This window comes from Phyllobates terribilis, unplaced genomic scaffold, assembly GCF_046119375.1.
Source record: "Phyllobates terribilis strain yellow unplaced genomic scaffold, ASM4611937v1 Scaffold_223__1_contigs__length_3252167, whole genome shotgun sequence".
In the NCBI taxonomy this organism is placed as follows: Eukaryota; Metazoa; Chordata; class Amphibia; order Anura; family Dendrobatidae; genus Phyllobates; species Phyllobates terribilis.
The window spans coordinates 1337037-1409125 of NW_027362983.1; the positions used below are offsets into that span (position 1 = coordinate 1337037).

General features: G+C 46.4%; 1 protein-coding gene across 1 annotated transcript; it reads left to right on the top strand.

Annotated features, from left to right (window-relative positions):
- Positions 1–21002: 21002 nt before the first annotated feature.
- LOC141214465 (SH3 domain-containing kinase-binding protein 1-like) lies at positions 21003–43655 on the top strand. The gene is made up of 6 exons (XM_073665444.1): positions 21003–21036; positions 21110–21222; positions 30445–30570; positions 32243–32496; positions 43263–43326; positions 43533–43655. Exons 1-6 carry the CDS (start codon positions 21003–21005, stop codon positions 43653–43655), a joined length of 714 nt encoding a protein of 237 aa, XP_073521545.1.
- The last annotated feature ends 28434 nt before the right edge of the window (positions 43656–72089 follow it).

A 72089-nucleotide genomic window follows, 5' to 3' on the forward strand; every position in this document is an offset into this window, starting at 1 on the left:
TGCGGGGATTATCGCGGTGGCTGGCCCAGGGCGGTCAGTGCCAAAAGGAATTATTTGTAGGGAATTTGTCGTGACGCCACCTGTGGTGTCTGGTGATGATCACCAGCGCTGCAACAGTCCTCTGAGGCAGATGTCCCGACAGCTTGAGATGGAACTGCTCCCCACAGGTGGAGCAGGCCTCAGGGCAGTATAAATGATGCAGGTTGCGCTGAGGGTTGTGGTGCAGGGAAAGCGATGGCACAGCAGGAGTAACGGACAGAGACAGGGGATTTGCTTCATTACCTTTACTGGTACAGCTGTTAGGTACGGTCCAGGGTACTCCAGATGAAGGGCGCACTTTTGGACTTCTCCCCAGGGAGCGGTTATAGGGCCTCCTGATCTGTGTCTGTCCCTATGTATGCTCCTGGCCAGCCTGCAACTGGGCCTAGCTTATGTGTCCTGCTTTTACTTCACCTGATGCTCAGAAATAGGACCTCTGGTTGGTAACCACTTTCCCTGGATGTCGGGGCCTTCGTGGTTCCTGATCCTGTGTGTGTCTAGCCTTCAGGTTTGCCAGGGACTTGTAGTCCTCCTGGGATTCCGGTTATCCCCACTGGGTGTAAAGGGTCCCTGCAGGCGCGGACCCGGTGTCCGGTAGATATAAAGGGGTGAGCTTACTGTGCTCCTCTGCCCCCTTGGTTTCACTCCCCTTTTTCTCCTTGCCGTCGGCCACACTCGGGGCCCTCACTACTAGGCAGCTGACGTGCTGCGTCTTCACCGCTATCTGAGCGTCGGCACGCTCTCAGGCTCTCTCTCAGCCTGCCTGCTCTGCTCTGACTCTGAGCACTCACTAATCAACTGAGCTGCCTGGCTCCACCTTCCCTATATATATCCCTATCCGGGCTCCCTCTGCTGGTATGAGGTGGAAGGTAGAGATGTTTGTATGTAGTGAGGGCCTCTTGTGGAGAAATCCATCCATGCACCCTTCTGAGTTCTGTGGCACCAATGCACAGCAGGGCGCCACATTTGGATCACCTGTACTGAGAAGCCTCTGGCTTTTCAGAGGGCAGTCTCAGAAGCCAAGCTGCTAGAGCCAAATTCTGAGGGGCCGGATGGAAAATCTGGCCCTAATGCAGCAGATCGTGGATTCGAGGAAGCATCAATGGATCCTCCATTCTTAGACTGCTCAATGTTCCAAACCATGCTCTTTTTGGCCACATTGGAGCTATTAGGATAGTCTTGACCCCTTCCGACCTGAATTTTTGTAAAGTCCTTGGTATTAACAGAATCAGGGGAAAAGCATTAGCGAGCCCAACTTTCCAAGGGTGAGCGAATGCATCTATCCCTGTTGCTGAATCCTCGGGGTTCAAAGAGAAAAAGGCTCTTACTTTTGCGTTTTCCTGGTTCGCAAACAGGTCCACATCTGGGTATTCCCTCTTTTGAACAATCATCTGAAATATCTTCGAGTTCATGCTCGTCTCCCCTGGATGAATGTCTTTTCTGCTCAGAAGATCTGCATGATAGTTGTCGGAGCCTCTCAGATGCAGAGCCGATAAGGATAGTAGATGATGCTTCGCCCAGTGGAAGATCCTTTCGGAGATCATCTGTAACCTCCTGCTTCTTGTACTTCCCTGATGTCTCAAGTGGGCTACAGTTGTCATATTGTCCGAGTAGACTCTGACATGCGACCCCTGAAGCACAGTATTGGCTGCCCATAGGGTTTCTTCCACCACTTTCATTTCTCTTAAGTTTGAGTACTGCTCTGCTATTTCTTGCGACCAGACCCCGTGGAAGGCCACGTGGGAGACTACTGCTCCCCATCCCCTTTTGCTTGCGTCTGTTTTGACGGATAACAAGGGAAGTTTAATCCATGCTGAACTTTTCTCCAGATTTCCTGGACAGAGCCACCAATTTAAAGATGCTTTCACCTTCTCTGGCAGATGAATTCTGTTGGAGAGGGAACTTGGAGATCTGTCCCAACAGGAAAGGATGTAGTTTTGAAGGACCCTTGAATGCGCTTGAGCCCAAGGTACCGCCTGAATAGATGAGGTCATGGACCCGAGGACGGACATGGCGAATCTTAATGACACTCCGCTCTGGTTCTTTAGTGCATAAACTTTCGACCTCAACTGAATCTGCTTCTCTTTTGGCAGAAAAGAGGCTTGTTGCTGAGAATCCAGGAGAATTCCCAAGAAGGTCTTCCTGGTGGAGGGAATCAGATCTGACTTTTGGTAGTTTATCAACCATCCCAAGGATTCCAGGATCTGGAGGGTCATCTGGAGGTCTCTTTCCAAACTTGAAACCGAGGGAACCATCACCAAAAAATTGTCTAAATATGGCACGATGCAGATATTCAGTTTCCTTAGATAAACCTACTACCTCTGCCATGATCTTTGTAAACAGGCGGGTTGCTGACGAAATGCCGAAGGGGAGTACATTGAATTGAAAATGAAGTACCTCTCGGTTCTGAGTTACAGCAAATCTGAGAAATTTTCTGTAATCCGGATGAATTGGCACGTGGTAGTAAGCCTCTGGCTGGTCTACTGTTGCCACGACAAATCCTTTTCCAATCAACGGAATCGTGGACTTTATCGACTCCATCTTGAACCTTCTGTATTTCACATATTGGTTGAGATGTTTCAGATTAAGGATTATCCTGTAAGAACCTGAGACCTTCCTTAGCAGAAACACCCGAGAATAGTGTCCTTCTCTTTGTTCCATGGATGCACTGGTGAAATGACTCCCGAGTGTTGAAGCTTCTGAAGACCTAACTAGAGATGAGCGTTGTTCGACTCGAACTGTTCGCCAATCTCAAATTCGAGCTGTTTTGGGCGGTGTTCGAGCCGTTCGGCGAACACGAACGATTTGAAAAAAATTCGGCTGTTCGAGGTTATGTTCGATAACTGTTCGTGCACCAAAATCATAACTGGATTTTTTCTCAGTCATGCTGAAAATTAATGTTAATACGCAGTTTGAGTGTACAGCGGGGCGGGGGGAGGGGCAGGGGATGGATCTCTGCAGGAATAATGAAGATCTCCATTTTTCTTTCTCTTTCCCGCATTTACAGTGGGGAGGTGCAGTCTGTCAGCCTATCAGCAGCGCACACACGGAGCGAAGTGCTTTTTTTCACACAAGCAAGGGCATGTGTCATTGGCAGTGTATGTCACATGTCCTTGCCCTATAAGACCCAGCCATTTTCCCCGTCGCCACCATTTTCTCACTGTTGCAGCTGCGTGTTAGACGGCACCGCTGTAGCTGTGTGCGCTATACCTTGTTAATTTAAAGCCAATTTTAGCACAAATCTACAGATAGCTTGGGAGTAGGGAAGAGTTGTGATTGCAGTCCTTTTAAGGACTAGGTTACAGCATTTCCTACGACTTTTATCAGGCAGGTCTGTGCTCTTAAATAGATAGGTTGGGAGTAAAGACTAATTGTAATTGCAGTCCTTTTCAGGACTAAGTTAGATCAGTTCCTATCAGTTTTTGCCAGGCAGGTCTGTGCCAGTGCTCTGCAAGTTTTTTTCACAGCATTTGGCTAAATCTAGCAAAGCTAATCCTTTTTGGCCTATTGCAGAGTGTGTTAGTCAGTGGAGTAGCCTATCTTTGTTGCAAGCTACACCACCTGTGTATAGAATACCATTTTTTTTACTGCACCTAGTGAAGTAAAACCTTTTGGGCATAGCATCATTCTATTAGTCCATCTATACTAACCTCCATCAGGTTGCAAACTGAATATAATTTTTTTCTGCATCTAGCTCTGAAAAAATATTTGGGCTTCTAGCAGTGTGTGGGACTTGTTCTATTAGTCCATCTATACTGACCTCCATCAGGTTGCAAATTGAATATAATTTTTTTCTGCATCTAGCTCTGAAAAAATATTTGGGCTTCTAGCAGTGTGTGGAACTTGTTCTATTAGTCCATCTATACTGACCTCCATCAGGTTGCAAATTCAATATCATTTTTATCTGCATCTAACCCAGCCAATAGTTTTGGCCTAATACCACAGTTTGGCCACTCAGCTCTGCTCGGTTCCCATCCATTGTTTTTTTGTGCAAACAACTCCAGAGTTGTGAATTAGTTAACCACCAAAATGAGTGGAAAAAGGCCTGCTGCTGGTGGAAAGGGGAATAGGCGTGTTGGGAAGGGGAAAAAAGGTTGTGTCTGTGGGGTAGGTGTTAAAGCAACAGTAACATCTGCAGAAGAAAGACCATCTTCCAGCCAAACTAAAATGTCTACTTCTTTTAGCGGACAATGCGATAAGATCCCTTTCTTACGGCCACGCCAATCGCTACAAATTCCAGATGAGGCACAAAAACAGCAGGTGCTTCAATGGATATCAAGTGCTCCTTTAAGTGGGCTCTCCTTCACCTCAACTTCAACATCACAAATACTCCAGTCCTCAGAGGTGTCACCCCAATCGCACTTGCTTCCTCACAGCTCCCAAATCTCCAGCTGCCCGTCTGAGTATGAGGTAGAACAGATGGTTGAGTCTGCAGAGCTGTTTACTCATACTATAGCCTGGGAATCAGAGGTCGTCTCCAGCGCTTCTGTGAATCCAGACGAGGAAATGATCTGCACTGATGCCCAGAATCTTTATGAGTCGGATCCAGGACCAGACGCAGAAGGTTCTGACCATAATGTAGACCCTCATTCCCAAACTGTAACTCCTGTTGGTGGAGACAATGAGGAAGACGATGATGAGACTCAAATACCTGATTGGAGCGACAACTTTAGTTTTTTGTCAGGGCAGGAACAGGTTGGCTCTGAGGACGACGGGTGTGATAACGCACAGGGTGATGATGATGAGGTTGGAGATCCCACTTACTGTCAACCCACAGTCAGCCAGTCGATGAGGTCAGCAGAGGAGGTGGAGGAGGATGCTAGTGACGACGAGGTCAGGTTGCGCCTTCCTGGACAGAGACGTAGTACTGGAAGCACGTCAACAACTGCATCCTCAAACACAACTCTGCCTCTCACCACAAGTCGTGGTGGCTCTTCAGGTCGCATGGGTGCTAAGCCTTGCATAGCCTGGGCATTTTTTCAGATCGATAAAGATGACCCAACTCGTGTTATCTGTAACATTTGTCAGCAAAAGCTAAGTAGAGGCCAAAATATACATAGTTTGAGTACTTCATGCATGAACCGGCACATGGACATGAAGCATAAGTTGCAGTGGGAAGCTCACTGTGCTACAATGCGGCCTAGCCGGCCGGGCCAACCACCGTCTGCCATATCTTGTGCATCCGCGGCCTCTGTGACTGGGGGGACAGCAGTCACACCTGTTTTGGGGCGAAGACCTGCCACCTCTTTACCCGCAACAGCCAGCGTGATTGGCAGGTCATCATTTTCTTTGGAGGTGGTAACACCAGCTGGTGTTGAGCGCTGTCCGACATCGATAGCACCACCTTTGGATCAAGGCAACCTAACATGTCCGCCTGCATCTTCCTCACAGACCGGCAGTTTGCCGGGGACACCCTTATCAACCCCGTCTAAGCACAATAGCCAGCCCTCGGTCCCTCAGATGTGGACAAGTAAAAGACCATTTCCTCCTAGCCATGAGAAAGCTAAGAGGTTGAATTTCACCATCTGCAAGCTCTTGGCTACAGAAATGCTGCCTTTCCGCCTGGTGGACACAGAGGATTTTCGAGACCTTATGTCCGTCGCAGTGTCCCAGTACCAGATGCCCAGTCGGCACTACTTCTCAAAGAAAGGTGTGCCTGCGCTCCACCAGCATGTCGCACACAACATCACCGCTTCTTTGAGAAACTCTGTGTGTGACAGGGTGCATTTCACCACAGACACTTGGACGAGTAGGCATGGACAGGGGCGTTACATGTCGCTGACTGGGCACTGGGTAACTATGGTGACAGCAGGACAAGGGGCTGCTGTCCAAGTCTTGCCGTCCCCACGAGTTGTGCGTCAATCCTCTTTATCTCAAAGTTCCTCCACTGCTTCTGCCTCCTCAACCTCCTCTCGGTCCTCCACCTGCACCCAAAGCCTGTCTGGTCATGCCACAAGCTTTCTAACTGTGCAGAAGGGATCCTGCACGCCTCCTTACTATGCTGGCAGAAGGGCTCAACGTCATCAGGCGGTTTTTACTTTGAAATGTCTGGGAAATGTGAGTCACACAGCTGAGGAGTTGTGGTCAGCTCTGGAGAACCAATTTCATGAATGGTTGTCTCCACTGGACCTGAAACCAGGGAAGGCTGTGTGCGACAATGCTGCAAACCTGGGTGCGGCCCTTCGCCGGTCAATGTCACACACGTGCCTTGTATGGCTCACGTGTTGAACCTGGTTGTCCAGCAATTTTTAGCCCACTATCCCGGACTAGATGGCCTTCTGCAGAGGGCACGGTCGCTGTGTGCTCACTTCCGCCGTTCGCATCCCGCAGCTCAGCGACTTACATCTCTACAGAAGTCGTTGGGCCTGCCACTTCACCGGCTAAAATGCGATGTGCCTACCCGGTGGAATTCAACTCTGCACATGTTGCAGCGACTGTGGCAGCACCGACAAGCCCTGGTGCAATACGTTCTGACGTATAGCCTGGGCCAACGAGATCCAGAGGTGGGGCAAATCACGCTGGAGGAGTGGTCTCAGATCAGGGACCTATGCACCCTTCTGCACAGTTTTGAAATGGCGACAAAGATGTTTAGTGCTGACGATGCCATTATCAGCATGAGTATTCCGGTGATTTACATGCTGGAGCACATGTTAAACAGAATTCGGAGTCAGGTGGTGGCACAAGAGGAGGTGGAGGAAGTAGAGGAGGAGGAGTTGTATGCGGAAGGGCTAACATCTGCAAGGTCCAGACGGTCGGCAGCACCAAGGCAGCAGGCATGTGAGGGTGGGGGAGATGGTTTTACCAGGGCGCATGGTAGCAGCCAAACTAGTGAGGAAGGTGCAGGAGCCCAGGAAGAAGTGGAGGACGAACTGATGGAAGACTCATCAGATGAGGGAGACCTTGATCACATTTCTGTTGTGCGAGGTTGGGGGGAGAGGACAGAAGAAGGAAGCATGATTGTTACCTTGCCACCAACACAACAGGGACTTGGTGCTCCTGGATGCGCAACACACATGAGTGCCTTCTTGCTGCGCTACCTGCAACATGAACCTCGAATTGTGAGAATTAGAAATAATCCTGACTACTGGGTTGCCACACTGTTAGATCCCCGGTACAAAAGTAAATTTGCAGAAATTATTCCTGCCATAGAAAGGGATGCACGCATGCAGGAGTATCAGCAGAGACTGTTGCAGAATCTTACATGTGCTTTTCCACAAAACACCAGTGGTGCACGTAGTGAATCTCACAGTTCCAACTTGCCAACCGTGGGACCGTCGAGTGTTCAGCACTCAAACCGTAACAGAACCACAGTATCTGCTGGTAACATCAATTTTGCGGAATAATTTCACCACTTTTTTAGCCCATCCTTTGCAAGGCCACAGGAGACAAGAAGTCTGACACATAGTCAACGCCTAGAGAAGATGGTACAGGAGTATCTCCAAGTAAACATTGAAGCCATGACTGTGTCACTGGACCCTTGCTCTTTTTGGGCTTCCAATCTGGATAAATGGCCGGAGCTAGCCACTTACGCCTTGGAGATCTTGTCATGCCCCGCAGCCAGCGTTCTGTCTGAACGTGTGTTCAGCGCTGCTGGTGGTGTGCTGACAGATAAGCGCACGCGGTTCTCCACTGATAATGTAGACAGACTCACGTTCATAAAGATGAACAAATCATGGATCCGAAACGACTTTTCTACCCCTGTGTCATCCTGGGGAGAGTAAAAGCTTGATGATTGGTTAAAATCACCTCACCAACCGTTTTAAGCTTTCAAATTACTAATCATGTTTATCTGTATCTTGGCTGGAAAATAATTTGGGCTTTGTAGCAGTGTGCAGCACTGATCCTATTAGGCCATCTATACTAAGCTCCACCAGATTTAAAATTAATAATAATTTTTAGCTGCATCTAGCCCGGAAAATAATTTTGGGGCTCCGAGATGCGCAAGACACATAAGTGCCTTCTTGCTGCACTACCTGCAACATGACCCTCATATTGTCAGAATTCGAAGTAATCCTGACTACTGGGTTGCCACACTCTTAGATCCCCCAAACTTTTCGATCAACCTTTTCATTTTAATAAAGACCAAAAAAATGGTCATTTTTGAAATTATAAGCATTAGCAGGTTATTAGAAACTGAAATCAAACAGTTTTCAACTCAAAACTTTATTCTAGGTGATGTTACATTTGCACATAGGACCCCTTGTTCGAAAGGAGCTTCTGAACTCTCTCGTCCATTGAATTTGTCAGGTTTTGGATGGTTTCTGCTTCAATTGTTTTGCATTGGGACAGAATACCCTCCCAGAGCTGTTGCTTAGATGTGAACTGCCTCCCGCCATCATAGACACTCCTTTTGATGATGCTCCAGAGGTTCTGAATGGGGTAGAGGTCAGGGGAGCATGGGGGTCACACCATAAGTTTGTCCCCTTTTATGCCCATATCAGCCAGAGATGCAGATGTTTTATGTGCAGCATGAGATGGTGCATTATCATGCATAAAAATGATCTTGCTGTGGAATACACGGTTCTTCTTCTTGAACCATGGCAGGAAGTGCTGTTTGAGAAACTCCACATACATTATGGAGTTCATCTTTACCCCTTCAGGGATCCTAAAGGGGCCGACAATCTCTCTCCCCATGATTCCAGCCCAAAACATTACTCCACCTCCTCCTTGTTGGCGCTGTAGCCGTGTTTGCGGGGGGGTGTCCATCAACCAGCCATCCTCCACTCCATCCATCTGGACCATCGAGCGTTGCACGGCACTCATCCGTGAACAAAACAGTTTTGAAATCAGTCTTCATGTAATGTTTGGCCCACTGGAGCCGTTTCTGCTTGTGTGAAGTGGATAGAGGAGGTCGACAGGATGGCGTATGCACAGCTGCAAACCTCTGAAGGACCCTGCATCTTGTTGTTCGGGGGATGTTGGAGGCACCAGCAGCTTCAAAAACTTGTCTGCTACTATGACAAGGCTTTTTTGCCGCTGCTCTTTTAACCTGACGTAATTGCCTGTAGGAAAGAGTCCTTAATTTGTCCTTATCAGCACGCACACGTTGGTACTGTGAATCAGCTACATACTACTTGATTGCCAAGACACTTCATCCTGATCATCGCACAATGTTGATTGTAGTCATGCCTTGACCTAAACACTCCACAATTTCTTGCTTCTCAGCAGCCGACACATCCTTTTTCTTTCCCATTTTGGCAGAAAATGTAGGCTGCTTAATAATGTGGGACAGCCTTCTTAAGTAGTCTTGCCTTTCATTGGACACACCTGCCAAACTAATTAGCACAGGTGTCTGCAATTGCTTACAGTGATATAAAGAGCCCTGACACACATCACCATCAATGAGTTTAACTGACAAACAAGCAAATTCTTCCCTTATCACTCCTAAACACTTTTTGCATAATAATTTGGAACACAGTGTACATGTGCTTTTCCACAAAACACCAGTGGTTCACGTAGTGAATCTTACAGTTCTAACTTGCCAACCGTGGTCTGTATGGAGTTGTTCAATAAAGGGCCCAAAATTAAGATAACATAGATGGGAGAGGTCTCTATGAATAGGAATTCCTAAGTATTTGATACCCTGTGAGGGCCAGGCAAAGGGAAAGTTGGACTGGATGGAATCCTGTATGGATTTGGGGAGGGAGACATCGAGGGCCTCAGACTTCGCTGCATTGATTTTAAAATTTGACCATGTAACAAAGTGATCTATTTCAGCCATAACAGCATGGATGGATATATGTGATTGAGTGATATATACTAGGACATCATCAGCAAATAGAGAGCACTTGTACTCAGTGCCTCCCACCTCAATCCACCTTATATTGGGGTTATGGCGAATTGCTGAGAGCAGGTGCTCCGTCACTAGGATGTATAAGAGAGGGGACAGAGGACATCCCTGCCTTGTCCTATTGGTGATTGTGAAAGGTGATGAAAATGTTCTGATGCACCCCCTGGGACTTGGGACACCCGGAGCCGGACCCTTTTTGGTGGATGCTGGTGGTTGTAGTCTCCGTGGCGGCGACCCGGTTCCGTGGCTCAGGGCGGTCAAACCAGTGGCGGAACTATTTATGTGGTTTTGATGTTTAAATGTCCGACTACGCCACCCGTGGATTGCGGTCAGAGTGAACGGCCGCTGCAGGGCAGACCGCTGAGGCTGGTGTTGTGGGTGCAGCAGAGCGCAGTATAACTCCCCACGGGAGGAGTATAGCCTCAGGGCAGTGTATGCGGAGGATAGGGGTGATGGTGCAGGGCAGGAGCAGTAACGACACGGAGTCAGTGATGCAGTCCAGGGCCTTTACTCACAGTTCTTATTATCCAGACCACGTCTGCAGGTAACGGCTGCCCACGTCATACTGTGCTCACCAGGTGAGGGACTCAGACAACTCCCAGATAACTTTGGAGCGCTTCACAGGACCCCCTTTGTGTGTCCTTTGTCTGGCCTTTCTTACCAACCCTTCTGTCCGGCTGCCTCGGGCCTCCTCTTGGTAAACTTGGCGCCAGTTTCCCTGACCCTATGTGGTGCCTTGCTAGCGGATGTAGTGAGGGGCTGCGCCACATAAAATGTCACAGCCTCCGGTTTCTAGCTGAGGGTCGTTTCCTGCCTCCACTAGTTTCGGGGACCGGTCTCCCCCTTTGGCCTGACCCCTCCACGCAGGTGGATTTGGGCGTGCGGTGGCGACTCGCCCGTCCGCACCCCTGGGATCCCTTCGTTCCTCGTTCCTGGAGCCTTCTCCGCTCCTCTTCCTTCCTTCTCCCTCTTCCAGGCCTGGGCCTCTGTTACTAGGCCCGCCTCCGGAGCAGAGCTCATGCAGAGCCCCTGCTCCCTGTCACTTCTGCTCAGACTTCTCTGCACTGAACTAAGATGGTGCCCACCTTTTATACTCCCTTCTCAATGCACCCAGGAACTGCTTCCTCCCTGCTCCTGCACTACAGGGTTCCCCTTCCTCAGTGTTCCCTCCCCCCACTCCAGCCTGGGACAGGGACTGTCGTGCCCATCTCAGGGGCATATTGGTCGCCCTGCCCCACGGCAATGTGGTGTAATGCATGCAGGTGTAGGGTCCTGATCCACACTCCATCCTTACCTGAGAGTGAGATATCACACCTCTGGGTGAGGTGGAATACCTCTGTAGCAACCGAGCCCTCAGGGTGCTACAGTTCCATTTATCTTCAGCCTAGGTGATGTATTGCGATACAGGGCCGTGATTTTGGCTATAAAAGGGTCCCCTAGACCCCTACCCCAAGCTTTTTAAGAGAATCATATATGACGTGCCAGGAGACTCTATGGAATGCTTTCTCAGCATCCAACGAGAGTATCTAATTACAAATTTTTAACTGCATCTAGCCCAGGAAATACTTTGTGCCTAGTAGCAGTGTCTGCTAGTCAGCGGATTATCCCGGCTGTTAAGCAAGCTACACCACCTGTAGTTTGGACACTTAATTTTTTCAAAGGAAATGCTTCGGGACCACGGGATACTCAGTGAAGAGCATCAGGAGGCACCCCAAGGCATAGGGGCTGGGACTGGCGGTAGGATGCCTTGCGGTGGACAGCCGAGCTCGATCCTTATAAAAGCTTTTTAATTGCAGCAGCTTTAGTGGACGATACTGGAGCTGGAATTACGCGGCTGCTGGCATGAGACTTGCCCTCCAATAGATCCTTGTAAATGGATTTAAAGTGTATTCATTCAAATTAGAGAGACAATTTAAATGAAAAAGCTTAGAGCTGCCTCCACCACAGGGGGGGCTCGCTCGACCCACCAGCGGACAGGCACCAATATTGGGAGAGGGGGGCTGGCCGTCAGGGTTCACCGCGGCTCTGGCACAAACCCGGCGACACGGAGATGGCACGGGCAGGAGCGGACTGGCCGTGTCGGCTTCTCACTTTTTGGATTTTAGAAGGGCATGACATGCCTATATCTGTGTCTCCCCCTCCTTTTACTCCTCCACCTCTTTTCTTTTCGCATGACTATATGTACTTGTCACTTTTCCATGTGTTAGTTGTGTCTTCTGAGCAGTTTGTCAGCTTTTGGACACCTTTGAAGGTGTTTTCTATGTGTTTCTATGTGTTTTTGTTTGCCTGCCATTGGTTTTAACGGTGTTCGAAGGTGTTCGACGAACAGTTCGGCGAACACACGGGTGTTCGACGAACCGAACCGAACCCGAACACTACGGGGGTGGCTCAGCACTACTGTTGACCCATGTGTGATCGTGACTCATTAGGAAGCATCTGACTTTAATGAACAACTATAACTACGCATGACCTGTTACGGCCAATGTGGTTTCCTACCTGATGGCTTCCCTCTTCCCAACATACCAAGGGATCCCATGATCCCGTCCCTGAAATAAAGACGCTACAACCTGTTATTCGTTGAATAAATTTGGCCGTTTATTAACAAACAACAAATAACAAACAAAATAACAATGAAATATATATATATATATATATATGGAGGGAGGGTTCTTGGAGCTAATAGATGTGGCTTTAAATTAACTTAAAAAATCAACCGCCATGTTACCCTCAGCCGTTCAGCACCAGCTCAAGGGCACCAAAAACTTCCACATTCCGTGAAAGACCAACCAACTAAATGCTCCCGAGGTAAAACCCCGTCCAGAGCCCAGAACCGACTGCCAGATCACCCCCCACTCAATTTAAACGACCTGGAATTTTCCCAATTCCTTCCACCGACAATTCGGTACCAACTCCAAGAACCCCACCCCCCGCCAACCACAAACAGCCCTGAAACCTTAGGCTCGTGAATGCCTCAAAGCTACCAACGCCCTTCAATCCCCTCCTGTATTGCAAGGGCCCAAAGATCGATACCGATATCATTGAGATGAACACCATCCTTCAACCAAAAATTACCAACCCCCGATTCCAACTCAAAGTGCCTAAAACTTATCCCCCCATTCCTTGACACAAAGCTAGACACGGCCCTATTTAATTTCACTCTTGCTCTATTTATACCTTTTTCTGATCTGACCACCCGCCATTTCTTCCTGGGCTCTATATCTGACCAAACCGTCAGAACCCCCGGGAACGAAGTCCACAATCTCAAAAAATCAAAACGGATATCCCGAATTAACTCTCTCACGGGCCTTGCCCCCAAATCGTTCCCTCCCAAATGCACAACCAGAATATCCGGTGTTCTGTCCAATCTTGCCGCTTTATGAAACTCCGACAAAAACCGGCTCCATACCATCTCTCTAAAACCTAGCCACCTTATAACCACTTGTACCCTCGGAAAGCCCAATTGCCTGCCGTCACGCCTTACGTCAGCATGCAGCGCCCCCCAATGCACGTACGAATGTCCGAAAATCCAAGCTAACACGGGAAAGCCACCTAAAAGAATAATAAACAAGCATATTCAACAACTCACAAATGAACAAAGTCCTGCGTTATTTAACGGCGAACATACGTCAAATAACGGTCCGAACTCCACCTTCCAATCCGCTTTATCACCTCCGCCCCCAAACCGCGCCTATCAGCCTCATACACTGTCCCAATCCTAAAGGAATGTGAACCATAAACACCCGGGCTAAGGCCCAACTCTTGCACCCCCTTTTTTAGGACCACTATACACTGGAAACGGGAAAGAAATGACCCGTTGCAATGACGTAACAGTAGGCCGGATCTACACGACCACACTTGCCAATAAACCTCCAAGCACCTTCTTGGACACATCAGAGCCCCGTCCACTCTACCTCAAACGACGCGCTTACCTCTACCCAACTGATCAGTTTTTGCGCGTCTAATCCAAAAATCGATACCCCAGGCCCAGCAACTCGTGTCTTCGGCTAATAAACCTCCTGCCCTATTCCTGCTGGGGGCGACCAACTCGCCTATTCTCATCGCCCCGAAAAAAGCTAAGGAAAAGGCTAACGTAAACAGAGCCGCCTCAAAAGTAGAACAACAAATCCTTTCCAAAACCAGACCTAACCTTTCCAACATACTAAACGTGACTGGCCTACACTTATCCAAACTCTTGCTACCTTTTCGAAAACCTCTAAGTGCCTGCTTGACCAAAAAGGATTTAGTAACATCAGTCAAACACTGTAACTTGAAACCGAATGCGAGCCTAGCAACAAATTTACTAATTCTAGATGCCGACCACCCTAAGTCCGCAGCCTTACCAACCAAAAACAAGACTGCCAACGTCCTATCCTCGTCACTCTCTATCGCCCCCCAATGCGACACCCAAATTACCACAGACAAACGAATCTGGGGGACCTATGAACATAAAATCATCCAGGTAATGAATAACGGACTGCACACCTGCAACATCCCTGACCACTCATTCCAGAAAAGTACTGAAAGTTTCAAACAATGAACATGAAATAGAACCACCCTTAGGCAAACACCTATCTAGGTAATAACCTTTGTTCCAAAAACAACCCAATAGCGGAATGCTAGCCGGGTGAACTGGAAGTAGCCTAAAAGCTGATTCAATGTCAGTTTTCGCTAACAGTGACCCAGGCCCGTACCTACGAACCCATGACACAGCCGCATCAAATGATGTGTATTCAACCGAACATAATTTCGGCGCTATACCGTCATTGACCGAACAACCTTTTGGGTACGACAAATGCCGGATCAGGCAAAATTTATTTGGCTCCTTCTTAGGCACTACCCCCAAAGGAGAAATGATCACGCCTTCAACCGGTAGACTATCAAAAGGCCCCGCCATACGACCTAACTCCACTTCCTTTACCAACTTAACACCGACAACCTCTGGATGCAACAAAGCAGACCTCAAATTCTTAACAGAGAATGGAACCATATGGTCAGGAGGCGGGATCCTGAAACCCTCCAAAAAAACATCATTAATAATCCTGGCCTTCGATTGATCGGGATATCTACTTAGAAAGGGGGCCATCCCTAGCAGATTCACTGGAGTCACCCCCTTGACCGGTACCACACGACATCCTTCCTTTTCCTTTTTTGAAGCATTTTGCAGCCCCATGGGAGCTCCAGTTGCAATGGGAACAAACGTGCTTGAACTTACAGTTGTTCCCTTATTTGCACTGGCCATCATTAAATTGCCAGCACGTTCTCGACTTCTCTTTTCCTCCCTGTGTTCCCTGACTACCTCCCCCCTGTCCCGACGATTGACTCCCGCTTCCCCCGCACCGGTGAAAGGACTGCCCGTATCTAGCAGGGGCCATCACTTTTAACCAAAGGCCAATATCTTTCTGGTCCCACTTAATCTCAGGCTGCACCGCCTTCCTCTGCCTGAATTGCTCGTCGTACCTCAGCCATGTTTATCCCCCGTAAGTACGATGCGCTTCCCCAATCGCGTCTAAGTAACAGAATAGACCCGAGCAATTTTCAGGAACTTTTCCCCAATGACACCGGCCAATATAGCGAATGCTTGAAGCCAATTTGCAAAAGTCTGAGGGATCCTCCTCTTCCTTTTTGCTATTATCCTTCCTCCCCTTGTCTAAATTAAACTTCTCCAAGGGAAGGAGGGAGAAAATTTTGACATATTCTTCACGCCAAATTTTCTCCTTCACTTCTTCCCCAGTGGCCCTTCGAAGCACACATACACCTCACCCTTTGCCCTATCATCCAGCTTCACCGTATCGCCCTTGTCCTTTTCCGTCTGAACCGATACTGAAACGCCCGTAGATGCTACCTCTGTGCCCGCCGCAGCACCTACCGTAACGCAACTGGGTTGCAGCAACACCTCCTGGCCTGGTAACCAAGCTCCTACGGGGGATGGCCTTGCCCCACCCGCTGCACCTCTCTCCATTCTAAGCAAAATCTGTGACATGCTATGCAAAATATCCCTAATCCCCGATACCTCTGCACCCCCGGGACCACCTAAACTCCTCCCCCCTGGCCCTACAAACTGACCACTACCTCCCCTTAGCAAAACAGCCCCTGCGGGCGACAAACAAGACATAGAATCATACTCACGCAGTTGCGCAGGTGCTGTGTTCCCGCCAGCCGGAATTCCTCAGTCCTGACGATCACTTCTTCCGTCACGGTCACTGCTGGAATCGGATCCTTCTGTGTCCATTCGCCACTCAAGGCCCGCGCCCCTGGCCTCTGCGTCACCAGGGGGGACCTGAACAGTCACGGATGCTGCAGACTGGCTTCTCCCCGACGATCGCCTCCCGCCAGACCGTCTTGCACTACTGGATGCAGCTCTGGGCCTCCTCCGGCAACCAGACCCAGACGCACAGGCCTGGACGCTGCCAGGCAGAGCGGTGTCGCTGCCCGCCGCTCCTTCCCTTCCGCGTCGTCCATGTGAGCCAGGCAGCAGTGGTTCCCTGGACTGCTGCCTGCCCGCAGATGCTTGCCTCCCTGGTGTCACGTCTCTGAGCTGGCCCACCAGGGATTCGACGGACGCCATTTCTGGGTAAATCACTCTGCTGCTCCTCAGGGAATGGCGGTTTTCCCACACTTTTCCCTATATATGCGCCTCTCCCACTACCCACCCCCCAACTTCCCATTATCCAATCCCCAAGGCTGCCTCATTCAAAAGGGGGGGGGGGGGGTGAAACCTCAAGACCAATCCCGGTCATGGGTGGCTTCCCCCTAGCTGTGCTGTCTCCAGCCCCCTCCTTGCTGATAGTTTTTGGTTTGCTTTCTTATTGCCTGTAGCATTTTACAAGATATGGGTATATTCTGTGAAACAGGAGAAGTTTATCTTGGGATATGAGTTTTTGAATGCAAGATTGTTGTAGATATGTGAAAGCTGACATTGATTTTGAATTTAAGGCTGCATTCACACTTTGCTTTTGCAGGGTTTTCTTCGTTTTTTTGTTGCTGCAATCGAGATAGAAATGGCAAAAAAATGCAATGCAGCTGCAACATGTGAACTTTTTTTTTATTTTACTTATAGAGCGTCATTAATTCCACATCTCTTTACAGACATTATCAACACTATCCACATTGGGGGCTAGCAATCTAGATCCCCTATCAATATGTCTTTGGGGTGTGGGAGGAAACTCATGCGAACACGGGGATGTGGAGCCCCTGAGGGTTCGACCGCCACAGGAATGCTGCACTTCTCTAATGGAGTGTAGTGTTCCTCCTCTGAGGTAAGAACAGTGTGATGGTCAGGACCCTTCCTTCACATCCAACACCACACTTCTCCCACCAGAGGGGGCTAGAATGCACTATGTGCTGCCCTCCTGGTTACAGGGAGATTGGGGAACCAAGAGTTAGGGGAACCATTTAGTGGGTGAGGGTGGAGGACTCACATTTTAGTGACACTTTAAATTTCATATTTAGTAAAAAGCCATCTTGGTTCATGGTCTTTTGGGAGGTCCTTTGGTCTTTGATCAGTCTTGTAACTGTGAACACTGTGATCTCCGACCCTGAGTGTGGATCCTGTGTGGACCTGCAGCGGATGGAGACACAGCCCTCGTACCTTGGCCTTGGGACAAGGGGCTGGCTGCAGATGATGAACGTCTCAGCCCGGTCAAGGACCATGACCAAGAAGGCCCGGAGCTTAAGAGTGTAGCTCCATAGCAAATGTATCCCAGGGAAGATGCAGACGGAGCGGTAGACGCCACCTGTCCTCGCCCATCTGATATATTCAGAGGGAGTCCGGCTGCAAGAGGGGTACCGGCCCCCGACACCCGACCTTGCTACTCCACGTCCTGGTCGGGAAAGCCCGGTAGGCCCTGAGGATCCCACCGGGTATCGGAAGGAGCGGAGCTGCCACCCGTACCCTTTTTCTGAGAGGAGCTCAGAGGGAGACCCGGCCTATCCACACACACACAGACGGGAAAGGACCCGGTCTGAAGTCTAGGAAAACTCTGGTGCAGGATCCTGATTTAACACTGGACTTGCTCGGAGGTTGTCGGACCCCCGTCCCTGGTGGCCGCAGAACTCCGCGAGGAGCAGGGAGTCGCCTTCCTTCTGCCATCTCTTATGTGAGTAAAGCCTTGGAAGTTCACCCCTATGGCCTCCGGACTTTCTTTAATCGGCGCTACACCGCACGACACAGACTTTCTAGACTACTACCCCGCCTCCGTCCTGTCTCTCTGCCCTGAGGCCTTGCTCCGCCTGTGGGAAGTAGTAACAACGCCAGCTGCCCTAACACCAGGCCTCAGCGGACTGCGGTAGCGCTGGTGGCCTTCACCAGGTGCCACAGGTGGCGTAGTTGTAATCAGCCACTCAACCCGGATGAGCCCATACCATCCCTTTTAAATTGTGACGGCCCTGAGCACGGAGCGGGTCCGGGCCACGGCTGCACCCCATCTCTCCATCTTAGGACCCGACTCCGAGTCCCCCATCTCCCAGGGTAAAGAAAAGGGCTTCCGAGAAGAGGCGTCACAGGGAGAACATACAAAATCCTACATTCATGCAATAATGAACCCTTTAAAAATGTTTTAAAATATAGCATCAACCACAAGTATTAACTTCTATCTATTTTAAGGGTTATTCCCATCTTCAAAGTCAGGTATAATTGGAAAGCGCTTGTAAAAACAAGCAACTTTCTAATTTACTATTTATTTAATGCGGCTCAAACTGACAATATAAACTTAGCACATAGACGGGTAGATATATTTAGTGGTACAAATCACTGCCTCTTTTCTTGAGAAACTGAAGTTTAAAGGGAATCTGTCACCTGTTTTTGCTCTGTAATTTGAGAGCAGTATGATGTAGGGGCTGAGAGCCTGATTCCAACGATGTGTCACTTATTGGACTGTGTTTTGCTGTTTCAGTACAATCAGAGTTTTATTAGCAGGAGATTATCACTATAGGACAAGCTGCCCGCATGCCTCCTAGGCCATCCACACACCCCAACATTGAATGGCAGCTTTTTGTCAATATACATTGGCAGCTTTCTGTGTACAATCAGTGGTATGGGCTGGATTACATAGGGCTCAACATTTCAAGGTCTGCTAGACCTTCAGCAGAGAAAATTGTGACCCTATCATAAGTGCTGGACCCAGTAACTAAGTTATACATTGCTGGAATCAGGGTCTCTGTCCCTACATCATGCAGCTGTCACATTACGTAGCAAAAACCTGCTGATAGATTCTCTGTAATCATATATGCTTATTATAGTTCACTGTGCACCCTTAGAGTGGTCTAGAGGCTCAGTGCACCGTTCCGTACACTGGTTTTGCATGCCCCGCCTCCCTCATTAGTGATCGACAGCGCTGCCTTGCCTGGAGCTAGAACTGTCTGCAGAAAAAGCTCAGGCTGACAGTCACCAGTGAGGGTGCAAAATCAGTGGGAGATCGGTTTGCAGAGCCTCTTGGTCACACTAAGGATGCATTAAGCTTCCTAATTTGCTTATTTGATTAAGCTTCAATTACTGCAGAATAGAGGCAGGATTTGGAACTATAGGTGTAATTTTTCGAGTGACTATATCCCCTACAGGGTTTTGTTTTATAATGTCAGATTGGGCTGACAGATTCCCTTTAATATCTGCCCCCTGATAATTAAAATTGCATTTTTTTATTGTTTACTGTTCATAGGCTAAACAGTAGCAGTGGCTAAAGATGCACTTACAAGCTCTTACATAGTGAGCTTGCAAACACGGCACTGAAACTGGACAGGATCTTTGGAACTTGCTATTAGTTCCGATTCTGGCCAGCTTCAGTACCACTGCACTTCTTTAATGCTGCCTCATATAACATCAGGGAGCGCTAGATTCACATCTGGCCTGAACTGTCAATCAAGCAGGAGCGCACTGCTTCTTAGCAAGTAGGTAGCTGTGAGCCTGGAGAGCGGTGCGCTCCTGACAATAAATCACGGGACAAGTTCTTTAATTCAATTTATGTTGTGCACCATTTTATTTGACCAATAAATAACAGATTAGCAGAATTTCGCGTGCTGCTAACACACCCTCCAGGAATGCATTAGGGCAAGCATAACTAGCGGATTGCCAGATATAGTGGTGCTCATCTTGAGATAAAACAGTACAAAATTATGAGCAAAAACAGCATGAAAAACTGAATGAGAGCGGCACTCACAATTGATACGTGAAAATACAGCACAGTATTGTGGTCGTCATATGAGGAGACATAAAGACAGTGCCGGACTGGGGTGCCAAAGGCCCACCAGTAACATTGACTTTGGGGGACCCACTTTTCAACTGCATGCTAATATTACACTACCCTTGTTCACAAATTTACCTATACCTCTATATAATAATAAACTGGGTATTTTGGTGAATGAATGATGGTATGCTGCTTTTTTTCTGTTCCAAGTAAATTATGCCAAGTACTGCCCATATAGTGGAGTTGGGGCCCACCAGAGGATTTCCCTGCTGCCCTATGGGCCAGTCCGAGCCTGAATAAAGAGGAATGTAAGCGACAGCTGTTTCGCATAAACTACACTTCTTTAGGCTCAGCCGGAAAAAGCGTAGTTTACGTGAAACAGCTGTCGCTTATTTATGTCTCCTCATGTGACAACCACAATAAAGTGCTGTACTTTCATGTACTAGTGGTGAGTGCCGCTCTCATTCAGTTTCAATCTGTTTTTGCTCACCATTTTATTTGCAAATTCTTATGAATGACAGTAAATCACGTCTTATAAAAGCGCTTTGTGTTTTTTAGCCCACTGAAATTGGCATCAGAAACTGTTGGCCAAATGTAAAATTCTGCCTTTTTTTACCATCCTTGGCCATTTATTGGCTGTGTTCTTTTGTGCAAAGAACTGGGTAGATGGGACAGATAATAAGTTGAAATTTCGGCATGTGATGTATTTTAGTCTGTGTTGGTCATCGGTAGCCCAGCAGTTATAGATTAACGTACATCATTACAACTAGAAATCCTATTTATACAAGCAATACATATAAAAACCCAGGATACAATGATTAGAATAGTGTAGAAGCTTCATGGCAGTAGATCACTACGTTGTGGGAAACCTCTGCTCCTGAATGGAGTAAATCTATAACACGAGGCCGATCTCATCATAGAACAGAAGTTCCTCCTGGTTCTTTATATTTCTGGGGAAGTCGACTGAGTACTTATAATACTGATGAAAAGAATAAATGGCCGTGTATAAGACAGAGAAGCTGTTTGACCGTATCCAACTTGAAGAGAAAGAGATGTCACTTAGTTGATAGATTTGTTGCCATATCTGTATTTTATCTGTTAGATGTTGAAGGCTTTGATTCCCTTGTGTCAACTGGAGAGAAACTTAGTCCTCCTACTGCTTCAAGGCCTAAATCCAGCGGGAGACGTCCACCTTCCCAGTCTCTGACGTCGTATGTATGTGCCGCAATTCATGCTCCACACAACTAAATGCTGCTCATGACTAAGGGACGGCCTATAATGCAATCTACAGAAGTGTCCTACAGAATAGAAGACCTGAGCGGCAGGGATCACTTTACACCACTGACAGACCCAGCCTGATACATTCTTCTCATTATTCTGTTTGTCCTGGCTATAAGTCATCACTCTCCTGAACCCAGCTGGTAAATGTATAGACACGTGCAATTTTCAAGGAGTGTAAAGACTTCTCATGAGTACAGATGCCTTAAAGGGAAGGTGCCATCAAAAAAAAATTTTTTTCAACATTTGCGAAAACGTAAAGTATTATGGTTTTGATTCGTTTCTCCGACATTATCATATTTTTTTAATGGAGTAAAATATGAAAAATAATTTAAAAAGTTTGACATGTTCCACTTTGAAACACTAGGGGGAGCAGCTACTGAAATTTGGCATGAAAACCTTGTGTAGAGCTGGCATGCATTACGACTGCTGAAAATCTGGGCTGGATTTGCTCCATGTCTGATGTCTCCTCCTCCCCCCTCCCTTTCTGGGTGTTTACAAATGGATAAGAGACAATGAAGTTTAGGAATTAGGATCTCTCACAGTGAGGAGCCATTTTGTTGTAGACACAAAGTGATACCAACACACAACTACATGCAGATCCTTATGCAGCAAGGTCTGATATTAGAGCGTCAGCTCTGCGGCCCAGGCCTGGATATACAGGAGTATATAGTACAGAGCGGTCACTGAGGTCTGATATTAGAGCGTCAGCTCTGCGGCCCAGGCCTGGATATACAGGAGTATATAGTACAGAGCGGTCACTGAGGTCTGATATTAGAGCGTCAGCTCTGCGGCCCAGGCCTGGACTGAATATTGTCCTTGTGTTCTTACTATTTATTTTGTATATAATGTATTTAAATGTTTCAGTTTTATTTAGTAATTTGCATTTTCATTATTAATGCAAATATAAAGGGTCGCCGGTCATGTGACCTCTCATGTTATTGACGCGCCCCTGGGCCTGAGTCGCGCAGCGTTGCGCACGCGGGAGCCTACCCGGAGCCGGATCGGATAGGGGTAGTAGTCTCGTGGCGATGACCCGGTCCGTGCCCAGGGAGTCAGACTAAGTGGCGGTATATTAGCAGTAGATGTAGGACGACTACGCCACCCGTTGAATGCAGCTATGGAGCTGCCGCTGCAGGGCAGACCGCTGAGGCCGGTGGAAGGATGGTGCAGCGTGGATGGTGTAACCCCCAACGGGAGGGGTATGGCCTCAGGGCAGCCGACGTGGATGATGGGGGTAGCAGGAACCACTCAGAGACGATGCGGTGTAGTTCAGGGTCTTTACTGGTGACAAAGATAGACCCTCCCGGAGTACTGGCTAGCGGTCGGGGCCTGGTCAGTCCTTGAGCAGATGGGATCCCCCTTGGCCAGGCGGAGTTGTAGGCCTCCCCAACTAATTATACTCTTCTGGCTTCCTTGCTAGAGGCGGGTAAAGGTAGCCCACGTCCCTGAGTGTACCGTGTGGTGCTCACCCGTATGGCCGGTGACTCGGGGCCTTCTAGTGGCTTCCGCTCCACGACGGCGGTGCTGGTCCCACGCGTGTGACCGTGCCTTCGGGTTTCTTGGCCAGAGGACCTGAAATCCCCTGCCGGTCGGTTTCTGCTGCTGGGTCAAGGTTAATCCCCACAGCCTCGGACTCCGGGTCCGGTGGTAACTCTTCAATCAGGGCGAGCTCTTCAGCTGCCAGCCCCTGATTCCTTTTAGCACTGCTCCCACTGAGCTCCTGATCTTTATTTCCTAAGCTGCTCCTCTTCTCTCTACTCTTCTTCTCCCTAACCCTGCCTCAGCCTCAGTTTTATATAGGGGAAGTCCTTCCCCTCCCAGGACCGGGCAGGAGGTGTGGCATGCATAGGATTCCTGACCAAGAGACCTCCCACCTGCTCTCAGACATAACATTGCTATTACTGTGGAGACCAGACCCCTGGGGTGCCACATTATGGATTAGGTACCAGTGACAAGTAACAGTAGAATAGTGACTGCAGCTCTGGAGGTGACTGGAGGATAAGACGTGCTGTCTTATTCTTCAGTCACCTCCAGATCAGAATTCACTATTCTGTTACATGATGACACAGAATAGTGAGCGCAGCTCTGGAGGTGACTGGAGGATAAGACCAGATGTAACAGCAGAATAGGGAGTGCAGCTCTGGAGGATAAAACCAGATGTAAAACCAGATGTAACAGCAGAATAGTGACCGCAGCTCTGGCAGATAAAACCAGATGTAACAGCAGAATAGTGACCGCAGCTCTGGAGGTGACTGGAGGATAAGACCAGATGTAACAGCAGAATAGTGACCGCAGCTCTGGAGGATAAGACAAGATGTAACAGCAGAATAGTGAGTGCAGTTCTGGAGGTGACTGAAGGATAAGACCAGATGAAACAAAAAATGAATACAAAAAAAAACCAACTGCGGCACCTTCACTTTAATGCTGTGAAAATAAGAAGGAAGCTGGGGATGGAGGAAACTCAAATGGTCCCAAAGGGTAGACTATAATAAAAAGCGCAACACAGCACTTAGCTAACATATTAGTGTTGTTCTCTAGTCAATTCATTTTCACTAAAGAAGGGGGCTGGAGGCAAGGAACCTAGATGGAAGCCCCACATGACCGGGAGGGGACAGGAGGGTGTAATTTGAACTTAAAAGGATAGGGATTGGATATAGGTTGAAGGGTGGGCATTTGAGGGGGGGGGGGATAGATAAAGCAGAAAGGGTGGGGTGAGAAACGGTCAGTTCAGAGAAGAAAGCATTGGAAAAGTCCCAGAGACAAGAACATTGGAGAAAGTCCTTTTGTGTGAAGACACTTACCAAGAATATGGAAACTGTAGATTCCTTGAGCGCAAGACTGAGGGAGGCTGCAAGATCCAGAAGTGGAGGGTGGCTGGAGTCCCAGCTGTCTGGATTGCTGGGGAGTGATGGGGCAGAAGCACCTCCATCGAGATCTGGAAGGGCCAGCAGGAGGACGAGGCCCCCCGTTAGGATTTCTCCGGACACGGTTAGTGCGGGCAGCAGGCGCAGGCCGCGGAGCCCCTCAGGGGACCCTGCGTCCGGTGAGCGTGTTGTTGGAACTCCCCGTCAGCGTGCCCGCCGCGGCAGGAATCCGCCTAGCCGCCCTGCGGGCTCCATCTGCAGTGTATCGCAGTCCTCAACTGAAAGAACCCGGTCGGCTGTGCTGCGGCCTGCTCCGGTGTCACGCCGCAATACCAGGGCCCGGGCCGCGCCAAAAGCAATGCCCACGATACAGCCACGTCAGCTTCCGGTGGGCGGGACATCACCGGAAGTGCTAGCAACGTCACTTCCGGAACCGGCATCACGTGACGGGGCTACTTAGGAAGTCTTCGACGGAGATATGCACACGCCCCCCAGTTCAAGAAAAGGCACCAATTCAAAGCGCCGTGACCACAGAGGACGCGTAGCGGGGGGAGCAGCAGAAGGATCATTTGCACGGCAGGTACAAGTGGCGATGCTCCAGTCGGGGTGCCTGCTAGAAACAATGGGACAGGGATGCAGCAGCAGAATTTCACGGGCAGGCAGCGGCAATTTGAAGATCTGCTGCCTGGCTCGATGCAACACATTCAAGGCGGTGGAGCGGCGGGCATTAGCACTGGGATGCCTGGCAGTCAAACTTGGAACACGACAGGCCGGACACGAGAGTCGGGGTCTGGAAATCAAGGAAGGTCACGGACGGCAGGAAGGACCAGAGCCAGGATTGACTGAGGATGAGCAGCGGAGATGGCGGCGAGTGCTCAGGTCCCCCCTGGTGACGAGGAGGCCAGGGGCGCGGGCCTTGCGCTGCAGCAGGAGTCGGACGGATCGGAGAGTGGGGAGGATACAGGTGAATCCAGGCGTCGGCAGGACACAGGAATTTCGGCTGGCAGGGACACAGCACCTGCGCAGCTGGGTGAGTTTGCTTCTATGTCTTGTTTGTCGCCCGCTGGGTCATTACCGTATGAGGGAGTTGATAGGCAGTCGGCGGGGCCCAGCGGGCAAAATATTAGGGGAGGTTGCGGGTCTGATATAATGGGTCTTAGAGACATTTTGTTTAATATGTCGCAATTTTTGGCTAGAATAGATAGTGGGGGGAGTTAATCAGGGTGGATTGGCATCCGCGGCAGCGACGTGGGTGCCTAGTCAACCGGTGTCTTTGCAGGTGGGAAGCGAGATGGGCAGGTCGGGGGTCAGTGCAGACATTATACCTTCTGGGGTATCGGTTTGTGTGCAGACAGAAAAGGACAAGGCGGATAATGTAAGACTGGGCGATAGGGCAAAAGGGGAAGTTTATGTGTGCTTTGAGGGGCCGTTGGGGGCACACCTAAAAAAAGAGGTAAAGGAAAAAATTTGGCGGGATGAGTACGTAGAGATTTTTTCCCTTCTTCCATTGGAAAAGTTTAACCTGGATAAGGGAAAAAGGGATGAGAGTAGAAAAGAGGAGGAGGAGAAGCGTAGGTGGAGGTTGATTCCTCAGACGTTTGTAAATTGGTTACAGGCTTTCGCAATATTGGCTAGTGTTATTGGGGAGAAAGCTCCTGATAATTGCTCAGGCTTATTCTGCTAGCTTGATGCTATCGGGGAGGCCCAGAGGACTTACGGGGGTCAGGCGTGGTTAAGATATGATGAGCAATTTCGACAGAGAAAAGCAGTCCGACCGGAGATCAAATGGGATCAGAAAGACATTGGGTTGTGGTTGAGGGTTATGGCTCCAGTGAGGTATGGGCAGTCCTTTCACGGGAACAACAGTTGCGGGAATCAATCAGCGGGACATGGGGGAGGTAGTAAGGGGGCGCAAAACATTAAAAAGGAAGCGGGAACTTGCTGGCAATTTAATGATGGCCAATGCAAGTACGGGAACTCCTGTAAATTCAAGCATGTGTGCTCCCATTGTAATGGAAGCTCACATAGAGCATCAAAATGCTTTAAGAGAGGAAAAGGAAAGCCGTCGGTGGTTACCGGTCAAGGGGGTTACTCCGGTGAGGGTTCACGCGATGGCCCCCTTTCTAAATAGGTATCCGGATCAGTTGAAGGCTAAAGTTATTGAGGATGGGTTTTTGGATGGTTTTAGAATACCAGCTCCTGATCATGTAGTCCCTTTTTCGGTTAAAAATTTAATGTCGGCTCACCGTTATCCAGAGGTGGTTAAGACGAAGTTAGCTAAAGAGGTTGAATTGGGCAGGATGGCGGGACCGTTTCAGGAATTGCCTAGCAACAAGGTGATTATTTCACCGTTAGGAGTTGTGCCCAAGAAAGAGGTGAATAAGTTTCGCTTGATTCAGCATTTGTCATACCCTAAAGGGCTTTCAGTGAATGATGGCATTGCGCAGGAGTTGTGTTCGGTACAATATACATCTTTTGATGCGGCGGCACAATGGGTACGGAGGTATGGGCCAGGCTCGTTGCTAGCTAAGACTGATATTGAGTCTGCTTTTAGGTTGTTGCCAGTTCACCCGGATAGCATCCCGTTGTTGGGATGTTTTTGGGAAGGGGAGTATTATGTTGATAGATGTTTGCCAATGGGTTGTTCAATTTCGTGTTCTTTGTTTGAAACTTTCAGTAGTTTTTTGGAATGGGTAGTGAAGGACCTGGCTTCTGTGAAGTCGGTCATTCATTATTTGGACGACTTCTTGTTTATAGGTCCCCCGCAATCATTGTTGTGTAGGAATTTGTTAGGTACTATGGAGTGGGAGGCAGAGCATTTTGGCGTACCTTTGGCAGTAGAAAAGACGGAAGGCCCTTGCACAACCCTAAGTTTCCTGGACATTGTAATTGATACTGAAAGGATGGAGTGTCGGTTACCAGATGATAAATTGATTTTGCTTAAACAGGAGGTCGATAGGATCGGGAGATTGCGCAAGGTGACACTGAAGGAGTTACAGTCACTGTTAGGGCGTTTGAATTTTGCGGGCAGGATTTTGCCAATGGGTAGAATATTTTGTCGCAGGTTGGCTGGAGCAACAGCAGGAGTGCAGGCTCCGCATCATTTTATTCGCTTAAATAAAGAACACAAGGAGGATCTGAAAGTTTGGAAGTTGTTTCTGCAAAATTATAACGGAAGATCGTTAATACAGGAGGAGTTTTTGAACAGTTATGATTGTGAGATATTTACGGATGCTGCAGGAGGTGCTGGTTATGGGGAATACTGGAAAGGGCGGTGCAGTGTAGGTGAGTGGCCGAATTTGTGGAAAGAGAGGGGTCTTACGAGGAACTTGGCATTTTTGGAGTTGTTTCCTATTGTTGTGGCGGTGAATATTTGGGGGGAGTGTTTTGCCAACAGGAGAATTCGGTTTCACTGCGATAACATGGGAGTTGTATCGGTCATCAACAGTTTGTCGGCCTTGTCGCCGCCTGTGATTAGGTTGCTGAGGGAACTTGTACTTTGTTGTCTTAAGTTGAATGCTTGGATTACAGCAGTCCATGTGCCAGGTGTAAAAAATTCCATAGCAGATGCCTTGTCTCGTTTTCAGTGGGATCGTTTTCGGGCACTAGCACCAGAGGCAGAGGACGTGGGTCAAGAATGCCCTTCGCGGTTGTGGCAGATGGTTATGGAGGAGTGGGACGGTTAATACAAGAGTCTATCACAAGGCAGACCTGGGCATCATACGAGGCATCGTTGCGAGTATGGCAAAGTTGGATTCGGGAGTGGGGTGGAGTGGAGAGTGAGGTAGATAGACGGCTGTGTTGTTTCTGCAGGGAAAGGGCGGCAAAGAGCGGATAGTCGATTTCAAAAGTTGGCAAGTTTGTGGCAGGATTAGCATTTGGTTTTAAATTGCTGGGTACGAAGGATGTTACGAAGGCCTTTTTGGTGAAGCAAGCTTTGAAGGGCTTTAGGAAAGGAGGTAAAGTGTAGGATAAACGTAGGCCGGTAACCTTTAGTATCTTGGAACGTTTGGGTTTGGTAATGGATAGGATTTGTTGTTCATTTTTCGAGGCCACATTGTTTAGATTGGCTTTTGCTTTGGCATTTTTTGGTGCACTAAGGGTAGGTGAATTGGTGGCACCAAGCAAGAATAAGGTTGGGGGTTTGTTTGCTGAGGATATGAGCGGTCGAGATGGGGGCATTGAATTTTGGATAAGACGGGGGATGACAGATCAATTGGGCAGAGGAAAACGTGTGGTCTTAGGTGAGGTTAAGAGATCTTTGGTTTGTCTTGGACATGTTTAATGGCTTACTGGCAGGTTTGGTCAGGGAGGAAGGGCCCATTATTGTGTCATGAAAATGGTGAATTTTTATCGCGTTTCCAGTTTATAGCAGTGTTTAAGAAGGGTATTGCTGAGTTGGGCCTTAGCCCTGAGGTATATGGGTCACATTCCTTCAGAATTGGCGCGTCATCGGAAGCGGATGGTTTGGGGTTAGGCAAGGAAGTGATAAAACGCATTGGGAGATGGAGTTCCGATCGATACCTGTCTTATGTAAGGAATTAGGCATTCGGTCTAATGTAATTATCTTTTGGTTTTAAATATTTTTGGTTGTCTTGTTGCAGGTGGAGTCCCGTTGTTAGTGTGGATTATGGGGCACTCTTTTGTCCACTGGGGGGCACTGCGGGCGGACGTGAGGCCCGACGGTAGGCAATTGGGCTTCAGCCGAGAGCAAGCCGTGGTTCGGTGGTTGGGTTTCCGAGGGATGGTGTGGAGAAGAGTACTGCCAGAGTTCCATAAAGCAGCTCATTTGGATCGGGCACCGGATATTTTAGTGCTGCACATGGGAGGGAATGATTTGGGGGCTCGACCGGTCAGGGAATTGATGAGGGACATTAAAATTGATCTTTTAAGGCTATGGAGATCGTTTCCTGAGGTGTTGACTGTTTGGTCTGAGGTGGTGCCCAGAAAAACATGGAGGGAGGCCAGATCATTGAAGGGAATTAATAGGGCACGTATAAAGTTGAACAGAGCCATATCAGCTTTTGTTAACAGGAATGGGGGAGTAAGCGTACGGCATCTTGATCTGGAAGCGGGAGTTGGAGAATTTTGGGCAAAGGATGGCGTGCATTTGAATGATATACGCATCGATTTATGGGCATTGGCCATACAAGGCGGGATTGAAAGGGCTTTGGCGGTGTTGGGGCGCTCACGAGCCTGAGGTGGTCAGGGCTGTTCGTTTGTGGCGGGGGGGGGGGGGGGGGTTGTGGCCAAATTCATCCAAAGAGAAAATTACAGGTGCAGTGTTTTATTTGGTATGGGTGAAAAGGGGAGGGGGAATGTGAACCATGGAACCCGGGTTGGCCGTACACAGTCAAGAAGGGGGCTGGAGGCAAGGAACCTAGATGGAAGCCCCACATGACCGGGAGGGGACAGGAGGGTGTAATTTGAACTTAAAAGAATAAGGATTGGATATAGGTTGAGGGGCGGGCATTTGAGGGGGGCGTAGATAAAGCAGAAAGGGTGGGGTGAGAAACGGTCAGTTCAGAGAAGAAAGCATTGGAAAAGTCCCACCCACCCCTTTTTTCGGTTGTTTGTTAGTTTCTTTTAAATTGCATTGGAAAAGGGCGGGTTTTGTAGGAAGAAGAACAAGGAGGTCTAATAATTAGGGTGTATTAGGAGGGGTTTTATATATATATATATATATATATATATATATATATATATATATATAAAAAATTTTTATTGATGTGTTAAGATGTCTTTATCGCAGTGGCTGGTGGGGGGGGGTTGGGGTTCTTGGAGTTGGCACGGAAGTGTCGGTAAAAAAGGAGATTATCAAGTTACAGGCATTGGCTTGATTAAGGGGGGTGATCTGGCATTTTGGTTTTGGGGGCTCTGGACGGGGTTTTACCCTGGGAGCTTTTGGTGCCCTTGAGCTGGCGTGGTACGGCTGAGGGTAACATGGTGGTTCAAGTACTGTTTGGTTTATGCCAGATCAATTTTTTAACTCCAAGAACCCTTACCCTTGTTATTATAATGTTTATATGTTTAATATTGTTGTTTGTTAATAAAACGGCCGCTGTGGCCAAATTTATCCAAAGAGAAAATTACAGGTGCAGTGTTTTATTTGGTATGGGTGAAAAGGGGAGGGGAATGTGAACAATGGAACCCGGGTTGGCCGTACACGGTCAAGAGTCTCTTTATAGCTGTGCTGGTAAGAATGGAGATGGCTGGCTTATTACGCATCTTCTTGTCATGTAGGAAATATTGTTACATTCAGTATACTTTTATTCACTACGATCTTTTGTAGTCCTCCCTTTCCAGTCCTGATTTCTTTGACTCTCCAAGTCCAGAAGATGACAAGGATGATATCAATCACCTGTCACAGAGACCTATAGACTCATCCAAGAAAGCCCCACGTAGTCTTACATCACAGGTAAGTAAGGGGAGCGTGCTCTCTGTTGTGGATCAATACAATTAGGACTGGGAGGGTTAAAAGTCAATCTGTAATCTTACCATGGAGGAAAGGTGTAGATGATCCATGCTTATCGGGGAGTATAGCAATATAGCTGCCTACTGTAGCTGCTCTATTTCCTGCTGCGCTGATGGTCCCTAATGTCACGGGTGTACTCTCTTCCCTTATAAGTAATTGTGGGAAAACCTTTTTCTAGAAGTAGATTTTTACCAGTTTATCATAGATTGCATGCTTTAAGGCATTGTCCAACTTGACTAAGTTATTACCCATACATGGAATGGTGATAATTTGTTGATTAGAAATTATCAAAAAGATTTGTAGGACCCTAGTCCAGCTGCCATATTGGTAGTCCATGGCTGCCAGAGCAGAGCCCTGTGAACCTCCTCCTACCTGCTGGTGTTCCCAGTGTCTCTTCTGATCCGTAGGCCTGGCTCACTGTCATTGTTCTGGTACAACGCACACATGACACTTAGCCAGGCCTGCCGATCAGAACAAGCACCAGGGATCCTGGCCGTTAAAAGGAGGTTCACAGAGCTCTGCTCCGGCGGCCATTGACTACTGAAGTAGTCGTTGAACAAGGATCCCGCAAATCTTTTTGATCATCTCTATTGCAGATTGCTTGAGGTCCCACTGCTGTGATTACCACACTCTCAAGATATGAGCACAGCACCACTCCATTCATTGTCTGTGGAACTCTGGCAGGCCATAGAAATTGAATGGAGCAGCAGTGCACATGCACAGCCATCACTCAAATCCTGTACATAGGTGGTAACTTGCTACTTGGGACAACTCCTTCAAAGGAATTATCCTACAAACGAGGTGCGGACATATCATTGGTGCAACCTATGGGGCCGCACAGGGGCCCAAGAGATAAGGGGGCCCATTTCTACTTCCAAAGCAGGTGCAATTTTGCATTCTTAGGAGCTCTTGGACTGCAAAGGGCCCATATATTGTTCTTGTACCCGGGCCCTTTTCTGTCTGTATACACCAGTGCTACAAACAACAGGTGATTATATGATGATGCAGGGTCCAACTGCTGGGAGTCCCACCAATCCTGAGGACTGTATTTCACATGTGAATGGAGCATTAGGGCATATGCATGACCGCCGCTCTGTTGACTGCCTATGGCACAGGTGGTCACACATACTGCTGTTCCACAAAACCATAGAAGTGAATGGAGCTGTGGTCACACACTGTGGTGCACTGCTGCTCCATATTGCAGAAATAAGACCCCTGTTCTCATGACTGGTGGAGGTCCCAGCGAACAGACCCCCAGTAATCTTACATTTATCCCCTATCTAATAGATAGCTTATGCTGCATTAGCCAAGTCAGCTCTGTACCATCTATGGGGGTCACTGTATACATTAGAATATTAAATGAAAGTGTTTTTTTTGTGTTTTTTTTCTCTTTAATCAGAGCATTGCCTATGACTGAGCTGTAATTGTGGCTGCAGTTGTGCCTACATTTTCTTAATATCTTTCAATAATGAAGACCACCTAATAGCACATATAATACCGCTGTATTTAGGCAATGATTTACCAGCATATGGGAAATATTCATTTATGATTACTACATGTGTTCTTTTAATAATAATAGTGTTCTGTACATATTCAGTTTATTCCTGTCTTGTAGGTACCAGAGAACAGAGCTGCATTGCCCCCCAAACCAGGAGGCTTGATTCCAAGTGTTAGTTTCTCACACGGCGCTCCTGGAGCCCCATCAGCATTTCACATTGTCACCTCAAGTAGACACAGGTCAAACTCTCCGTCCTTTGGTAGCTCCGATGCAAGACACACAGTTGAGCATGGCCAGTCATCACTAGAAGAGCTGCAGGCACAAGTCAAGGAGCTTCGAAGCATCATTGAGACAATGAAGGACCAGCAAAAGTAAGCTTTATTATGCCAGATGCCGGCAGCCGGGAATTAAAGGACTTGTTCTGATTTAATATTTTTGTGTAAAGTTTCAAAAATGTCATGGATGACTTTTTTATAATGTGCAAACCAAATGAATGGCTATCATGTCATACATAGATAGCCCGAGTCCACAAGATGGAGAGCCGCTGCTTGTCAGGGCTCAAAAAAGAGGTTCCCTGGAGGTTGTCCTCTCTAACAGGTTTTCCTGATGAAAGAAACTCTTAAAATGTCATGATACATTGTATTATTTATGGAGTATTTGTTTATTTCATCGCCTTAATAATTAATCCATACCATTTTTTCTCTGAGCGTGAATTCAGTCGGAGCTTATTTTCATCAGATCGGTGCTAAGAGACACTATAATTGTCACAGTCAGGGATTTCCATCTGGCTAAAAGAAGAATGTGCAAAAGACGAAAAACAAATCTGCAATTATGTTCCAAAATATCAATTTAGCAGAGAATAGGAAGTAATTAACACAAACTATTCACACTCATCTAATAACAGCCTGTAATGGATGTTATAAGACTTCATTCAGCACATTGGAAGCAGACAATTTTGCTATACGTTCAGAAAATGGACCTTTTCTCTAGATGGATCTAAAGGTGCAGTGAGCAAATGTACAGCCATATACTTAGGTCCATTTACTATTAGCTTCCAGCATTAAAAGAAATGAGTTGAGATGCTGTTTATGACAGGGCAGAATAAAGCCTCAGACTGTGTGACTATATGACTATATTTTTGCTATAGTTTTTCATACTTTTTACATTTAGTACATCCCAGTTTGCAAGTTCCGTGAATGTACCTATCTTTCTTCTGCTGGTATATAGTGAGATCCACTGGGAATCTAAAACATTGGGACAATGCTCTAAGAGGAGAAAAAGAAAAAATGAGATCTTGTACAGTACAAGGTGTAGAAAAGGGCTCCCCAACCTGTGGCTCGCAGACCTATAATGTGTGGCTCGCGGCTGTGTGTCAGCTTGTTGCCTTAGCACCATGTCTAACAAACAGATATGAAGAGCAGGTCTCTAGTTCCTGACGTTTGTGAATAACCCCATACAGAAGAGCAGGTCTAGATGCACATATATAAGAGGTTGTCCACTACTAGGACAACCCTTTATCACTCTGAATGTTTGCCCTCGTTAAAATAAAAACCCCTGTCCTCACCTCCCGTGCTGGCGCAGTTCCAGTGGTGTCGGCACTCACGTTCTGGGGCTCTCGTGCGGTTATGTCACGTGAGCCCTGCACCATATCAATACTGGTGTCCTAGTCCTAGTAGTGGACAACCCCTTTAAGAGTTGGAGAGATAAATGAAGTCTGGAGATGAGACTGTAGATAAGATGATACTGCTAGTTAAAGGGTTGCTTGAAGTTGGATGCAATAATGTGGTGGGAGTGCCTGCTGCGAGAATACCGAATATGAGTGCGGTGAGAACCCCTGTATGTAAGCACACTGCCTTGGTTTTATTTCTATGGGGAAGTTCTGGCTGTTATTATACCAGTAATGGGGCTCTGGGTGTAACTACTGTGGGATAGGGAGCGGGATCTGGATGTCACTAGTCGGGGGGCTCTGGATGTTGCTCATGACCCTCTCTCAGAGCTGAATGCGATTCCCAAGGTAAGAAATGTTGGGGATCACTGATCTAGAATAACTCAGGCCTGAGTGCAAAGGGGGGGTAGATTTCTTGATGGTAGTGACTGTAGACATCACTATGGTGGAGCATTTGGGACAGACTAGTTCTTTCTTGGTAGTGAAATTCTGGGATGCATGATATATTATAATCTATACAATCTGTGAGTTCTATTTGCCAACGATAGGTAGCACCAAAGTAATTAATTTCAATAATTTAAATGGATGGTCAGTGGAACAAAAACGTCTTTATATTTAGTGCCATATTAAAATGCGAGAAGGATGGAGTAAATTGAAATATAAGACAGTGGAGTCTCTTGGCTAATGTGATGTAGTGTCTGAAGCAGGTCGTATAGTCACTGAGCATATCACCAGAGCAGCAATAAGGAGCCTGGTGTATCTGGCAGAGTAGAGGAGATGATAGGGTAGCACATGTAACTATGGCACAGCAGGGATTGACCTAGGTGTGATTATAGTGGACGCACATAAATACATAACTGATTGGTTCAGTTGATTCTCACTTGGTTGCCTGAGTCTCTCCTGGAGATGAATACTGTGTCGCATCTCCTCCTAGGGATCCAGTACAATCATCGTAGAGGGTAATCCTTTTGTGGACTGTCACTGCCATGTCTTCTCAGAACCTGCCCCCTTGGGTATTTCCAGCCTCAGAGGTCTCGCAAGCCAAACAAACCAAACTCCAACCCAAAGATTAAGGGTTTTTTAGGTGGTAGGTATAGGTTGTACCACTGGTATCTTGCAATGGGGTGAGAGCTCAACTATGAATTTGAGGCTTCAGCATCAGAATTATTCAGATCCTGTCCAGACTAGGCTTGAAACATTGGTCCATGCGTAAGCAGTAAATTCATGGGCTCTATGCTTAAACATATGTAGGCCTAGGATTATTAAGAGGCTCGATGTGGAACCCAGGATGATGTGTCCACATCAGCTGACTGTTTTTTTTTATATATATTTGATTTTTTTTGCAAATGAGCATTTGTCATCTGAACATTTGTTGCTTTTCTGGTGAACATTTGTCTGTGTCCAATATAAGCACAGGGTGATATATTAGATGAAAATTATCTGAAAATAAGATGCTTCTCCCTATGTATTTGACGCGCCCCTGGGCCTGTGTCGCGCTGCGTTGCGCACGCGGGAGCTTACCCGGAGCCGGATCTCTTGAGGGTTGTAGTCTCGTGGCGGTGACCCGGTCCGTGCCCAGGGAGTCAAACTGAGCGGCGATGTATCAGCGGTAGATGTTGTACGACTACGCCACCCGTTGAATGCAGCTATGGAGCTGCCGCTGCAGGACAGTCCGCTGAGGCCGGTGGATGGATGGTGCAGCGTAGATGGTATAACCCCCAACGGGAGGGGTATGGCCTCAGGGCAGCAGATGTGGATGATGGGGGTAGCAGGAACCACTCGGAGACGGTACGGTGTAGTTCAGGGTCTTTACTGGTAACAACGATAGACCCTCCCGGAGTACTTGCTAGTGAACAGGGCCTGGTCAGTCCTTGAGCAGATGGGATCTCCCCTGGCCAGGCGGAGTTGTAGGCCTCCCAAACTGACTGTACTCTTCTGGCTACCTTGCTAGAAGCGCATATAAGTAGCCCACGTCCCTGAGTGTACCGTATGGCCGGTGACTCGGGGCCTTCTAATGGCTTCCGCTCCACGATGGCGGTGCTGGTCCCACGCGTGTGACCGTGCCTTCGGGTTTCTGGGCCTGAGGACCTGAAATCCCCTGCCGGTCGGCTTCTGCTGCTGGGTAAGAGTTAGTCCCCACAGCCTCGGACGCCGGGTCCGGTAAGAAAGCTTCTCAGTCAGGGCGAGCTCTGCAGCTGCCAGCCCCTGACTCGTAGTAGTATTGCTTCTGCTGTTTCTGGTCTCTACTCTCCTTGACTGACTAACCCTGCTTCAGCCCCGGGTTTATATAGGGGAAGTTCTTCCCCTCCCAAGACTGGGCAGGAGGTGTGGCATGCACAGGATCCCTGACCAAAGGACCTCCCACCTGCTCTCAGACATAACATTACATTACTGTGGAAACCAGACCCCTGGGGTGCCACATTCCCCCCTAGTAAAATTTAGTACTCCGGGACTAAACACATTTTTATAAACATAACAGAGTACAACCAAACATTATAATAAAGAGACACATAACAATGGTCACGGCGTGTCCGCAACCGGGTGCAGTCTTTGAGGGGAAGCAAGGTGTCCATTTCACCAAAACAGTGAGACGTAACCAGGTAGGGGTCTGTCCTACACCGAGTCCTTAACAGTCTCTAGTCCATCCTGGGTTACGCTCCAACTATGTACAAGGATTCCCGGTAAATCCACCAAGGATTCCTAAAAATAACTGGAAACACAAAATTATACACAAGCAACAATACACAGGTAAACATAAATAAAACAATTTATACACTTCAAATCCTCCAACGTGCGGATAACTGGCCTCTAGTGGCTCTAGTGGACCTACGGAGCTGACTGTCTGGCCCCGAACTACAGGGTGTAGGAGCTGTCAAGGGTAAACTGGGCAGCTGTCTACGAGTTCCCTGGCTCACTAGGGATATGGCAGGCTCACTGCAAGCAGAGGGTTGACCCTCCTGGTCTGCGGGTGCGGGGTCTTCTGCCTCCTGGACCGGCTGTTCTTCCAGCTCTACTTGTTGCTCCGTAGGTGCTTGGGATGCTGGTTGGAGGAAGGTGAGTACGGGTACCACAACTGCACCATTGACTTGAGTCCAAGACCGAGGGAAGTCCCCGAGCACAGTACTAACCATATCTTCCCTTTCCTCTACGGGTCGATGGTCTTCTTGTTCCTCTTCAGGGTTCCTCAGTTGTTCGGGACACTTCTTCAGGTGGTCCCGGGATACGATGGCTGTGGTTTCCCCTCCGTCTTTACTGATGGTACAAACCTTCGGGTTCTCGTGGCTTGAGGGCAGTACGGTGTACGGGTCCTTCTCCCACTGGTCGTCCAACTTGTGGAGCCGTCTCTTCCTCTTCAAGACCTGCTCTCCGGGTACCAGGGGAACAGCGGGAGCATACTGGTTGTAAGTTTTCTCTTGTCTTTCCCTAGCCTGACAGAGACTTCGCTCCACGCTCTCCTGTACTCTCCGGTACTGCTGCTGCCTCTCTGTGTCCCAGTCTGTTTCTGGTGAAGTGTCCTCGGGTGTCAGGACTCCCATTTCCAGGTCAACAGGTAACTTACCAGGTCTTGCCCTCATTAGGTAAGCCGGGGTACAGTTGGTGGAACCTACCGGGATGTGGTTGTATAGGTCCACCAGATCGGGCAACTTCTCAAGCCACAGACTGCGTTCTTCCAGGGGCAACGTTTTTAGAAGATCCATTACCACCTGGTTCATTTTCTCACAAAGTCCATTAGTTTGCGGATGGTAGGGTGTCGTCCTTATCTTCCGGCAGCCATACAGATTGCAGAATTCCTGGAAGACCTCCGCTTCAAAGGCAGGTCCCTGGTCCGTCAGCACTTGGTCCGGGTACCCGTGTGGACGGCAAAAGTGCTGCTGGAAGGCTCTAGCTGCTGTTTGAGCCGTTAAGTCCTTGACGGGGACGACAACCAGAAACCGGGAGTAATGATCCACGATGGTTAACGCGTAGACGTAGCCACTTCTGCTTGGGGTCAGTTTTACATGATCCAAGGCTACCAGTTCCAACGGTTGCCGGGTGACGATGGACTGCAGGGGAGTCTTCTGGCTGGCACGGTCCTTCCTTCTCAGGTTGCACGGGCCACAGTCTCTGCACCACTTCTCAATGGTTCCCCTCATGCCTACCCAGTGGAACCGCTCGCGCAGCAGGAACTCCAGCTTCTTCCACCCGAAGTGCCCAGCTCCGTCGTGGTATGCCTCCATCACCATGGCTGCGTCCCTTCGTGGCACCACTACTTGCCAGAGTAATTCATGCGTCCGGGAGTTAACCATTCTGCGGCACAACTTCCCTTTGTAAAGGAACAGTCGACTCTTCTCTGCCCATAGTTGTTTGGCTTCCTCCGGAGCGTCTGGTTCAAGGCGAGCCTCCGGCCGAGTCAGCATCTCCTTCACCAGTCGGACGGCAGGGTCGCTGTCTTGCGTTTCCGCCCAGTTGTAGTGGGGTAAGGGGTTCAACGTAGCAGTCTGCTTACTCCTTACCTGGTGGGAATACTGAATAGTCCCATGACGGTGGAACGCAGGGAGTTCAACTTCTTCCAGTCCCTCCGGATCTTCTCCTCCGTCCGGCAGGTTGGGCATCCTGGACAGGGCGTCCGCGTTGGTATTGGAGCGTCCTGCCCGGTATTTGATTGTGAACTCGTAGTTGGACAGACGGGCCATCCACCTCTGCTCCAGGGCACCGAGTCTTGCCGTGTCCAGGTGTGTCAGCGGGTTGTTATCCGTGTACACGGTGAACCGGGAAGAAGCGAGGTAATGCTTAAAGCGCTCGGTGACTGCCCATACCACGGCCAGGAACTCTAGCTTAAATGAGCTGTAATTCTCGGGGTTCCTTTCGGTGGGTCGCAGTTTTCGGCTGGCGTAGGCGATTACTCGTTCTTTCCCTTGCTGAATCTGGGACAGTACGGCTCCTAGCCCGATGTTACTGGCGTCGGTGTAGAGGATAAAGGGCTGGCTATAATCCGGGTACGCCAGGATTTCATCCCCCGTGAGGGCCATCTTCAGCTGGCGGAAGGACTCTTCTTCCAGCTCCTCCCATTTGAAGGGCGGCTTCTGGTTCTTGGCCTTCCGGGACTGGCCTATCAGGAGGTCCTGCATAGGTGCTGCCTTTTTGGTGAAACCGGGGATGAATCTGCGGTAATAGCCTACCAACCCGAGGAACTGCCGCACTTCCTTTACACTGGAGGGACTTGGCCATTCCTTAATTGCGGTGATCTTATCAGGGTCGGGAGCCACTCCGTCAGCGCTCACCACGTGTCCCAGGTACTGCACCTTTGGCTTCAGGAGGTGACACTTAGAGGGCTTCACCTTCAGGCCGTAACTTGCCAGGGCATCGAACACTTCCGCCAGATGTTTCAGGTGGTCCTCATAAGTCTTGGAATATACGATGACATCGTCCAGGTACAACAGGACCGTCTCGAAGTTTTTGTGTCCCAGACAGCACTCCATTAATCGTTGGAAGGTTCCTGGTGCGTTACAAAGTCCAAACGGCATGCAGGTAAACTCACTAAGTCCCATCGGGGTGGTGAATGCGGTCTTCTCCCGGTCCGCCTCTGCTACAGGAACCTGCCAGTACCCGCTAGTGAGATCCAAGGTGGAGAAGAAGTTAGCAGATCTTAAAGCAGCCAAAGACTCCTCTATCCTTGGTAAAGGGTACGCATCCTTGTGTGTGATACGGTTGATTTTCCGGTAATCTACACACATCCTCATAGTGTTGTCTTTCTTTTTGACTAAAACTAGTGGGGCTGCCCAGGGGCTACAGCTATCCCGGATTACCCCAGCCTCCTTCATGTCTCTAAGCATCCCCTTGGCGTGTTGGTAATGTGCAGGGGGTACGGGTCGATACCTCTCTTTTATGGGAGGATGATCTCCCGTGGGGATGCGGTGTTCTACCCCCTTGACTCGCCCGAAGTCTAACGGGTGTTTACTAAACACTCTCTCATACTCTTGAACCACCCGGTAGACTCCCTGTTTCTGGTGGGAGGGAGTGGAGTCAGTTCCCAAGTGTAGTTGCTGACACCAATCCTCCATTACTTTCTTAGAGCCGTTACCTTCCTCCGGGTGAGATGGAGGCAAGGGTTCCACAGACTGTATAGAGTTTTGGTTGATGGTATATAATTTGGCTAGCGTGGCATACCGGGGCAGGTACACTTCCCCGATATTGATTATGCGAACGGGCACCCTCCCATGGCGTACATTGACCACCCCCCGTGCTGTCAAAATGGTGGGCCTACTGTCTGAGTAAACTGGTTCTACCATTGCCTGGTAATCTCTACCTCTCGGACCAATAGCTGCCCGGCACCAAATCATCATTTCACTTTTTGGGGGCATGGCAATAGGAAAAGGGTCACACATTCTTACGCTACCAATCTCACCGCCGGAGAGTTCCACCTGTTGCCGTCGCATCAGTGCCCGGATCTCTTTCTGGAGCACCCGCTGCTCGCCGGAGCTGGCGTTCTTGGCAACCTGCTGTAGAAGGAAAATCACCTCTGCAAGACAATTTTCAATTACATTAGTTCCTAGAGTTATTTTTGGGTGACTCTCATGTTTGTCAATATCTACAACGATCAGTCCCTGGGCTGCCAGTTCGACTCTACCGATTTTGATGGTCACCTCTTTAAATCCGATCTGTGGCACGGGCTGGCCATTGCTAGCGATGATACTCAAGTCGTCGTCAGGGTAGCGGGTAATATCCGAGTCATTCCAGTACTGCTTAAAGAGCACGTACGGGATGGTGGTGACCTGTGACCCGGTGTCCAGTAGAGCACTCATGGGAATGCCATCCAGTACCACAGGCAAGACTGGACGTCCTCCCACATATCTGTCGCGCCAGTTCGATGGGCCTGGTGATCTTTTTCCTGGGGGTTGGCCCTCTACCCCAGGTTGTGCCCGTTTAAAGAACAGTACCTTGCCATATGTCCGGGTTGATTGCAGCGGCGGCAGATGGGTCGTCCGTCTTCGCTGTATCGGTCACTGGGTCTTCCTCTGGCCGGTGGGGTCCTCCTTGGTCGACGCCACGGGATGTCCTCCGGTCCGGATGCCAGCTGGATCTTCCCTGGGATGGAAGCCTGTAAAGACTGCACAGTTCGGGTTAACGCAGCAACGCTCTTAGCTAGCTCTTGGACCTGATGGTGTAGGTCTGGAGCCGGGTCATTGTCCAAAGCCTGCGCATCAGCTCCCACGGGCCCTGCCGACAAGGGCGCCGCCTCCTGGTGGTAAGTGATAGCAGGGCGCCTGTGGGTCACAACGCCACCCGGTGCCGGTTCTCGGAGCACCCGGATGGCTCTGTCCTTGAACTGTGCAAAGCCCAGATGGGGATCCTGTAAGGCCATTGCCCGCAACTGGGTTCGGTGGGTATTACAATACAGTCCCTCTATAAACTGTTGGGTCAACAGCCTGTCCTCGTTTCCCACTCCATCAGGGTCGGTCTGCTTAATGGCCCTCAGGGCCTCTTGTAGGTTTAGTGCATAGTCCCTTATACTCTCATGCGCTCGCTGCTTGCACCCGTAGAATCTAAGCTTAATCTCGGCTGAGGTGCGGGTATCAAAGGTGTCCTTCAGCCGGGTTAGTATCCCTGCGACAGTCTTCCTCCCAGGTGGCCAGGATTTTACTTCCCTTTTGGCTGCCCCGGTTAGTTGGGCCACCAGGATGCTCACTTTTTGCTCTTCTGTGAGGGGGTACACCTGGAAGAGGCTATCCAGCTTTTCTCTAAAGTCATGCAGGGTATGTGACTCCCCTGAGTACTGGGGTAGCCAAGCTGCTCCCGGGATATAGGGCATGGTGAAGGGCATAACTGCAGCAGCGGTAGCGCTGGCGGGGGTTGAGGCAGTGAAGCTCTCCTCCGTATCCGACATCTTCCTCCCCCCTAGTGGACAGTGGCCTACCTTGCGATGATCCTCTTCCGTAGGGCGCGGCTCCGCAGTGGATCGTCAGGGTTGAGGACCTTCCGTCGCGCTCCTGTGACGTCGGCGTCTGCTGGGCTCCTTCCAGGACCTTACGCAACGTCCGGACGTGAGGCGGGGCTTCAGTTCTCGCGCGCTTTCGGAGTCCACGCCCCTCTTCTTCCCGCGCGGCGTCCTCAAGATGGCGTCCAATGGCGGGAAACTTCACCGATGGCGGGAAGAAGGCTGAAGATGGCGCCGGATGGCGGGAATCTTCACCACAGGTAAGTTTGAAAAGTCTCTTTTTCAGGCACGCAGTACCCGGTGGTTGCGGGCACGAAATCCTGCCGACTACGCCAAAGTTGACGCGTCCCTGGGCCTGTGTCGCGCTGCGTTGCGCACGCGGGAGCTTACCCGGAGCCGGATCTCTTGAGGGTTGTAGTCTCGTGGCGGTGACCCGGTCCGTGCCCAGGGAGTCAAACTGAGCGGCGATGTATCAGCGGTAGATGTTGTACGACTACGCCACCCGTTGAATGCAGCTATGGAGCTGCCGCTGCAGGACAGTCCGCTGAGGCCGGTGGATGGATGGTGCAGCGTAGATGGTATAACCCCCAACGGGAGGGGTATGGCCTCAGGGCAGCAGATGTGGATGATGGGGGTAGCAGGAACCACTCGGAGACGGTACGGTGTAGTTCAGGGTCTTTACTGGTAACAACGATAGACCCTCCCGGAGTACTTGCTAGTGAACGGGGCCTGGTCAGTCCTTGAGCAGATGGGATCTCCCCTGGCCAGGCGGAGTTGTAGGCCTCCCAAACTGACTGTACTCTTCTGGCTACCTTGCTAGAAGCGGATATAAGTAGCCCACGTCCCTGAGTGTACCGTGTGGTGCTCACCCGTATGGCCGGTGACTCGGGGCCTTCTAATGGCTTCCGCTCCACGATGGCGGTGCTGGTCCCACGCGTGTGACCGTGCCTTCGGGTTTCTGGGCCTGAGGACCTGAAATCCCCTGCCGGTCGGCTTCTGCTGCTGGGTAAGAGTTAGTCCCCACAGCCTCGGACGCCGGGTCCGGTAAGAAAGCTTCTCAGTCAGGGCGAGCTCTGCAGCTGCCAGCCCCTGACTCGTAGTAGTATTGCTTCTGCTGTTTCTTGTCTCTACTCTCCTTGACTGACTAACCCTGCTTCAGCCCCGGGTTTATATAGGGGAAGTTCTTCCCCTCCCAAGACTGGGCAGGAGGTGTGGCATGCACAGGATCCCTGACCAAAGGACCTCCCACCTGCTCTCAGACATAACATTACATTACTGTGGAAACCAGACCCCTGGGGTGCCACATATTATTCAGTATATGCAAAGAAGACTGTGAAATAGATAATCTGTGGAGCACATATCATCTCAGATCTCAGCACAGCTTACCCCAAGCAGTATTTCAGGAGTCAGATTCCTACTCAAACTATTTGGTTATTCGGATTCTCCACATGTTTCATTGTCCTTGTTCTTCACTTTGCTGCCTTTTAAAGTATAGTTTAGTATACTCGAGGTTACCCCAGAAAATTAATTCCATCGTTCTTGTATTTTTATTTTAGAAAAGAAATAAAACAATTACTGTCCGAGCTGGATGAAGAAAAGAAGATTCGTCTTCGATTACAGGTACACAATATTTGACTTGAAGCCCTTCCGAAATAGTAGTTTGGAAATGTATGCTGTAGTTGTGCTCTGACCACAGGTTCCAGTGATATGATAAAAGTCTGAAATTCTCAGAGTCCTGTTAGTACATCATCAATCATAGGCTTACTCATTAAAACGGTGTAAAGAAAATCCAGTTGTCTTTTTTCAATAATATACTTTTTATTAAGGGATGTTTTACAAAAGAAGGGAAAGGGAAAATAAAATATGATAAAGACAGTATAGTAGTATTACAACAGTTACATCATCCTAACAAAACTTTTAACTTGGAGGAAAAATCTGGAAAAGGATAGCCGGAGAGGAAGAAAGGAAAGAAAGGAAGGAAAGGGAGAGAGGAATGGGATGGGGAAAAAAGGGAAGGACGAATGAGGAAAACAGGGGAAAGGGAGGTGAAAACAAAATAGATCATCTATAGTATAAATCCTTGTTATGGCATCACAGGATTTCAGTTTAATTATGTTAAAATAATAAATGATTTGTATACTTTCTGGCTAAAAGATGTTATTTGTTTGGAGAGGTATTCTTATTCAGGGAAAAGTATCCAGTATCCAGATCCAGAAAGACCATATAGAATAGTATTTCTTAAGAGAGCTGTTTCTTAACGCATAGGAATGTTCTAAAGAATTGTGAACTAACATTTTATCTATAATTTCTGAGATAGTAGGAACATTAACTGACTTTCATTTAGATTCAATAAGTAGCTTTGTTATAGCCAATATATGAATGGAAATATGTTTTATCTTCTGTGGGAGTAAATTTGAGTCAAGAGATAGAAGGGCTAGTTGTGGTGAAATATTAACTGTAGAGTTGTTGATTTTATTCAACAATTTAAAGATCTCTTTCCATATTAATGCAGCTTTAGAACATGTCCAAAAGATATGAAATACCGTATTTTTCGGACTATAAGACGCACCAGACCATAAGACGCACCTAGGTTTTAGAGGAGGAAAAAAAAAAATTTAAGCAAAAAATGTGTTCATGATGCACTTTTAAGGGGGAGGGGGTCTTCTGCTGACACTGGTATAGGGGTAATGTCCCCCAATTCTGACAATATCCCCCATCCTGGTATATATGTCTCTCCCCTTTTATATGTGGTCCCCATCCTCATCCTGGTATGCCTGGCATCCCTCCATCCTGGTATGCATGGCATCCCTCATCCCTATCCTGGTATGCATGGCACCCCTCATCCCTGTCCTGGTATGCATGGCACCCCTAATCCCTATCCTGGTATGCATGGCACCCCTCATCCCTATCCTGGTATGCATGGCACCCCTCATCCCTATCCTGGTATGCATGGCACCCCTAATCCCTATCCTGGTATGCATGGCACCCCTAATCCCTATCCTGGTATGAATGGCACAGCAATCCCCATCCGGGTATGCATGGCACAGCAATCCCCATCCTGGTATGCATGGCACCCCTAATCCCTATCCTGGTATGCATGGCACCCCTCATCCTTATCGTGGTATGTATGGCCCCTCATTCTAATCCTGGTATGTATGGCCCCCTCATCTTTATCCTGTTATGTATGCCGCCCTCAGCGTTATCCTGGTATGTATGGCCCCCTCATCTTTATCTTGTTATGTATGGCCCCCTCATCTTTATCCTGTTATGTATGCCCCCCTCAGCATTACCCTGGTATGTATGGCCCCCTCATCCTTACCCTGGTATGTATGGCCCCCTCATCCTTACCCTGGTATGTATGGCCCCCTCATCCTAGTATGCATGGTCCCCCTAATTCCTATCATGCTGCACATTAAAAAAAACACTCCTACTCACCTTTCTTCTCTCCTCCAGCGCTTCGTCCTGCCTGCCCACTCTGATCTCTCCATGTGAGCCGCGCATGGCGTCTCTACCATGTGCAAGGAGAGATCAGCTGCCGGAAGTCACTGCTCCCCACGCCGGTACTGTGTGCACGGGGAGCAGTGACTTCATGCTCCTTCATAGCCGACACACAGCGTAGCCGCGCTGCGGCTCCTGCTGCTGCCGGGCTACCGCGTGTGCCCGCTTATTAAAGGGCATGAATATTCACCCCCTCTCCATGCCCATGGGCGTGGAGAAAGGTTGAATATTCATGCCCTTTAATAAGCGGGCACAGGCGATTCCGGCAACAGCAGGAGCAGCGCTGCGTCTACACTGTGTGCTGCTATTAAGGAGCGTGGGGAGCACTGAATATTCATTTTCTTTAGCAGCGGGGACAATGTAGGCTGCAGCGGGCGGCTGCTGACTCCTGTTCCCCGCTCCTTCACCGCTACTGCTCCCCCCACACCCCACATATATATACACCCCCCCCCTCCAACATTCGGACTATAAGACGCACCCCCCATTTTCCTCCAAAACTTTGGAGGAAAAAAGGGCTTCTTATAGTCCGAAAAATACGGTAAGTTGGCTTTTTGTCCACAGTATCTCCAACATGAATCAGAGTAGTCCACAAAGGCTTTCTTTAGTCTGGCTGTACAATTCCTTTTCTGGAAGATTATGAAAAGTTTTTAGGGAGAGGAAGTTTATAATTGATTCGTTTTCTGCTATTTTCTGCTTTGAATAATAATATTAGCTTCAGAAGAAGCCTGGATATTTGGTAGGGCAATTCCCCCTTTTATTTTTGAATAGTAACATTTTTGCAATTCTCTGAAACTTTTTTTGCCATCTATAATTTGACAGTTGTTTATGAAGAGATTTAATCCATATTTCTGGGACTAGGATAGGAATTGTTCTGAAAATATACTGTAATTTAGGTAGTACTATCTTTTACCCGCGGCTTCGCTCGCGTGGAATTTGGTCTGCCACATTAAGTTTCGTGACAGATCATTTTAATAGTAAAAAAAAATAATCTTAATAGTAAAAAAAAATAATCTTATTTAGTTACTCGCACATCCAAAATTTCAGATGTCTAACTTCAAAACTGACGGATTCCATACAATCTTTGAACCCCTATAATATTAAGAGGGAAACTCTTGAGGGTGGAATTATCAAATTTCCTTTCTTAGTGCTCATTTAAGCTATAATAGAACCTATCTGCAAATTTCAAGATGCTAAGTTCAGTGGTTTCGGCTGTGCGCTGACCGCTAGGTGTGTCAGTCAATCAGGCTTACAGTTTTATATAATCTTCGCCTGTATGGTGTGTTTATAAAAAGTAGCCCTATGTCCTTCCCCAGGCTTGAAATTATCCATATCAAATTTCATCACAAACGGATTACTAAACACTGATTAATAAACAGGACGGACTGAAGTTACTTGCGTTTAATATTGTTCGTGTTAGTAAAGAATTAGTATGTAATTGGAATAATGGACATCTGCAGGTAATTTATCTATGTGTTTTTACTGCAATATACTCCTGTAAACTATGTTATTTGATTTCTTTCGTTCAGCGAAAATATGTAGATTTTGCGATTTAGAAACACGTGAGCAAGCTACGTATAGCTGACCGTGGGAAAACCAGGGCGCGCCTAAATGTATCCCCGCTACCTTCAAAGTTTGCCCTTGCGATTTATTGATGGTCATTGAAAGTGCAACTTTAAGTGGGAACTGCAAACGTTTGAAATTAAAGGGTAAGTTATTGGGTATTATTGGGATGCGTGGTATAAGAATATTTTCACCCTTAGCTTCTCCAGTTAAAATTGTGGCCTTTACAATGTGCCTGCCTAGTTCAGTGACTCGCAATCTAGTGCCATTACATAATCTCGGGGCGTCCAAGTTGCGCATTAACAAAACGGGTATACCGACCTTTAATTCGAGCTTATGAGATGGGACCCCGGATAGCTCCAAAGAGTTAAGAAACTCCACGGGGTAGCTCGTAGAGTCTTCAGATGACATGACTGTGTCGATGGAGTTGTAGGTTGTTGCATCGCTGGTTACTTGGTCCAAGATAATTTTATTGATTTTCGCAACTGTTTCATTTCTTGGTGCTAGTATAGTTCTTTCACATAGCCAATTTTCATCGTGGATGTTTTGTTGCAAATTTGGAAAAACTTGAGCAATAAGTGCGTCTTCCGAATCCACAACATGACAAAATTGGTTAGTGAATAGAACCATACCTTCTTCGTCAATTTCGATTCGACCTTCACCGATCTCGAGCAGTTTCTCAGCGTACGCGCCCGACTCTAGATCACTGAATAACTGGACACGCATGTTGGTGGTGAGGTGCAGCTTTTCAACTTTGGTCCATAAATATGAGGATTTCAGACATGCGTTAATTTCGTCTGCTGCAGTGCCTCGCTCGATGACAGGCAAAGTTTGCCTAAAGTCCCCAGCCAATAAAACAACCACACCACCCATTATTGTTTGTTTACTGTGTAAGTCTTGTAGACAACGATCAAGAGCTTCGATGGCGCGTTTGTGTGACATTGTGCACTCGTCCCACACGATTAGTTTGCACTGTTGCAACAGGAGGCCACGGGCGCTGCTCTTGCTGATATTACACGATGGGGTTTCTTCGTTCACCAGATTAAGAGGTAATTTAAAGACTGAATGTGCCGTCCGTCCACCGCTTAGCAATGTTGCAGCAATTCCAGAGGAAGCCACAGCTAATGCAACGTTATGACCGCTACGAATTTTTGCTAAAAGTAAATTAAGCAAGAAAGTTTTTCCTGTACCACCCAGGGCATCAAGGAAAAAAAGTCCGCCTTCACCATTCTCAACTCATCCTACTATTTTGTGATAAATCTCTCTTTGATCAGGTAGCAAACGTGGCTCAGTTTCGCAAACGTGAGCGTCCAACTGGTTGGTATCATAGCTTAGCTCTTTTATCAACTCGTTCGACAGCTCTCCTCTACGCCGCGGTGAGGGTAGACCAAAATCGGACAATTTCTTTCCAGAAATTATTAATATTTTGTCCTCGATAAGCCCCAACGCCTCATTGAAACAGAGATCATCGTTAACGTGATCCATTCTTTCAAATCTGTGCATGATATCCTCTGATAACGCAGTTTTATACTTGTGCCAGAGTTGTAGAGGATTGGATAAACCGCAAGTGCATATCAATATGGCAAACAGCTCTCTTATTTGCGCCGGGGAGCGACATAGCACGGCCTCTTCTAAGGTGGTATCCCAGTGGTTATCATCTTCCAACAACCCCATCTTCTCACACACCTGCCGAAAAGTTGCAAGTTCTTGACTTTCAAATGTTTTTAAATCCGAGAAGTTGGTTGGACCCCTTATTACATTCAGCAGCATACGCAAGCAATAACATTCAAAATTGCTAACGTGCACCGTGTAAATGCGACCTGGAGCGTCTCCTGCCTTTACACCTGGCCAGCCATCGACAGGTGTTCCTTGTAGACGACGTTTCCATTGCTTCCGTGCCACATTCCAAGTATAGTAGCGAGGCACGTCAATGTAAAGTAATGTTTTTGCAAACGTATCACTTTGGCACAACAGGAAAAATGCCGTTAGTGTAGTTTTAGGTGGTGCTTCTAATCTCTCTCTAAAATTATTTTCCGTAAAGTAAACCCTCTCGCTATTGGGTAAATGAATCGCGAGATGAGTGACGGTTGGGTGTCTCTCGTGCAGAGGCAGACCTAAGATCCGCCACGCTGCTTCGTTACTACTAACATATCGGCCGGTTCTAAAGGTCTGCACCTCATCTCTTGGGTCAATGTTAACATTCCCTTGCTGGCGGATGTTAAAAATAGCCTGGTCGCTACCCTTATTAATATATTTACAAATATATTTTATCGCCTGTACCGTATTACAGAACTCTACATTTAAATGAGAATTAAAATTTTTTGATAAGAGTGGAGAATATGGGACCACCCAGCTATTGTCCACCAATATTTCCTGTGTTCCTCTACGGGTTTTTATAATCGTCGTGCGTCCACCATTCTCTGGTGCTCTGCGCCTGTACAAAGGATAACCTTTGTCATTGGTTTGAGTATCTTTTAAAAGCTTCCTCGGATATTTTTTGGTACATTTTCCTTCCTTCATGCATGGCGATGAAGAATTGAATGTACCACATGGCCCGTGAATCATATTCTTTGTCACTGTATCATAGAGCTTTTGATCGGTTTCTGGGTTTGGTATCTCAGCACATATGATTTCGTCAATTTGGTTCGGATGCAATTTTTCCTTTAACCACAGCAGTAAGTGCACATGAGGCAAACCTCGCTTTTGCCACTCGATCGAGTACATGAAGCATTGCATATCACCAAATATGTTACCTTTTGTAAGTAGAGCTACCAATTTCTGTACTTTTATTCTAAATACTCGAGCTGTTAAGTCATGTCTGTCCGTTGAATTTTGACCAGCCATAAGCTCTTTGATTTCTGGCCAAGCGGGGTTGCAAGTCATTGTAATAAATAAATCAGGCCTCCCATAATTACGTACGTATGTGAACGCATCTTGTTTGTATTCGTGTAGGTATCTCGGGCTATTTAGAAATGATGACGGGAGAATCACCATCTGACCTAAGTTATTTGGATCCAAATCCGCATCATTTCTTATTGCATTTTGCAAGTGAATATAATTTTCTGCGCGCAGTTTTTTTTTATTTAAAGAAATGAACCTTAAGCGCTCACTTTCCATCTTTACATACATGTCGACCAGAAACTAATGAAGTAGGAGCCTACACTTAAGCATCAAATTAAAATCGCTGCGACGGACCATCAAGTGAAAGGCATAAAAATCTTTGCAGGACACCTTTTTGCTTGGCATTGCTTGTTTGGTAATTGGATTTATCTGAGGAATATCAATGCTGTACCCCTCTTGTCCTTTCCAAAAAATCATTGGGTACTCGAGAGCGTCATAAAATCTATGTGTATCGGGAACCCTAGTGAGCATGCCATCGCGCGGCTGCACAACGATGTCCCGAGACATAGTTTGTTCGCTACTAACTATTACAGCAGCTATTTCATTTGTAGTAGGGGCATTGAATCGTCTCTCATGTTGACCACGTGGTACAAGGTCTAGGTGAATCACTACTTTGAAATGATCGTCATTGATCATTCTGTCTCTAGCCGTTTTAAATTCATGCACCAAAATGTTGTGGTCGTGAAGTACTCGTTGTAATTTTTTAACTATGTTTCTATCTACGCTTTGCACGCACTCAGTACGCCTGTTGATTTGTTCTTCTTCGTCACCTATGAAATAAACTTGTAAAAATTGTGGTTGCGAAATGGACGCAGGAATTAAAGAACCGATACGGTGGTATACTTGTCCTTGTATTGTAAAGGTCGGGCAAAACCCAGGCATTGAGACAATTTGATCTGCTCCAAAAGACGCCATATGAAAGCACATGTTGTATTTTCTTATATTATTTAGAAAAAGGTGAGATTCATCAGTTTCATTAGAGAAAAGCTCTTTTAAAGGTTGAACTGGCTCTTCTATATAAGGAAGAGCTACTTTCCCGCCCAAACAACACATACCTGCTGCTTCCTCTTTCCACTTAAGAGCTCTGCAATATTTGCAATCTATGGTCATTGCTTCTATTTTTATAAGCTTGTGAGTTTCATAATCAAGAGTCTCGTCATACTCAAATGCAGCTTTATGAAACAATATCCATGTATTTCTTGTAAATGTTTGACGTCACTGTGCTGCCCTTTCAGCAACAGTGCGTCTGCGAGATTCGGCCATTTCATAAGTTTCAGTGGCTCTTTGGGACGCCATGTAAGTCGCTTGCTGCTGACGTCGAGCTTGGGACTGTTCTGGAGTTTCAGCAGCCCGTTGAGACGCCAGATACTCCGCATGCTGTTCACGTCGGGCTTGGGACTGTTCTGGAGTTTCAGCAGCCGGTTGAGACGCCAGATACTCCGCATGCTGTTCACGTCGAGCTTGGGACTGTTCTGGAGTTTCAGCAGCCCGTTGAGACGCCAGATACTCCGCATGCTGTTCACGTCAGGCTTGGGACTGTTCTGGAGTTTCAGCAGCCCGTTGAGACGCCAGATACTCCGCATGCTGTTCACATCGGGCTTGGGACTGTTCTGGAGTTTCAGCAGCCCGTTGAGACGCCAGATACTCCGCATGCTGTTCACATCGGGCTTGGGACTGTTCTTGAGTTTCAGCAGCCCGTTGAGACGCCAGATACTCCGCGTTCCGTTCACGTCGGGCTTGGGATTGTTCTGGAGTCTCTGCAGCTCTATGTGCCGCACAACGCACCGCCTGCTCAAGCCTTCGTTGCTGGGCTTGTTGAGACGTCTCATCACGTCTAATTATTTTCATAGCTCGGGCTTTATTAGAGCTTTGCGAAATGTTACACTTACGCTTTCGCGGCATTTTTATAAGTACTAATTACAAAATAGGTACTTAGTAAAGTTCAAACAAAATACTAAAACAATCTAATTAGTTATATTACGATCGCTGTACAGACGATATCAGTTGTATATGACTGGTCTATGAGGAGCAGCTGTGGCGCGGTTACCCATAGCAACCATTCCCAGTGCTCTGTGGGAGCTGAGCGCAGCCTGCTGGTGCTGTGGGTGACATGCTGCGCTGCACACACACAGGGCTGTGCTGCACACAGGAGGGGAGGATGCCATTTGTGTAGCGCTGCTGCCGGTGCTGTCAGGCTGCAGTGTGTGCATCCTCCATGGAGCCGTGCTCAGGTTACTGCCCCTCCCCGTGTGTGAGTCACTTCCCCTCCGCCCAGGTGAGGCGCTCGGAACTTTCCCGGCTGCAGCAGCTGGCGCAGGTGAGCGCATGTTTTATTATACGGTGTTATGTGGAGGGACAATGGCGGCGGGGACCCCCTGTGTGAGGACAATGACGGCCCGGTGCCCCCGGGCAACCTGCAGGAGGAAGCCTCACACTCCCCCCGGGCTGTGGGCGCGGGAAGGCCGTGCTGGGACGTGTAGTTCCCTAGTAACCTGTTCCTGACATATGGGCTGTTTTCTGGCCTATTTTTTTTTTTTAAGTCTGAGAAAATGTCATAAATTATCCTTCTCCCCTTAGCTGTTTCCAGAGTGTAATGTATCAGGGTGAGCTCATGACTGACAGCTGCCAAAGTTTCTAGGAAATGTCAGTCCCTGGGGGTCGTGTGTGAACCCCCTGTGCCACACTTGTACCTGGCCACGGTATATGATCACCCCTGTATTCTGACTGTGGACAGGCGGCAACTGTGACCTCACTATACAATGATCCACTATGGGCAAATTATTGTATTATCAATCTCTTCTGACTGCTGTAAATCAGCCATTTAAATATCACCTGTGTATGTGTGTATATAAGAGTTTGATAAATATACTAAAAAGTTTGATAAATATACTAAAATGTGCATTGTAAAATAGTATCTAATTTAATTAAATTTATGGTTCACAATTTTGGTCATAGTGGCTTTAGTATCTAATTTAATTAAATTTATGGTTCACAATTTTGGTCATAGTGGCTTCCACATAAAAGGGAGATATATGCTGTCGTGGACTTTTATTTAGAACTATTCAAGACAAACAATTCTACGGTACATCATCTTTGTGTAACTCCAACCGTTTAGGCAGCGTACGCCAAGATAGCTCTCAGAGGCCAGATTTTTTTCCGACTTAATTGACATGTATCGTTATATTACGACCAAAATTACATAAAATCATTACAAATTGTAGCCTATATGTTATTCCGATGTATAATCTATATTACTGTAAAGTTTCATGCAAATCCGTCCAGTAGTTTTTTCGTGAAAGAGTAACAAACATACATACTCACAAACTTTCGCATTTATAATATTAGTAGGATAAAGACATTATTATATAATGTCAAATTAATGTGGGAATTCACTTACTTCATTCAAAATAAATTACAATATGACCAATTAAATTTCAATATCTCATATACAGTTGAAACCAGAAGTTTCCATACACTATATAAAAAGACATACAGTATCTGCATGTTTCTCTCCATATCTGACATGAAATCAGAATAAACCTTTCCTGTTTTAGGTCAATTAGGATTACCATCATTTGTAATATTTGCCAAATGCCAGAATAATGAGAGAGCGAGAATGCAGTAAGTAATAAAAATGCTTAAAACAAAGTCAAAACTTTCCATCCATTTCATTAGTATTTGGTACCATTGTCCTTAAAGTGAATGACTTGGGTGAAACATTTGGGATTTCCTCCCACAAGCTTCTCACAATATAAGGCTATGTGCCCACGCTGCGGAAATGAAGCAGAAAATTTCTGATTCATTTCCGCATGTCCTCTCCCGGAAAAACGCATGCGGAATTCCACGCGCGTTTATCCTGCGTTTATCGCGCGTTTTCCACATGCGGAATTCCACGCGCATTTATCCTGCGTTTATCGCGCTTTTTCCACATGCGGAATTCCACGCGGGTTTATCCTGCGTTTATCGCGCGTTTTCCACATGCGGAATTCCACGCGCGTCTATCCTGCGTTTATTGCGCGTTTTCCACATGCGGAATTCCACGCGGGTTTATCCTGCGTTTATCGCGCGTTTTCCACATGCGGAATTCCACGCGTGTTTATTCTGCGTTTATCGCGCGTTTTCCACATGCGGAATTCCACGCGCGTCTATCCTGCGTTTATTGCGCGTTTTCCACATGCGGAATTCCACGTGGGTTTATCCTGCGTTTATCGCGCGTTTTCCACATGCGGAATTCCACGTGGGTTTATCCTGCGTTTATCGCGCGTTTTCCACATGCGGAATTACCTTGCGTTTTTTATTGCAATGCAAAGGTAATTCCGCTTGCGGAAACGCAAAATTAATTGACATGCTGTGGATTATTGCGCGCATCAAAAACGCTGCGGAAAAATCCGCAGCATGGGCATAGAACTTGCGGATTCCCCTTGGGGACCATGGGGGGCGGATTACCTAGCGTTTCACAAGCGTTTACCCTGAGGAAAGTCCGCAGCATATACGCTTGTAAAACGCTACATGGGCACATACTCTTAGGTCGGAATTTGGGCCCATTTCTCCTGACACAACTGCTGTAACTGATCCAGGTTTGTAGGTCGTCTTGCTCGCACCGGCCTTTTCAGCTTTGCCCATACATTTTCAATAGGACTAAGATCAGGGCTTGGTGATGGCCGCTCCAAAACATTGACTTTGTTATCCTTAACCCCTTATTGACCAATAGACGTCTTTTTACTGATCTGCAATATAAGAGACTAGCGTTCCCCGACAGGTGACTATCCTGTAGCTGTCACCTGTACATTATAGCTGACAACTTGCTGCATCAGCCATGATCAGTGTTGGCACAGACCATGGACGTTTAACCCCTCTGATTCTGTTGTCAATAGTGATTATAAAATCTAAATAGTTAACAGTGTGGGGGCTTCCTTTTAACTTTATCGGCACCTTGATATCTTGATTGTGTGGTCCTGATGTTTGCCTTGGCAGCTCATGGCCAAATAACTACCTTTAAAGTATGCCGGCTATAATTGCCTGTTCAGAAGTTATCAAAATCTAGATTGTAAAAATAAACTGTTTCATTCTTGTCATTCCACTTTCCATTACTTCCTGAAAAGAACCAGAAGGGTTAATGAACTATATGAAAGCAATTTTAAATACGTTGAGGGGTGCAGTGTTTAACCCCTTTACAACCCAAGGTGGTTTGCACGTTAATGACCAGGCCAATTTTTTCAATTCTGACCACTGTCACTTTATGAGGTAATTACTCTGGAACGCTTCAACGGATTCCCCTGATTCTGAGATTGTTTTTTCGTGACATATTGTACTTCATGATTGTGGTAAAATTTCTTCGATATCACTTGCGTTTATTTGTGAAAAAAATGGAAATTTGGCGAAAATTTTGAAAATTTAGCAATTTTCAAAATTTGAATTTTCATGCCCTTAAATCAGAGAGATATGTCACACAAAAGAGTTAATAAATAACATTTCCCACATGTCTACTTTACATCAGCACAATTTTGGAACCAAATTTTTTTTTTTCGTTAGGGAGCTATAAGGGTTAAAAGTTGACCCACGATTTCTCATTTTTCCAACAAAATTTACAAAACCATTTTTTTAGGGACCACATCACATTTGAAGTCACTTTGAGAGGTCTTTATGACTGAAAATACCCAAAAGTGACACCATTCTAAAAACTGCACCCCTCAAGGTACTCAAAACCACATTCAAGAACTTTATTAACCCTTCAGGTGCTTCACAGGAATTTTTGGAATGTGTAAGAAAAAAATAAACATTTAACTTTTTTCACAAAAATGTTACTTTAGACCCAATTTTTTTTATTTTCGCAGGGGTAACAGGAAAAAATGGACCCCAAAATTTGTTGTGCAATTTCCCCTGGGCACGCAGATACCCCATATGTGGGGAAAAACCACTGTTTGGGCGCACGGCAGGGCTCGGAAGGGAAGGAGCGCCATTTGACTTTTTGATTGTAAAATTTGCTTGAATAATTAGCGGACGCCATGTTGCGTTTGGAGAGCCCCTGATGTGCCTAAACAGTGGAGCTCCCCCACAAGTGACCCCATTTTGGAAACTAGACCTCCCAAGGCACCTATCTAGATGCATAGTGAGAACTTGGAACCCCTAGGTGCTTCACAAATTGATTTGTAAAAATGAAAAAGTATTTTTTTTTCCACTTTTTCATTTTTACGAATCAATTTGTGAAGCACTTGAGGGTTCCAAGACTCGAACACCCGCGTTACTCAATGCATACCCGAGCACCCGATGCAAACTCAAGTAGCGAGCACTTGCGCTCAACACTAGTTGCCATATCGTCATCTTTTTTTTTTTTCTTTACTTTTGAAAAAAAAACAACCCCAACCCTAACATTAGCACAGCCCCAACCCCAGCACTAGCGTTTATTTTTTACGCCGTTCCTCGTGCGGTATAAGTGATGAGATTACTTTATTCTTCGGGTCGGTGCGATTACAGCGATACCAGAATCATATTGGGTTTTTATGATTGACAGCTGTCACACACTAAAAGACACATATTTTGTAAAATCTAGTTTCTGCATTGCCATATTTTGGCCGACAGAGTCATGTGATGGCTTGTTTTTTGCGGGATGAGTTGGCGTTTTTATTGGTGCCATTTTCAGGCATGTGACATTTTTTGATTGCTTTCTATTCCAGCTTTTGGGAGACAGAATAAACAAAAACCAACAATTCAGGAATTGGTTTTTTTTTTTTTTATTATTCTGCTCCGGGTGTGGTAAAATTGATAAGGTAGCTTTATTCTTTGGGTCAGTACGTTTACAGCGGTACCACATTTATATCGTTTTTTATGTTTTGGCGCTTTTACACAAAAGCTATTTTATTTTATAGAAAAATTATTTTTTTGCATTGCTTTATTCTGAGAGCTGTAACTTTTTGATTTTTCGGATGATGGAGCTGTATGGCAGCTTGCTTTTTGCGGGACGAGATGATGTTTTCAGCGGTACCATTTTTATTTATATTCGTCTGTTTGATCGCGTGTAATTCCATTTTTTGTTTGGCGGTATGATGATAAAGCATTGTTTTTTGCTTTGTTTTTTATTTTTATTTTTTACCGTGTTCACTGAAGGGGTTAACTAGTGGAACAGTTTTATAGGCCAGGTCGTTACGGACACGGCGATACCAAATATGTGTACTTTTATTGTTTGTTTGTTTTTTCATAATAATATTTATTGATGGGTACATTATATTTTTATTTTTAGTGGATTATTTTTTTTATTTTTTTTCAATATTTTTACAATTTTTTTTTTCACTTTCTGGGAGTTTTTACACTTTTTTACTTTGTCCCACTGTGGGACTTTCACTTTTTTTATTCTGATCGCCTGCACAGCATAGGGATGGAGCACCATCCCTGTGCCATGCAGGCTGTCAGCGCTGGACAGGGAGAAGATAGTTTGGAGATGCACTGCGCATGTCCAAACAATCTTACTGCTGTCTGGTGACCCGGATGTTGTCATGACGACATCGGGGAGTCATGGCAACACCCGGGAAGCCGCGGCAGACAGTGCTGGAGGCCGGAAGAGGAGGTGAGTATACCGATCACCTCCCCTTGCCTCCGCAATGCTGCGATCGACTTCGATCGCAGCATTGTGGGGGTTAATGTGCTGGGAGCGGTGCGGGACCACTCCTTGCACATAGTACCGGGTGTCAGCTGTGACAATCAGCTGACACCCGGCGGCGATCGCGCCCGCACAGCCTGTGTGCGCGCGCGATCGCGATGACGTACTAATACGGGTCAGGCTCTTAAAGCCCAGGGCACAGACGCGTATTAGTACGTCATGGGCTTTAAAGGGATTAAAATGGTAACACTTTTGGGTGGTTTCCAACATATAAGACTCGCAGGCTAAGTGCCCACGAAGCAAAAATGCTCTGGATTTTTTCTGTATCTCCCTGGCAGGAAAAATGCATGCGGATTTTACATGCGCTTTTCCCGCCAGGTAGAAGCGTTTGTCAAGCGTTTTTGCATGCATTTTTGCATGCGGGTTGTCAAGCGCTTTTCCAAGCGATTTTAGCATCACTTGGAAAAGTGCTTGACAACTTGGTCACACTATATAAATCCATGCAACCGGCATGGATTTATATAGTGTGACCAAGTTAATAGTTAAAAAAAGAATAAAAATGGTAAACAAAAAAAACATTCTACTCGCCTTCAGATAGCCCCCGGTCTCCTTCTCCGGTGCGTCCGGTGTCTTGGGTGGCTCGCGATGGTGTAAAAGGACTTTCCATGACGTCATTTAGTCATGTGACAGGTCAAGCGACCGTCGACATCAACGGTCACGTGACCTGTCACATGACTAAATGACGTCATGGAAGGTCCTTTTACACCACCACGAGCCGCCGAAGACATCGGACGCACCATACAGGAGACCGGGGGCCATGAGAAGGTAAGTATAATGTTATTTTTTATTTTATTCTTTTTTAACTACAGGTACTATGGTACCCGGGTCTGGAGGAGAGTCTCCTCTTCTCCAGACCTGGGTACCATCCGCACATTGAATCACTTAATATTCACATGTGTACATGTAGTCATTAAGATATTATGCAATTCAATGGAAGTCAATGGCGACAATTACGCTGCGTTTCCGCAAAATTAATGGATATGCTTCAGATTTTTCCGCAATGATAATTCGCAGTGTAAATTTCCGCAGCATGTGCACAGTGTTGCACAGCTTATGGATACCCACAGTTGCAGTATAAAACTTCACAGAGCAGATTACAGGGGATAACAAGCTTTTACTTCTCAGAACATGAGGTAAAGGAAAAAACGCACAGTTACACAGTACTGCACCAGGAAGTAAGAACAAAATAGAAAATACAAGAGAGACTTTTTTTCTTTTACAATACAGTAAACAAGAAAACTTTACACAACATCGCCATCTACTGTCAGATCAGCATAAAGTCCTCCTTCACACAAACAAAGAAGTCCACAACTGTTGCATATACCAACACACAGCACATGCGGGTTATCATTGAGGACCATGGGGCACGCATTACCAAGCGTTTAAGCGTTTTCGCTTCGAAAACTCCGCAGCAAAAACGCTTGAAAAACGCACAGTGGGCACGCAGCCTCAAAGTCACTTCAAAACTGAACAGGTCCCTATAAAAATAAGTTTTGTAAATTTCCTTGAAAAAAATGAAAAATAACTGCTACATTTTTAAATCTTCTAAAATGCTAATAAAATAAAACAACATTTTACAAATGGTGCTGATGTAAAGCAGACATGAGGGAAATGTTATTTATTACTGTTTTTGTGTGGTATGACTATTGGGATTAAAGGCATAATCAATCATAGTTTGAAAAGTGCAATTTTTAAGACATTTATGCCAAGTTTCTGATATTTTTATAAATAAACGCAAACCATATCAGCCTAAATTTACCATTATTATAAAGTATCATGTGTCACAAAAAACAGTCTCAAAAGCTATGTGATATGTTATTCCAGAGTTATTACTACATAAAGTGACACTGGTCAGATTTAAAAAAATTGGTTTGGTCACGAAGCATAGGAAGGGGTTCTTTACGGTAAGAGCAGTGAGAATATGGAATTCACTGAGTGAGGAGACGGTAATGTCGGATTCACTACACCAGTTCAAGCGGGGACTGGATGCTTTTCTAGATACCAGGCAGATTTCTGCATATACTTAAAAATAGAATAAAATAGTAGGTTGATACAGGGATTTATTCTGACTGCTGGTTTCAGAGTCGGGAGGGAATTTTTCCTCAGGTGAAGATTGGCTAAATCATTTGGGGTTTTTGCCCTCCTCTGGATCAACTTTAGCAACTACAGAACTTACAGGTCGAACTTGATGGACGCAAGTCTTTATTCGGCTTTACAAACTATGTACTATGTACGAAGGGGTTAAGCCACTTTGTTACCATTTTGGCAGTATGCTTCGGGTCATTGCTCTTGGAGGACCCATTTCTGCTCAAGTTTTAACTTCCTGGCTGATGTCTTGAGATGTTGCTTCAGTATTGCCACATAATCTTCTTTTCTCATGAAGCCATCTACGTATTTTGTGATGTGCACCAAGTACCTCTTGCAGCAAAGCAACCCCACAACATGATGCTACCACCCCCATGTTTCACAGTTGGGATGGTGTTCTTAGGCTTCTAAGCTTCTCCCTTTTTCCTCCAAACTTAACGATGGTCATTATGCACAAAAAGATCAATTCTAGTTTCATCAGACCACAGGACATGTCTCCAAAAATTAAGGTCTTTGTTCCTGTGTGCATTTGCAAACATTAATCTGGATTTTTTATGTTTCTTTTGGAGTAATGGCTTCTTCCTGGCAGAGTGGTCTTTCAGCCCATGTTGATACAGTACTCGTTTGACTGTGAATTGTCACTCTGACAATCTTTCTAGCTTCTGCCATCCTCTTCACAAGGTCTTTTGCTTTTGTCCTGGGGTTGATATGCGCATGTCGGACCAAAGCACATTCATCTCTGGGACACAGAACCCGTCTCCTTCCTGAGTGGTATGATGGCTGGATATTCCAATCTTGTTTGTACTTGCATATAATTGTTTGTACAGATGAACGAGGCACCTTCAGATATCTTGAAATTGTACCCAAGGATGAGCCAGACTTGTGCAAGTCCACAATTCTCTTCCTGATATCTTGGCTGATTTATTTACACTTTCCCATGATGCTACACAAAGAAGCAGTGTGTTTCAGGTGTGCATTAAAATACATCCACAGGTGTGTCTCTAATTAACTCAGATGTTGCCCAAAAAACTATTAGAAGCTTCCAAACACATGGCATCATCATATGGGCAGTCGAGAATTGTTTAACCACTTCGCTCCAGAGCCTGTTTTTGACTTCGTGACCGGACCAATTCTTTAAATTCTGACCACTGTCAATTTATGAAGTAATTACTCTGGAACGCTTCAACGGATCCCGCTGATTCTGAGACTGTTTTTTCGTGACATATTGTACTTCATGATAGTGGTAAAATTTCTTCGATATCACTTGCGTTTATTTGTGAAAAAATCAGAAATTTGGTGAAAATTGTGAAAATTTTGCAATTTTCAAACTTTGAATTTTCATGCCCTTAAATCAGAGAGATATGTCACACAAAAGAGTTAATAAATAACATTTCCCACATGTCTACTTTACATCAGCACAATTTTGGAACCAAAATTTTTTTGTTAGGGAGCTATAAGGGTTAAAAGTTGACAAGCGATTTCTCATTTTTCCAACAAAATTTACAAAAACATTTTTTTAGGGACCACATCACATTTGAAGTCATTTTGAGGGGTATTTATGACAGAAAATACCCAAAAGTGACACCATTCTAAAACTGCACCCCTCAAGGTGCTCAAAACCACATTCAAGAACTTTATTAACCCTTCAGGTGCTTCACAGGAATTTTTGGAATGTGGAAGAAAAAAATTAACATTTAACTTTTTTCACAAAAATGTTACTTTAGACCCAATTTTTTTTATTTTCGCAGGGGTAACAGGAAAAAGTGAACCCCAAAGTTTTTTGTGCAATTTCTCTTGAGAGCTGATACCCCATATGTGAGGGAAAACCACTGTTTGGGCGCACTGCAGGGTTTGGAAGGGAAGGAGCGCCATTAGACTTTTTGAATGCAAAATTTGTTTGAATAATTAGCAGACACTATGTTGCGTTTGGAGAGCTCCTGATGTGCCTAAACAGTGGCAACCCCCCACAAGTGACACAATTTTGGAAACTAGACCCCTTAGGGAACTTATCTAGATGTGTGGTGAGCACCTTGAACCCCAAGGTGATTCACAGAAGTTTATAATATTGAGCTGTAAAAATAAAATGTTCACATTTTTCCTACAAAAATGTTTTTCATCCCCTAATTTTGCATTATTATAAGGGTAGTAGAATAAACTGCACCATGAAATTTGTTGTGCAATTTCTCCTGAACACGCCGATACCCCATATGTGGGGGAAAACCACTGTTTGGGCGCACGGCAGGGTTTGGAAGGGAAGGAGCGCCATTTGACTTTTTGAATGTAAAATTTGCTTGAATAATTAGCGGACGCCATGTTGCATTTGGGGAGCCCCTGATGTGCCTAAACAGTGGAAACTCCCCACAAGTGACCCCATTTTCGAAACTAGACCCCTTAGAGAACTTATCTAGATGTGTGGTGAGCACATTGGGAGACAAAATAAACAAATCAGTAGCAGGTGAAGAATTGGTTTTATTTATTTTTTACGCCGTTCCTCGTGCGCTATAAGTGATGAGATTACTTTATTCTTCGGGTCGGTGCGATTACAGAGATACCAGAATCATATCGGGTTTTTATGATTGACAGCTGTCACACACTAAGAGACCCTTTTTTTTTGCAATTTAATCTAGTTTTTGCATCACCATATTTTGAGAGCTATAATTTTTCCATATTTTGGCTGACAGAGTCATGTGACTGCTTGTTTTTTGCGGGACAAGTTGACATTTTTATTCGTACCATTTTTGGGTACGTGACATTTTTTGATCGCTTTCTATTCTGTTTTTTGGGAGGTAAAATTAACAAAAACCAACAATTCAGGAATTGTTTTTTGGGGTTTTTTTTATGCCGTTCTGCGTGTGGTAAAAGTGATCAGGCAGCGTTATTCTTCAGGTCAGTACGTTTACAGCGATGCTACACTTACTGTATATTTTTTTATGTTTTGGCGCTTTTACACAATAAAACAATTTTATAGAAAAAATATTTTTTTTGCATTGCTTTATTCTGAGAGCTATAACTTTTTTATTTTTCGGCTGATGGAGCTCTATGGCAGCTTGTTTTTTGCGGAACAAGATGACGTTTTCAGCGTTACCATTTTTATTTCCATTTTGCTTTTTTTTCACTTTTTGTTTGGCGATATGAGGAAAAAGCATAGTTTTTTGCTCCATTTTTTATTTATTTTTATTACGTGTGCACAGAAGGAGTTAATTAGTGTGACAGTTTTATAGCTCGGGTTGTTTCGGATGCGGCGATACCAAATATGTGTACTTTTTTTGTTTTTGCATAAATACACGGATTTATCGGTTTAATATTTTATTTATTTTTATTTATTTTGTGATTTTTTTTTAGTAGTGTGAAAACATTTTTTTTACATTTTTACTTAATCCCTGTATGGGACATTAATTTTTATTTTTCTGATCACTGATCTCATGTAATGTAATAGACATATATTACATTACATGAGATTTTTGCTGACTGTTTCACAGTCAGTGTCTCCTGCCAGGCTTCAGCTGCAGGCTGAGCCTGGCAGGACACCGTATATGGCAGATCTGGAGGCGGTCATGTGACCTCCAGCTGCCATAGCAACGCCAGGTCCTGGAAGGTATCGGGGGTCGTCGCAGAGGTAAGTAGACGACCCCCTCTCCTCCTGCTGTCTTCTATATGCCGCGATCACTATAGATCGTGGCATATAGAAGACAGCAAAGGGTTAACATCACTGGGACCTGATCCAATCAGGTCCAGATGATGTTCCCTGTCAGAGCTATCTCTCTGCACGGCACCCGCAGCGCTTGCAGGACCCTCGGGGTCCACCGTTTTTAAGCGTCCGCGCTGCCTGGGCTCTGTAGTTTATCTACAGTGGGCGGTCGGGAAGCAGTTAAATAAAAAAAAGTTTTCACATAGTAAAATAGAGAGTTACCTTTTTATTATCATCTAGGACTGTGTTCATACTTTCTATCCCTAGCGTATCAATAGGTCCATCAAAGAAAACCGATTTTCTTTCCGGGGTCTCAGATAACGCAAACTCCCGGAAAGTATTAGCGACTATCCCATCTGTCCACTGCAAATGAAGAGAGGCATCAATAAAATTGCTCTTCCAATAAAATCCAATACAATCCCACAATTGAAAGGATTATTAAAGGGAATGCCTGGGATTATGATATTGATGATACACATGTATTGACTACACGTGGCCCCTATTGAAGTGAACGTGCCGGCACCGGGAGAGACCGCAAGTAAGTGATTTGCATATATGCGGTCACATGCCAACTAGAAGTGCGTGACCTCACTCAAAGCAAGTGTACTGAGGGAGGCCAGACACAGTCTAGTCAGAATGTGGCTGGAAGTATGCAAACTTATGCTAATTTCTGGCATAAATAATACAATTTGTTGTTTCCATGTCTGATGGGGAAAATAAAACAGTTTCCAATTTTTGTGCAAACAGGGAGTAAGTCATAATAAAATGATTGCCCAGCAATGTATGGCTGGGGTCTATGTCTCTGAAGGAACCCCTTCTACCATGTCCATAAGCCATAAAAGGGGAGATTTTCCCATTTTCAGCAAAGATATTAGAATTATCTATATATATATAATCGTCTTATCCCGTCTGTCTGTCTTTCTGTCCAGGAAATCCCGCGTCGCTGATTGGTCCGGCTGCGGCCAATCAGCGACGCGGGATTTGAGAAAAAGATGGCGGCCGTTAGCGGCTCATCTGCAGGACGGAGGTCAGCGGCGATGCAGCAGGGAGATGACCGGCGCAAGGCGCTCATCTCCCGGCCGCTAGCTGAACCGAGGACCGGGGAGCGGCGCCGCCGGTCGGGATGCTTCTGCTGCGAGCAGCCGCGCATCTCCCGGCTTCTCGCAGCGGAAGTAGCCGCACAAGCAGCGCCGCTCCCCGGTCCTCACTAATACGACGCTGATTGGTCAGCGATATGGAAGGAAAATTTAAACGCCGCTCTGCTGCTTGGTCGCGGTGGCCGGCCGCGACCAATCAGCATTATTGGCGCCACATTTAAACCCCGCTCTGCTGATTGGTCGCGGTGGCCGGCCGCGACCAATCAGCGATATGGGCGGCAAATTTAAAAGTCGCTCTGCTGATTGGTCACGACCGCCGGCCGCGACCAATCAGCATTATTGGCGCCAAATTTAAACCCCGCTCTGCTGATTGGTCACGACCGCCGGCCGCGACCAATCAGCGATTTTGGCGCCAAATTTAAACACCCCTCTGCAGATTGGTCGCATTTGCAGGCCGCGACCAATCAGCATTATTGGCGGCAAATTTAAACACCGCTTTGCTGATTGGTCGCGGTCGCGACTAATCAGCGATTTTGGCGACAAATTTAAACACGCTCTCCAGTCCTCACTAACACGGTTCGCTGATTTGTCGTGGCCGCCGCCCGCGACCAATCACCGATGTTGCTGCCAAATTTAAACACCGCTTTGCTGATTGGTCGCGGTTGCCGGCTGCGACCAATCAGCGATTTTGGCGCCAAATTTAAACACTGCTCTGCTAATTGCGCCTGGTCGGCCGCATACATATTCTAGAATACCCGATGCGTTAGAATCGGGCCACCATCTAGTAAACAATAATTCCAATCATAGACGAACCTCATGTAACACTGGATCAAACTGCCCGAACAGCTGCCCCATGGTGATGGCTTTAGGGTTCACTGTCCGGTAAATCACTTTTTCTTCTTCGCACCCTCGCTCATTCATAAGAGACAGCGTATCAGCGAGGACGTGGAGGACCTTCGTTTTTCCAGAGAACGGCTCTCCAACCAACATACAACTGTACGGGATAAACAAAATGCAGCATGGTCCATTGTATAAAATGGAAACAGCGAAGAATAAATCCCCCGTCCCATGGACTTCTGTAGTTACAGCTCACCCGTGTCTGACAATCATCATCTCATACGTCTGGATCATGTTCTCCAGGAAGACCTTCTCGGGCTGGATGTTGTGTCCAGCACAGCTCTCCTGTGCGCATTCCAGTAAATCCTGAGCAAAAGGAAGGTAAAATATTTCATCAGTCTGTTTACAGTGGATCCAATTAGAGGTGGGAGAATACATTTTCAGGACCCAGATCAGTATTCTGTGGCCGCTGGACGGGACCCCTGAGAGCCGCCTCTTAGCTGCCGGCATCCCCGGCTCCTCTTCTGATTATATGGCCTGGTGTACATCATGCTGCAACCATAACGTCATGCCAGGCCGGCTAATCTGAAGAAGAGCCGGGGGGCAGGAAGAAATAAGGTGGCTCTCAGGGGTCTCATTCAGTGCCCACCACTGACCCGATGTCACGCACAGTGTAGGAAAGACAAAGTGCGACACAAAGGGATGAGGGGAAGGGAGCCCAGATACTAGGGAAAGGGGAAAATGGAGACCTGCAATCACCCTGTCTCCCCTACCGACTCTATATTGGTTCCTCACCAATTGCCGCACAGGAACCTATCCCTGTATTTCCTTAGCGCTTGACCCTGGATAGGGAAGGGGGGTGAGCACTAGTCGATCCCCACTGACAACTAAAGACAGCAAGGGGAGACAGACATAGGGGAAGTAGCTTAGCTTGAGTCGACTTCAGAGAGATGGCACACACATCCTCTTAGCACCAGAGAGGAAGTAAGAACTGCACTTGCTCCAAGCCTTCACAAGGGGTCATGTGAATATCACTGGCACCTCTGTGTAGCAACCTGGAAGTATTTAAACACCCAGGCCTGATTGTCAATTAGAACAGGAGGGAGGTAGCCGCTGGGTCCTACAGTGAGACCGCTAAGAAGATGTCTGTAATGCCAAACGAAGGGATCTCCTGCAACCAACTGCAGGGCGACTGTCTGTCACATCTGACGCACCCATGACACCTGGCCATTGGATCAGTCTCCTGCGAATCGATTCATTCATCTAAAAAAAAAGTCTCCATAACCTACAACTAAACTAGTGATAAATCACTCACAGATGTTTTAAACATTTTTTTTCTACATCAAATCATCCTGCATTGGAGGTATAAGTGAGCCCCCTTACCTCTGGTGCCCCTGTGCAGCTGCCCAGGTTGCACTAATGGGACCGGACGATGAGTGACAAGGTTATGTAACCCAATTCCAAAGCAGTGGATCAGGATCGGGTGAATTCAATGGGATTGGTCTACCATCTACTGTGTATGGGGGCCTCATGACAGATTATGTTGGGTGACATAAAAATCGGGCGGTTGGAATTTAATCACCCGATCCTTACTTTCTGACCCTGAAATTAGCAGCTGCCATAAGATTCTGGCAGCGACTCTGTCATAGAGAAAACAGGAGCGAGCATTCCTGAATATGGGGGAGCCGGGAAAGATAACTGTCATCCAAATGATAGCTGGCCAGCTATATAGGACCTATCACTTGCCATTAATATGCAATTTTATTACCTGGTGTAAATGCCGCTGTTCTCCTGAATCCGGTGTTGTTTTTCTTTTGCTCCTGCGCCTCTCCATTCCTGAGATATAGCCTCTTTATAGAAATCTAGTTCATAATTTTTAATAGCCAAGTGGGCGTGGTCATCAAGTCCTCTCTGTGGGAGTCTTCAGGAAGGCCTTGCCCAGTTGGCTTAAAGGGCTAGAGGAGAGCGACAGATGTCAGGAACGGAGAGGAGCAGGAAGAAAAGAAAAACAATGCCGGAGTCAGGAGAACAGCGGCATTTACATATTTATGGCGAGGGACAAGTCCTCTTTAAGTCTTGGAAAACCCCTTTAAGACACTATTATATTTTAATACCTTATAGTCGGCTTTCGGAAGTTGAATGCCAGGGAACAGGTCACTGGTAATCCCATTGAACAGAGGAATATCAGGAGACAAAAATTTGGGTTCGTTTACATCCTTAATTGACGGCAAGAGCTAAATAGAATGAAAAAGGATTAAATGATAAAATAATTCATATACAATATGACATGAAACAATATTAAAAGTGAGGAACCCCATTACAAAGGAGCCGTCAGTTCTTGTGGTATGTCTGTATTAGTAAAGAATAGTATTCTCCAAAAAATAAGGATGAAACCTCTTTTCCTAAAACTCTACATTGTATCGTCCCTCTGTTATACCTCCTGGAAATGTATGTGTAAATGATATATAATGTATATATAATCTATATAGGGGACAACCCTATACAATCTGACTGTGCCCAAACAGTGGTGACATTGTCAGACTGTGTAGGGGACTCGTTATTGACAGATTTCAATTAATTCCTACATTTCCAGGAATGATAAAAGAGGAATGGAACGCTGCTGAGTTGCACTAAAATATGCTGCAGAATTGTTTTTCCATAGGGAATACATGTGGCCTCTGTGTTGCACTGTTAATTGCCGGCTGCAGAATGAGTTAAGTGAGATACTGTCAGTGAACTCGTTTTTGCTGGCTGACGGGGAGTTTCTAAATGTTTTATCTGTCTTTTTCTGAGCTCCTCTCAGTTTATTTATGACCACAGACCTTATCAAAATTGAATGTGCAGGGAATCAAAAAGCCGGTGAAAGCCAAGCGATGCAACATTTTTAATAAAACCCAATTGTTAAAATGATTTTTAGCCTAAAATACATGCGATTAAGTTAAAAATCAAAACTGTCCCATAAGATGAACAAGCTACGTGTTTAACAACTATAGTTTTGACACTTTTGCACAGATGAGATCTAACAAGCCAGGAACAGTAATGTGCAGAAATTATTTGTAGGTCTCTGTCTGCTACTATAAAATCATACAGATCTAATTTTTGTGATCCAAATGCTTCTCGGTAAGATGGTAATGCTATCCTATACGAGATGTAAAGCGACCAACAGTTCAGAACTTACAAGAATCTCTTCATTTTCATGGGGGAATTTCAGCTTCAGATTGCCAGCAGCGGTCAGCACAGCCTTTACTGCACGCATCCCATAATCATAATGGAACTGGGACGAGAGCGGCTCCGAGCACAGCCGGTAAGTCATTACCATCTTCACCGAGAGAGGTTTAGCGTGCAGAAAACCGTAAGAATAAAGGCAGATCTCCGCAATCAGAGCATAGTTGGGGACCATCATTGCTACAGTCCGGAAAAGAACCTGAAATGCGCAAACCAGATGGGTCAGTCAACAAATGAAACTAAATTACTGTAAACTAGGCATAGAGCCGGGGAACCCATTATGTCCATTTACACTATCCTCCACCCCAGACCTAAAAGTGATGTGTCTATTCCACATCAGAGGAAAGTCAGTCAAAGTGTGGCTAAAGGGGTATTCCCATCTCCAAGATCCTGTCCCAATATGTAATAGGTGTAATAATAATAATGTTTGCAAATATCTCCAATTAGAAATGTAGTATAGTTATTCTGATTAGCTATGTTGCTTACCCCCATGTGCAGGACATTGCAGTAGCTTAGGTATCCATGGTTACGAGCACTCATAGTAACAGTTAGTTACTTGCTAGTGGTCGTAACCATGGATACCTAAGCTACTGCTATGCCCTGCACATGGGTTAAGCGACATAGCTAATCAGAAGAACTATACTACATTTCCAATTGGAGGTATTTGCTATTAATATTATTATTATACCTATTACATATTGGGATAGAATCTTGGAGATGGGAATACTCCTTTAACACTTTCCAAATCTCTCTCCACACCTCTACTGTGTCCATTTTGGAAAATAGGAGAATGGGACATCAATATTAAGGAGCTTGCAGAAATGAGGGCATGTGATTATACATAGGAAATGTACAATCTCATATAGGTTTGGGGGAGAATAATCCCTTTGATGAAATCTTATGTTTCTTTTGTAAACCTAGTATTTACTTGAAAGTTTGTGAACCCCTCAAAAATTTCTGTATTACTGCATAAATTTGACTTAAAGCTACATCAGTCTGTGAGGTCACAAAGGAACTCAAGGTAACCTCTAAGCAACTAAAGGCCTCTCCTCAGATTAGCTAATGTAATTGTTCATGAGTCCACCATCAGAAGGACAATGAACAACAATGGCGAGCATGGCAGGATTGCAAGGAGAAAGGCAATGCGATTTAAAATGTCACTGCTAAAACTCACCTGGGCACATCAATAGGTAACTGGAATAATGCTTTGTGGAAGGATGAGGCCAAGATAGAGATTTTAAGTGAGAAGCTATATGTTTGCAGAAAGAAAATACTGCATTACAGCATAAGAACCTCCTATTATCTATGAAACACAAAGATGGTAATCGTAACATGCTTTGGGCCTGTTTTGCTGCACTTGGCCAAGGACGGCTGCCATCATTGATGGAACAATGAATTCTAAAATCTATCAGCAAATGCTAAAGGAAAATATCAGGATATCAGTTCATGTACTGAATCTCAAGAAAACATGGGTCATGCAGCAAGACAATGGCCCAAAGACACAAGTCGTTCTACAAAAGAATGGTTGAATAAACATAAAGTTTTGGAATGGCCGAGTCATAGTCCTGAGCTGAATCCTATAGAAATGTTGTGGAAGGACCCGATGCAAGGCACTGGGACTCTTTACCTTGAGGTTATCCGGCAGCTCAGAACGTCCCGCGGAGCCAGGATTCATGGTAATGGCTACGAAGTAATTTGGGTTAAGCTTCAGTTCTGTTCCTTCGAAGTTGAACATGTCCATCTTCATCTGGATGGCTCTCTGGATGCGGAGAATCTGTTGGGCCACCACGGACAACACCTCCAGCTCAATACGGTTAAACTCATCAAAACACGCCCATGCTCCCGATGATGCCAGCCCTTGGAAAAACTAAAAAAAAAAGTATATACCCAATACAGACCAAAAGTTTGGACACACCTTCTCATTTAAAGATTTTCTGTATTTTCATGACTATGAAAATTGTACATTCACACTGAAGGCATCAAATTATTAATTAACACATGTGGAATTATATACTTAACAAAAAAGTGTGAAACAACTGAAAATATGTCTTATATTCTAGGTTCTTCAAAGTAGCCACCTTTTGCTTTGATGACTGCTTTGCACACTTTTGGCATTCTCTTGAAGAGCTTCAAGGGGTAGTCACCGGAAATGGTCTTCCAACAATCTTGAAGGAGTTCCCAGAGATGCTTAGCACTTGTTGGCCCTTTTGCCTTCACTCTGCGGTCCAGCTCACCCCAAACCATCTCGATTGGGTTCAGGTCTGGTGACTGTGGAGGCCAGGTCATCTGGCGTAGCACCCCATCACTCTGCTTCTTGGTCAAATAGCCCTTACACAGCATGGAGGTGTGTTTGGGGTCATTGTCCTGTTGAAAAATAAATGATGGTCCAACTAAATGCAAACCGGATGGAATAGCATGCCGCTGCAAGATGCTGTGGTAGCCATGCTGGTTCAGTATGCCTTCAAATTTGAATACATCCCCAACAGTGTCACCAGCAAAGCACCCCCACACCATCACACCTCCTCCTCCATGCTTCATGGTGGGAACCAGGCATGTAGAGTCCATCCGTTCACCTTTTCTGCATCGCACAAAGACACGGTGGTTGGAACCAAAGATCTCAAATTTGGACTCATCAGACCAAAGCACAGATTTCCACTGGTCTAATGTCCATTGCTTGTGTTCTTTAGCCCAAACAAGTCTCTTCTGCTTGTTGCCTGTCCTTAGCAGTGGTTTCCTAGCAGCTATTTTACCATGAAGGCCTGCTGCACAAAGTCTCCTCTTAACAGTTGTTGTAGAGATGTGTCTGCTGCTAGAACTCTGTGTGGCATTGATCTAATCTCTAATCTGAGCTGCTGTTAACCTGCGACTTTTAAGAACCAAGAATATAAGACATATTTTCAGTTGTTTCACACTTTTTTGTTAAGTATATAATTCCACATGTGTTAATTCATAGTTTTGATGCCTTCAGTGCGAATGTACAATTTTCATAGTCATGAAAATACGGAAAAATCTTTAAATGAGAAGGTGTGTCCAAACTTTTGGTCTGTACTATATAATCAAAAGATGTCAGCAGAACATCGGTTGGAGTCAGTTTATTATCTGCAATGGAGCAGCTTAACATTGTATGTACCTTTGACATTGCTATGTAGTCCAAACCATCAGAGCAGTTAAAGACCACACACTGCACGGCCAGCGCCTTGGCCAAATCTTTGGTGGTCTCAGTTTTTCCTGTGCCGGCCGGACCTTCTGGAGCTCCACCAAGATTTAGATAAAAAGCACCGATCTACCAATGAAACATGAAAGAACTGGTATGAAATATCAATAAACTTTCTAATAAGTTTCATGCATCATACAAAAGTCAAAAAGATTTCTGAGCATAACCCATCACATCATAGCAGAGTCCGCTAGCATCTGTCAGTGAGCGGAGTGATGACCAGGCGTGGGGAGCTGCCCAGGTACTCATAGGCGGACTTCACATTGCAGTTGATGATTCGCACTCTCACATTCTCATTCTCCCAGTAATAGCGGAGTTGGGCAAGCCACTGGAAGTCTGTTTCATGAGAAACTCCTGAGCAATGTAGGAAAAGATAGTCAACCTCTAAGACACTGCAGAATCACAAGGGAGAGTTTCTAAAGGGAAGGCAAATGCCCATACATTATAGGACAAAACTCCTAGTCACCGAATTCTGCTTTTTTCATTTAGTCCCATTGCCCACGGTGTATAACATCCGGACTCTCAGCCCCCAGTTTATAAAATCCGGCCTCTCGCCTCCCCCGGTGTATAACATCCGCCCCTTGCCCCTAGTTTAGTATAACATCCGTCACCTTGCCCCCCCCG

Bases quoted from the DNA above. Each gene is read 5' to 3' on its own strand.
- LOC141214465 (XM_073665444.1), top strand. From the start codon at position 21,003: ATGGCCGTGTATAAGACAGAGAAGCTGTTTGACC. The intron at 21,223-30,444 runs GTATGTGCCGCA...GATCTTTTGTAG, and splicing joins CCCAGTCTCTGACGTCGTAT to TCCTCCCTTTCCAGTCCTGA. The intron at 30,571-32,242 runs GTAAGTAAGGGG...CCTGTCTTGTAG, and splicing joins CACGTAGTCTTACATCACAG to GTACCAGAGAACAGAGCTGC.